The sequence below is a fragment of the Salminus brasiliensis genome, chromosome 17, assembly GCF_030463535.1.
Source record: "Salminus brasiliensis chromosome 17, fSalBra1.hap2, whole genome shotgun sequence".
Taxonomy (NCBI): Eukaryota; Metazoa; Chordata; class Actinopteri; order Characiformes; family Bryconidae; genus Salminus; species Salminus brasiliensis.
The window spans coordinates 13,155,666-13,226,923 of NC_132894.1; the positions used below are offsets into that span (position 1 = coordinate 13,155,666).

Here is a 71,258-nt window from a genome sequence, read left to right on the forward strand (position 1 = left end):
AATCTGGTCATTACTAACAATGACTGTGAACTGTGAACTCTTTTTCTTTTTTTCATTCCAAAATGAAACAAACAAAATAATAATAATAAAATAATCTTGCTTCAGAATGTTTCATCTTTAACTCATTTCACCTTCTACTCATTTAACTATTTAGAGTAACAGACATTTTGACCAGGGGTGCCTAAACTTGTGCATGTCACATATACACCCATGGACGCATATGAAAGCAAATAACCGCCAATATAAGATACTTGTCATATTAGTGGCTGTACACTAGTAAAAAAGGACTGCAATGGGCCGTGTAGGGAAAATAAGTGAGTTTGTACTGCAAGACAATAAACAGCAGGTGAAATGGCATGCAGGTGGTATGTGCGTGCAGCAGTCATTAACACTTCTGTAAAATCTTTAGAGAAGTGTGATTAACCAATGAAAACACTGGCCTGAGGATTAAGCTTTTTTCTATTTCGTTTCACAGCTATGTGCCAGCATTCTTTCATGAACAGAAGCGAAGAATCCGTTCATTGGAAAGGCGGGTGTGTTTGTACTGAATGTGGTGTGGGATGAGATGCTGCAGACCTTGTTTGCCAACTATCTGCGCCTATATAAGACCTTCTGTAAGAAAGCAACTCACAAAGGTTCATTCGTGAAGGACATTGTTGCCATGTCGGTTGCAGTCCATCGCCGCTCTTCCTTCAGCACCCACAGTGCCGTCAGATCAGACCTCCACAACCTGAATGGAGGGATGATACTAAACGGGTTGGGTAATTCAGGTATTTTTGAATCTTTTGGTGGCTATGGCACTCACAGCTCCAGTTCGTCATCCTCAGTGGTTCCCATGTATGAGGTTGCAGTTGGTGGCAATGAAAAGTTGACCATGCAGAATCTTAACAACCGCCTGGCATCATATCTGGAGAAGGTAAAGTATGTATTTTAAGCTGCACTGTCTTTATGTAAAAAGGATATTTCAGATTATGTGTAGGTTTTCATATATAAGCACATTTTTGCTTGTATTTCACTTTCTTTCCCCAAAGCCCACTTATCACTGTTTTCAACCTCTTTATATTTGAGAATTGTAGAGTTTTATATTATCAATGTCACACATTGCTATTGCTGCTTTTGTAATTTTTTTTTTACTTTTTTGCATAAGTTAAAAGTCTAGTTCTAAAACTGAATGATGGACAGAACAATTGTATTTTTTTTTTCAAAACATGATGTAATGTAATGTTATTACAGTGTAATACAGAGTTTTGTCTTTCTTCAGTAAACATTACTATTGTATTGTAAAGTTTTGTTCTGACAGTAATACTATGTATGTAATATGAAATAATGGATGTAATATGTTCTGACCTCTTGTATAGATTAGTCATCCTGTTTTTTGACTAATTCAAAAAGTAGTCTAGGGGTAAACACTGCATATAACACTGCATATGTAACTATTAGTGGGCAGGCCTGAAAGTGTCATTGGAAAAATATTGTCTTCACAAAAACAGTGAAAAAAACTAGTTGCTTTTGCATATAATCTTTCCTAGATATATCATATAGATTAGGGAGTAAATGGTATTTTGAACCATGGCTTACCTTACCATGCCTTATCTTAATCTAGTAACAAAATATATTTATCAATATATAATTATATTTTAATCATCATTTTTTCCTTATGCTCTGCGCTCTCAGGTGCACTCTCTTGAAGCTGCCAACAAAAAGATAGAGCTGCAGATTAAGGAGTTTTATGAGAACAAGGGCCCTACTTACCAAAAAGATCTAACTGGATACTACAGCACCATTGAAAATCTCCGGAAACAGGTAGAGCTGCAGCTTGTGAACACTCATCAAGCCCACGCCTGAAAACCATGATCATGTTGTCACTTCCAAATCCACATGTCAAAAGGCTTAGAACCAGAATATCATTAACACTCAAAATACAATTAACACTCCTCTGTTTCATCCAATGCTAGACAGCACTAAACAGGTCACGCTTGTTTTGGTGACAAGTGACATGTGACATCTTTCAAGTTATCTTAATCTGTCTTTTAACTCCTTTAGGCCCAAGGGCCTGTATGTGGGCCAAACCTAAATTCCTAAGTCTCATAATTGCTACTTACATTGTAGATTCTGTACTTGTAGAAGTTGCAGAATTATCAGCCTTAAGGTCAATAGATGACTAGTAGGTCTAGGTGTCATGTAATTATTACATAATTTTGCTGTGAAAAATAGGACACCCCATTAAATATTTATTCTTTTACTTTGAAATATGGACATGTCAATATTTAATCTTCTTTTAAACAATATCTACAAGTAAAGGTGATGTAACACCATTGCAAAAACATTTGTTGCCTTCATGTATTTTCCCAAAGAAAAAAGAGAAAAACAAGGAAAATGCGAAGATGCGAAGGAAAAATCCAAAGAAAATCTATTCACTATTATCTGGTATGTCCACCTTTGCAATCACCTCAAATAACCTCTAAAATGACTGTAAGAAAGTCTTTCCCACTGTTACATGAAGAATTTGTTCAGTTGTGTGATGTTTGAGGGGTTTCTTGCATGCACAGCCCATTTCAAATCACCCCACAGCATTTGATTAGATTTAAGATCCTGGCTTTGACTTTGCCATTACCTGGACCTGTTTCCTGTTTTGGGTCATTGCCATGTTGCATGGTCCACATCAACTAACCCCTTTTATAAAATAAAATAATCATAATGGATGCTTTGTTGGAGAGCTTGCCAGGCCCTGTTGCAACAAAGCAGCTCCAAAGCATGACATTACTACCTCCATGCTTCGCAGTTAGTAGTTCTTGTGTTCAAATAATGTGTAATTAGTTTGCATCAGTGTCTTCTGTTAGTTTAATTTTGGATTCAAGATTAAAAGTTTTCATGGGGTGTCCTATTATTTTTACATGACTGCATTCTTTAAAGATTCTATTATAGATTTCATCAGTGCCAATCCAGTATTTACTTTTCAGTCAACCTCACTATATCAATAAAATTCAAACCTACAAAAATACTAATATATGATATAATTAAAACAAAGCATTTATTTGTGGCACAACATACTTATATCTTTTGTTTAATAGCATTTTTATTTCTCCCTTGTTAAAGATCCTTGCACATTACAAGGAAAATGCCCATCTCTACATGCAGCTAGATGATGTCAGCATGACATCTGATGACTTTAGGATGAAGTGAGTTAAACTTTTATTTGATTTTTGCCAACAATTTAATTGGGCTTACTAAGCAAAAAGTATTGAAATAATGCTCACAATAATACAATAATAACATGTCTAATGGTATATTAATGGTATACTAAATCTCTGACCTCACAATTATTAATTATTATTTTATTAGGATTGTATTATACTCAACACATCATTAAATGACATATTTTACCATAAATTATTTACCATGGTAATTATATTCAGTTATGATTCTCACACTTCATAAGCAGCAGGCACCATAAGGCCTTTTTTCACTGCTGTATTTTGTCCCACTGGCATTAATCTGTGTGCTCACCTTCTAATGCATCATTGCAGGTTTGAGATGGAGATGAATGGTCGTTTGGCTGTGGAAGCGGACCTGGCTCGCCTGCGAGGGACATTAGGGCAGCTTCAACTGGCCTGTAAAGACTTGCAGTTCCAGATTCCTGGGCTACATGAAGAGCTGGTGTACCTCAAGAAGAACCATGAGGAGGTGATATATTTTTTACATTTATTTATTTTTTGTTTATTTATGCATCTGTAGGTTCATGTGTGTGTGTGGCCCTTCTTAATGTTTATCTCACTACTAATCCATCCATACATTTAGGCAAATTATTAAGGTTACGGGCATTTCTGTCCCTTTCTCCTACATTTCCCTAGACTCATAGGTATTCCTGTTTACTTTTATGCCATGTACAGGAGATGCACTTGCTTCGTGCCCAGCAGAATGGCTCTGTGAATGTGCAGTTAGACTGTACACCTTCAGAGAGTCTTGATGAGGAATTGCGGGAGATGAGGAACCAGTATGAGGCCCTCATTGAAAAGTACCGCAAAGACGCTGAACACTGGTTCCACAGAAAGGTGAGACAGTTTTGGTCACACCATTTAATAGCGTGTGGTTTGCACCAGGCATGCAGGTAAATTGAAAGTGAGAGACAGTAACCACTAAAGCAACAAACACTGTAGACCAGATTGACGTTTGCTTCAACTATTTTCCATGGAACTTTTGCTTAATTAGAAGACGGAGCAGTGTAAAAACAAGGTGAAACATGATATTATAGGTTTATATTATTTTTTCATGCACACTGGACTATGGTGACATGTTTAAAATAGACACTATGTCATAGAAACAGGTTAAAGTTGCCACATTTGGAAACAATCCTATGAACATGATTAATGTTTACTATAAACAGAGACATGAACTTACACTGTTTACACTGATTTTAGCGTGACTTTCAAAGATGACCTAATTTCTCATTTAAAGTTTTAGACCTTTAGTAAAAACACACAAAATCAGAACTCTAAATTTATAATTGTCAATCAATACATTTTAAAGTGTCTCCCCAAAAGATATTTTCTCTCTTTCCACTTTAAAAAGTCTAGTAGCTCTCAACACATCTACACATGCTTTCTTTGTACTTTTTCAGTGTTATAAAAATCTATATTTTTATATTATCATATACATTTTGCATATATATCATGAGCCTCTCTGCTATTACAGTTAGTTCCGTCCTCACAATCTGATTGTTTGAGTTCTGTGGCTCTGTCTGTATCAGAAAAGGTGGGCCTCATAGTCTCAGCAGACTCTTGGACTGTGAACAGAGATTAACAGGTACCTAAATAAGCTTCCACTTAGTCGGTATTGGTGTTTAGTTTAAGCCTGCAAGCGATGTCTTCCTTGGAACCATGAGACAAAAGACCCATCATTCATCAATTTCACCCAGAGATGAGAAAACCATTAGCGTGTTACGCATGTTATATTAACCATCTGCCTTTTGTAGCCTACTGTGTTTTTTTGGAAGGTATTGACAGTATTAAAGCATATTCATTGTGAAATTCAGAGCTTATTTGAAATATTTTATTTCACTATTTTGTAAAAACAGTTGTATAAAAGCAATAGAACTCTCAAAGTGACTAATGATCTACAGCATTTGCCTTCATGCCTGTGTCCTCATCACAGTCTGATGTTATTTGCGATAACACACATCCTCTTATGCTCCATTGCTCAATTATGAATCTATTTGAAACATTGTTTTTTTAGCTGCAAAGCACCTCCTGATGATTCTTCACAAGAGGCCCATATTGGTACTATTGGTGCTTTGCATCAACGACACTGTGTTAAAATGTACTTTCACTCTGTCACTATTGGCAGTATGCTATTGTCTGAATCTTCTTGAGGCAGTGAGTGCCATCTGCTGGAGATACTGATTCCTTGTCATGATGTTGATCGACACATTACCAAAACACTTAACATTCATTTAATGGTGTCAAACAACTGTAAAACATTCAGTGAAGCTTAAATACATTCCTTTTGCTCATGACTGATGGGTGCTACTTAAGAAGGTAATTTTATATTGTAGTATCACAAAGAAGCTTGTAATTATACCCACTTATGGTGTAATCACCTTAGAATACACTGTGCCACTCTGACGAAGGTAAATTGTTGTCAAAGGGCAGGTGTGAAAGCAATATGTCATTATTCTTATGTATGTCATAAAAGCAGTATGTCACAACATTCCTTCCCATCAGTGTGAACTTTTAACTGTCTGTCAGATTACGAGTTAGTCCTTTTTTGAATTAGCAATGTTTTTTTTTTTTTGAAGTTTTGAATTCAGAACTGAGTTAAGATGGTGTAATTTCTTTTTGGCGGCTATCTTCCAGTCAGAAACACTGAAGTCCCAGGTGACCGGCAGCTACACTGACATCAAAACTTCTCAGACAGAACTCACTGACCTGAAGAGAACCTACCAGAACCTGCAGATAGAACTGGATGCAGTTCTCATGCAGGTAAACACTATATACTATTTTTTCACTCTTTCATAGAAACTGAAAATCCTCATAATTTGGATGACAGTACTTTGCCATTTACATCAACCATTATTTAATTACTGTTCACTGAGCCTTTCCTCACCTCTCCATGGTACAGAATCAAGTTCTGGAGAAGAACGTATCTGATGTGGGGGTGCGCTACAGTGCCCAACTGAGCCAGCTGCAGGTACACATAGACCGCCTGCAGGAGGAGCTCCGACAAATCAGTGCCAACATACAGCAGCAGGCCACTGAGTACAAGCTGCTGCTAGACATCAAGATGAGGCTTGAGTTGGAGATTGCAGAGTACAGGAGGCTTCTGGAGGGAGATTGGGAAGGGTGAGACTTTGCTTTTGTTTTTTTTTCTGTGAAGTCAGACCATCAACAGAAGGTGGTTGGATTTTTTTGGTAGATGTTTATGGACAGGAAAAATGATTGAGTTACAGTTATTGTGCATGGATGTGCATGGATTTAACAGCTCTATTTATCAGTCATTATTTTTCTGCACTGTGTTCAGAAGGGTTGTGAGCTCCTCTACTGAGACATCGACCGTGACCAAAACGGTGGAAGAGGGTAAATGAAAACTTTATTTTGTCATATCAAATTTTTTTTTGGAATCACTTATCATGTTAGTTATTTTTGCTCATTTATATTCAATATTCAGATTCAAATGTAATAAAAGATACTCCAACAGATGTTTTTAGATGTTGTACTCAATATTACACATATTCTGGGAAAAAGAAAGGACTAAATGATAATAATAATTTACTGCACAGACCAAAAAAATCGTTTGTCTGTTCATTAAATACTTTGAATGGACCTTTGAAATCAAAGTATGTATTTGAGGTGAGTTGATGTACCCAGTTAAATTGAATAAGTTACTAATAACTAATAGTTACTAGTAACTAATGTTTTAATCACATAGTTTAAATGTAACTACATTTTCTTGCAAACATGATTTAGTATTACTTTTTGATTTTATTGAGATTTCATATATATATATATATATATATATATATATATATATATATGTGTGTGTATATATACTTAATAATAACAATGATATATGAATAAAAAATAATAATAAAGCAATCAGTTCCCCACATTTTTTAGGTAAACAGTGGCTATGGTGTCAGTGTCCATATTATTTCAAACCTGTAAGGGTACACAAAACTAGTATATCATCACTGTCAAACTTCCCAGCCTTGTATCTCCATTTTTGCCATTTTTTACTTTGCATCTGGTCAACATTACATTGTGTCAATATTGTATGATGAACAAACCAATAGAAATGCTCCACAATGACTTGTAATAAAATCTTTCTTCATTCACTTTCATTAAGAGTTAACAAGATTTTTTCTTCTTCTGTAAAGTAGCTATTTTGGAGATTAGAGCTTTTTGTCAGACCGTGACGATATACAGATCATTTTACACATTTACCTGTAAGCCAACAGTGTTTATTTTGCAACACTGATTTTAACATTAGATTGGTGATTCCAAACTTTTAATCTGGAGTTTATCCATTACTCCTGTCACACTGTCCTTCCATATTCATGTCTTCCTGGTTCTGGTTCACGTTGGCTAAGCATGTAAAGACTGTCTTTAGCTCTGTGATGTGATGTCTCTGCATGTTTGTTTGTGCGTGTTATGTCTCTACAGAGCACAATCCTCATGTCCAGAGGCGGGTGAAGGTTATTGTGGAGGAGCTGGTGGATGGAAAAGTTGTGTCCACCTCAGTGGATGAAAAAATCCAAGAAGTGAGCAAATGAGCGGAATGAATATTACTACAATACTGTAAGTGTTAGAGCAAGTGATCAGAATAGAAACACACAGACCTGATCATTAGAGAACACAGCACTGTACATCTGTCCTAGTATAACATTTGTGTGAGCCCTCAGTGGGGTCCTGTCAGTAAATCTGAGAAGAGTGTTGTTTTTTATGTAATTTTTGGATGTGGGGTTCCCCTGACATGTGTTTATATACACATGAGTAATATATGCTGTTCAGCCACTAGGTGTCATTGTTCTCTTTCCTATGTTATGTGATCTAGACAACAAACTCCTGTAACCTGTAGTCTTACAAAACACCTTTTATGCTCATATATCACTGTCATGTAAAAACCTTGTATTTCCAAAATGGCAGATTTACAAGACAATTCAAAAGTTCTTAATTTTAATGGAAGTCAATATTTTAATGAAAGTCAAGATTTCAGATTGCCAGATTAAAAAAAATGTCAAAAAAGACAGAAATTAAAAAATGTTTTTTTGTGTGACAGCAACAATATAAACATAATATATATATATATATATATATATATATATATATATATATATATATATATATATATATATATATATATATATATATATACACATTTATACAAACTCTATATATAACGTTTCAATAAAATGCAGAATGTACACAGCATTACATGTTTTTTTGTTGCATTTTTATGTTGACACTACTTCTTTAAACACATTGAAACATTGGTCTTCATCATCTCTCAATACCAGTCATGTTCAGAACATGCACTGCTAACAATACAGAGATGTCTGACACACCCATAATAAAATCACTGCATGTTCAGCCTCGGAAGGAGAAGAGGAATGATCATATCAATGCTTGTATGACTTTTCAGCCTGTTGGCACTGTAGGTTAGGTTAACTGGAGTATAAAGCCTTGTCTGGTCTTGTGTTTGTTCTTTTGGGTAACACTGCTGGCTAATTATTGTGGTCCAGCCCTCTCTGTAGGGTAAAAGGCCCTGAAGCTGTTCTGTTGTGCACATAATTCACATCCATAAATGGGCAAAGGTTATCAAGGAGGGGCTGGTGAACAGGAAAGCAAAATCCAGATCATGCACAAATGAGTGGAAAATCTAACAGCAGAACACTGCTTTGTATATTTTTTCAATAGTGGCCACACATTAATAATGCATTGCTTGATCACACAACTAATGTGTGGCTGTCAGTGTATCCCTAAGAATAATTACAGACATTGTTTTACATAGTCCGTCTATTTTCACAGGCTCAAAGGTGATTAGACAATTGACTAATAAAAAGTGGAGGCCATCATTAGGCTGAAAAAACAAAGCAGTATCTCTGCTATCAGAGATAGCAGAAATGTTAGGAGTGGTCAAAGATAGCAGAAATGTTAGGAGTGGCCAAATTAACAAATTATCCCTTGGCACATGCTTTAAAAGGAAGGAATGCACTGGTGAGGTCAGCAACACCAAAATATATGTGAGACCATGAAAGACAACTAAAGTTGATGGTCTGTGATTTCTTTGGTAACGCAACCCCCCTTTTAAACACTCTCTAGGAGGTAGGCAAATCAGTGTCAAGGTCTACAATCAAGAGATGCCTTCACGAACATAAATACAGGGGGTTTCCCTAAAGATGCAAACCACTGGTAAAACTCAAAGGACAGAAAAGCTAGATTAGACTACTAGAAAAAGCATGTCTGCAAAAAGCTTTTTTTGAGAAAAAAAAACAATATTTCTTGTACCAGATGGGGAAGAGAAGAGTAAAGGAAGGGCTCATGATCCAATGCGTACCACACCATGGTGGAGGGCAATTATGGCTGCCAAAAGAATGGGGTCCTTGTTTATAGAGCTAAACGTCCTGCTCAGATTTAGTCAAATACTGTAAAACTGAAAGGACGGCACAGTACAGATGGAAGACGTCTCAAAACATACCACAAAAGATACCTAGGAGTTTCTTAAGACCATAGAAATTGAATGTTCTCAAATGGCCAAGTCAGTCACCTGGCCTCAACACAGTTGAGCAGTTGTTCACTTACTGCAAATAAATCTGAAGACAGAAAGACCCACAAACAAGCAACAACTGAATGTGGCTGCAGTAAAGGCCTGGCAAAGCATCTTAAGGGGGGAAACAATATTTGATGATGTCCAGTGACCATGGGGTTATGTTCCAGTTCACTAATTCATTGAATTCAAGGATTTGTATCTATATTTTAAAAATCCTATATTTAACATTTTACAATTGCTTGTGAAAAAATATGAACTTTGTAAGAAATGGCTGTAATTTCTACACAGTTAGAAACAGTTTAGTTCAAATCCATTGAGGTTTCACTGTGTCACTATCCAAGTATTTGTGGACTTGGCAGTATGCGAAAAAAGTAATTGTGCAAAAGGCAATAAAGTGATTAACAAGACACACCTTGTTGATGTGAACCTCGGGAGAAGCAGTGGAAGGGTGGGAATGAGCATTCAATCAAAATAGTTCATTGGCCTTGTTTTACACACGTGAGTAATTTATCCTTTGCCCTTAAAAATATTCATATGCTATGTGGAAAAAAACCTGTTTAAATGGATCATGTTGTTTAAAAAACTAATTTTCCTAGCTTTAAAATTTTTTTAAATAAAGATACATTTAAATAAAATAAAACTTTATTTTTATTTCCATTTAATATATCTACTTGTTGCTTAAAGGTGCAGCAACAAAACAGCCTGTTCAATTGTAAAGGATAAAAAGTCCTTTGGTACATAAACCCAAATAAGAATTATGCATCTAACAAATTACTCTCTCATGGTAAGTATATGGTTACAAGAACACCATAGTAAAATACAAAATATTCTTTACAGTTTATACTTTTTGACATAATTTGAAACCAACAGCTTCATAATAAACAGACCAATAGAAATGCTTCGAAATGACCTGGAATAAAATCTTATTTTCAATACAAAGTTCCACAGAAAGTTAAGAAGGTTTTCCTTCTCCCGTTAAATAGCTTTTAAAAAGAATACAGTAATCCTTTGTTAAAGAAAATCTTTGAACAGAATTTGAGAGATAATATTTTAAAACAGGGGAATTTGTTAGAGACATAGTCTGCCTATGACAAGAATCAGCACGAAGATTGGCTGGGATACCAAAGTGAAAAGAGAGCTAGTCATGAGTCACATTCACAACACCACTGCAGGTCTAAACAGGGTGGAAATGAAAGGTCCTGACAACTTCAAGCACAATATAATTAATCTGCTGTGTGATTCAGATGCAGCTTCAGGGAGAGGAGGGTTCTCACAGACCACGGATGACACACATTCAACTACCTGTCTGTGTAAAAATGAATTAGTCTTACACTAAAACTCCATTAGTATTCTGAATTTCCATCTAGCTGTTTACTTAGTTATAAGTCCCATATACTAGAACATTCCCTTGCATTTTGGAAATAGAAGAGTTTGGCATAGAATATAAACATAGCATTCCCTCTCCCGTCCGTGTAGTCCACATACAGAAATTTTAAACTCAACTGTTTTGTCACTAAAACCAGTACATTTACATGAGGGTCTGGATTATAGTAAAGCAGGGCAACAGTGAAAATCAATCATTAAAATATTTAAAAACTGTAAAGCCTTTAAAATAACTCCAATTTGACCAATTTTAGAAATCCACACAGGTTTTTGAGGGAATCAAAAGTTTCATATATTATCTGATTTGAGGTAATTTAGCCTCTACTCCAGATGCAGGCCAAACTGCCTTTTTAATGCCCTGGATTGCACGGCAGTGTGCATTCAGTTCTAGCCTGTGTATTTCAAGGGTTGGGTAGTAACAGAATACATGTAACATGTGATCAAGATATATAAAAAGATAACTGTATTCGTTACAGTTACAGTGAAAAGTAAATAATTATAATGTAAACAAGTATTACATTACACCAGGAATGCCAAACATAGATCTGTAGGCCAGAAATAGCCTGATAAAAGTTCTAAACCTTTTCCCATTAATCCATGTTCTCAACAGAGACTATTTCATTAAATTCAACCAATTATTACAAGAAATACACTCTCCCTAAACTTAACTGACTTATAGACATGATCAGGGAGATTTAAACTCAGTAGCAGAACCAATCAGAATCTTTATTTCAGCTGGAGGTGAGAAAACAAACAGTCAAACGTACAGTAACAGTACAACCAATTAGTTTTATTTAGGTTCAAGACAACAGAGAGTCAAACTCAGAAACAAAACCAATAAGGATGTGGTGGAGGGGCGGGGCTTCTCTCAAACAGTGAATCGCAGTTGTGATTCAGTGGGAAAACTGATCCAACTCATTAATCTTGAACGTTTTTACTGTAAGTTGTAAGCTAAAATTAATATGCTTGTTCACAGTTCATGTCCCACAGTCTGGTAAAAATGACTAAATGCACCATCACACTGTTCATTGGTTTCATAAAGAACCAATATTTGAGTGAGAGAATGTGTGGAACCTTGAAATTGGTACAGAACCTTGACATTGACTTATTTAAAAATTAAAATTAAAATTAAAAATAGTTATCAGCACAAACCATTGCTTGGTCATTCTGGAATTTAACCTTAGTTTACGGCTGAAAGTGGGCTTTAATAACAGGTGGGCTTCATGTACACAGTCTATAACCACACCCTCTTACACATGCGCTGGTCCTCATGGCACAGCCGAGCTGTTGGAATGGGCATGTGTTCAATGCCACTGGCCTGAAACTGCTGCAGTGCGGCTCTGCAGCTCAGCTCTGTATCACATAACATGTAGGTGTTATGTGATCCTAAATTGAATGAGCAAAGAAAGCTGTAAAGAAGTCTGAGACAGCTGTTTTCAAGAGGTTTGTGTTAGTCATCCCCCATCATACAACCTGCTGTCAGAGGTTAAATTAATAAATAACATGGAGGTAAAGGTTGACAGTAAGTTAACACTATGCAAAAACAAGTAGAAAACTTACATTTTTATGGGTGGAACAATTTGATTGGCAAGACTGTGGCGAGAAAAAATGGATACCTAGAAGGGCTGTTTGAATATTATACTCAAGACTGAACAGGTAGTTGACTTATGTTACAGCATTCTTTGAATCATTTGAAGCTGGGTAATTGTACTTGTTGCATAGCACATTGTATTGTGCCAAAATAACTTCTATGCTTTCTGTACATTGTAATATGTGAAAAAAATTGTCTTTACAAAACAAACAAAAAAAAGTGTATTGCTGGCCAGCTTTACTTTATAAACTGGATATAGATACTGGATAGTCATGAAAGATTCTAGATGGTTGAATGAGTGCCAGTTAACCGAGGATGGGTTTCAACAAAGTTCACACCATGGCAAAGACTTAATGAACCTGAAAACAGTGCTCACGTCTCAACAGGAATGGAACACACTCAGATTATACCACATGGATGAGTCACATGCTGCTATATTGCTTGAGTCGGATCTGAAGTGTTTGATTGCAGTAAGTAACCAAAAAACTCACCAAAAAATCTGATGCTTGGTGTCTGAAGTTTGCTTCTTTAGTTGTGAGCTGGTGCTATAGGGGAACACAATATATAATCTAGAGCACAGTTAGGGTTAGGTTTTAGGTTAGATATAACACAATCTTACATTTGTCACATTTTACATTTATCACATTTATTATGAACATTTGTCTTAATGTTCATTTCCATTTAGTTGAAAACAAGCCAAGCTATTTGGACTGGCTATTCTGACTTTTAACCATGACTGTGGCTATTACCACTGCTGACTACACCCTGAACACGTGCACACACACAGAACTTTTCACTGAGCACAATCACTTCTTATTATAATAATTATTACCTCCTGCCCAGTTGCACAACATTACGTTGCACATCCAATTTGCACTTGTTGCACTTTACACCCTCATCACAACTCATCCCTGCAGTACATTTGTTTCCTATTTTTGGAAAATTAATGTATATATTCTTATTGTTATTCATATATATTTGTTTTAGCTCTGTATCTATATGCTATACTTATTTACGTATTAACTTTACTTATTTAGGTTATTTTATTTGACAAAGCTGTATATTCTTTGCTTCTTGTATTTTATATCGCTGCTGTCCAATGAAAACCATGTATCTCAATTTTCAGTCCGTTTTTAGTTTTAGTTTTGCTTCTGTACACTGTGTAATTAATTCTGTTCAATAGAAATGTTCTAAATGTTACATGCCATCATGTTGCTTCATGTGAGTCAACCAAAGCATTTTACTGCTAGCTGTAGAGTGTTAACTATATATGTGACAAATACAACGTTGAACTTAGCTTCTCTTTAAAACTAAGAAAAATCAAGCTTTAGACACCATGTCTCGAAGCATATCTTGCTGCTTGCTATGGCCCCTGGCAGGCCAAAAGTAGTGTGTAATAAGCCTTTCTGTATTAAGTGATTAATTGCATTTGTTTTATTGGGGAACCATCATTTTAAGGGCTGAGAAATGGTTTAAGATGCCTGCAGATAAATTTTCCTCTGTAAGGCAAGTGCTAATATTCTACTTGCCTAAAGAAAAAGAGCACAGGATAAGGGCACAAGGAAGCATTCTTGGTGTGCATCCTACAAATAAAAGGCAGGCTACAGCATGTCTGTAAATGCAGAATGTACTTTGAGGACATTGCCATGCAGTTGAAGTTGCTCTGAGAAGACTCAAAGCAGTGTAATTCATACTTTCTCTGCTCAATCTATATAATACCCCCTAAAAACATATATGATAAAGCATATACCACATTAATATCCCCTTTCTATAAATACAGATAAAGTGTTCATTGATATAGACCTATACCTTTATTACTATCAGGGTGTTTTAAAATGGTATTTCAGATGCATGATGACATAATGCATCAGTAGATGGTGAATGTCTGGTAACGATTTAGCCTGATGATAACTTACATTTGCTACTGGATGGGCAATACTGAGTCATTGCTTTAGCCTTTTAGAAAGAGCATTTATAGACCATGCCCTCTGTAAACCAATGAAACCAAGTCCAAACCTCTGAAGCAATATGTTTGTCAAGAACACTGCAGAAGTTCATACTGGAAAGTGAACAGAGCTCGAGACAAAAGAGAGTCTGTTCTCGAAATGTTGGCTTGGCTCTGGGGCAAAAAAAAAAGCCAATTAAGCAGTGCAGTACACTATTTATGAGTGTTGATCAGATCCTGCTCTCAGTTGTCTTGGAAACACAACTGGTGGGCATGACATGGTCCCTTAGCATTTCATCAACATGCTGTGTCACTACACATACATTACCAAGCAATATCAAAAGTTGTGTGACATGTTACATTCATTTTCTGAGTCGTATTTGATGTTCAGTATACTTTTCAGATAGAAAAAGAAAACCTAAAACCAAAACATTTGTTTGTTGTTAAAATACTTTGGATTGTTTCAACACTCTTTACTTAACACTCTACATCAAGTAAAGTATCTTCCTTGGTATGAAGAGCAGATTTTGCCATTCAAAAATGCACATCACCACCAGACTCTCACTAGACAAACCGAGTCTCCTTATTGTAGCTTTTCCTATGCCAGCATCAGTGAAAGGGTCACTTAAATTCAGTGAACGAGGAAAAAAGCTGGAAGAGCAGGCAGGTATCTGTGCTAGGCTTAATTCTGCTCTCACCTGAAAACAAACAAGCTCTAAACCACACATTAGATGAGGGACTCAAAATGCTGCATGAGGAAGCCAAACACAGTAATGTGAACAGAAGCTAGGTCAAAAGCTATCCCAGCCAACTAGCTACAATTTCTTTAGAGAAGAGGACACGACAAGAGGACAGCAACGCTGCCAGTAATATTTTGTAATAATTACAAATGATCTTCACACGATTCTTGTAACAGTGCTAAAAAATATATGCTAAAATGTAATATGCTATGCCACATGAGCTACCAGGGCAATAAAAGCAAAACCTATTTTTTCCACAAGTCCACCATAAAGAAGTATAAGCGTCTTTCGTTTGGACACAAAATAACAGAATTTTTCATGGGCTTATAAAATCTGTGCATTTTACACCTCAGTGAAAGTCATATACTTACTAACCTGAAATTGAAATGTATCTTTTTTTGGCTTGTTAGTTCATGTCTGTGGTCACATTAGCACAAATTATTGTATTCACATAATGTTCCATCAAAATGTAAAATTGACTGACTATAATTTTACCTCTATACTCAATCTCTCCATCTCCACTTGCGGTTCTATTTCTACATGAAGCTGCATTCAAAAGAGATACAACAGAATAACCTTTACAGTACATATGTACATTTAATGGCATTAATGCTATTTCTTTAACATTATTTTTTATTATATATTTTAATGTAAAAATCACATTAACTACTACAATTAAATCAGGCAACAGACATTTAAATGTCATACTTAGATTTGTGATTGTCATTATGCACCAGTAGGTGGGTAAAATAATCTTAACTGATAAAATCATATATCTCCCTCCCACCACCCTGACTGTACAATAAGTTAAAATATGTCACCTTACAGAAGTAAAATGTGTTATGATTTGCAATTCACTGTAACTTTAAAGATATTTTGAGCGCTGTTGAGATGAATGAGACAAAGGGATGGAATATGTTTGAAACGGCATAATTTACAAAGTAGTTCTATCACAAGAAATTACACAAATAAATATTTCCAGCTTAGTTTATTTCACAAGTCACAAGCTCACCAAAACATAATTTGCATTTAAAACACAGCTACAAGCTTGGGGTCTTTAAAGTTTTGACAGATAGAGCATCATATAGTGCTCTTTGTGAGGAGATTTGTTCTCATTTACCATCATGCCTTGAGGGGGGAGGTGTAAGAGTTATGATTGCAGGAATGTTTACACATAATTACATCTCCTGTTAGTGCTGGACTTTGCAATCATCTATGAATGAGGGTTATATAACCCCAAATGGGTGGAAATGTGTGTTGTTTGGCTGTTAACCCCTTAACCTGCAAAGGCCTCCATGTGGGCGTCCACTTTAAACCCTGTTTAACCCTGTGTCCAACTCTTCACCTGATATTATAAGGTTAGCAGTATATATATAGTGCTCTCCATAATGTGTGGTGCACATTTTTCCTCTGCTTCACTGTCAAAATGTTCAATTTCTAATCAATCTTGCTTAAAGTACACATTACAGGTAATAATTGCCATACAGTTCCACTATGTTGGAGTTAATACCCTATTTTTAAACAGTATCCCTCCATTCAGGGCATTACCAAATCAACTGTGCAAAATATCATGACAAAGAAATGAATGTACTGGTGATCTTATTTTATTTGAGATTAATCGCAAAGGTACCAAGGGAGACCTTGGTTTGCCCCCTTGGTTTGCCCATATGACTAAGGGGCAAATCCTCACTAATCTTCAGAAAAATCCTGAAGATTCAGGAGACAAGTATGCATTTTTTAGAGCCTATCCACAGCAGGCTTAATGAACAGAAATACAAAGGTTGCAATGCAAGACACAAAAATGAAATGGCCAAGTCACAGTGTACAAAAAAGAGCCTACAGAATTCTGGAAAAGGGTCTTGTAAGACAAGAAGAGACCAGGATTAAACTGTATCAGAGTGTTGGCAAGAGCAAAGTATGAAAACAAGAAGATCCACAACAAGCAAGAGCTGAAGATGGCTGCATTAGACGTTAGGCAAAGCATCCCCAGAGGAGATATTCAGAACCTGGTGATGTCTGTAAATTGCATTGATATTTAAACAGTCATTCAGTGCAAGAGATGTGCAATAAAATCCTAAACATGATTGCTTTTATGTACCTATTATTGCTATGCCTAAATATTATGGTGCCCTGAAATGAGGGGGACTGCGTTAAAAAGTGGTGAAACCAAAACATATGCGAATACACTTTAAGTCACTTTGACAAGGGTCAAATTGTGATAGACGACTTGGTCGGAACATCTCCATAACATAATGCAGGTCTTTTTTTCGGTATGCAGTAGTACCTACCAAAAGAAAAAACAACCGGTGAACTTGCAACAGGGTAATGGGCACATTAAGCTTATTAGTGCAATCAATAGAAGTCCCACAACTTACAGCACTTAAAGGATCTGCTGCAAAAATCTTGGTGCCAGCCCCAGAGGAGGCCTTCTGCGGCCTTGTGGAGTTCATGCCTCATATGGTCAGATCTGTTGTGGTGGCTCAAAGGGGCCTTACTCAATATTTGGAAGGTGGTATTAATGGTATGCCTGATCTGTGTGTGTGTATGTAAAATAAGTAATAAGTAGGATTACTTAAAATCAATTACTGATTTGTGACTCTGCAGTTTAAGGGGTTAACTGCACTATGCTAAGCACATTCTCCTTCATTCCTGTGCATGCAGCATCACCTTGCCTGGTCTTGTGCCCGCTGGCCATGTACTGGGTGGAGAACAATGTTAAATATTTTTTTGTACGTCTCCCACCATACCCCTCCTCCCTTCCTTAGCAAGGCAACATATAAAATCCTGTCCTCCCTCTACAGCACTACAGCACTACAGTCTCTCCCTCTCTCTTAGGACAGAGTGTGCTCTCCTCACTTCCTGGCCTAACCATGTCCAGTAGCTTCAGTTATGTCAGCTCAGGGGGCTCCTATAGGGGCCCTAGTCTGGGTGGGGGCTCCCGCCTCTCTGTTGTGAGTGGCGGTGGTGGAAGCCGCAGCAGGGTGGTCGCCCGTGCTCCCAGCATGCATGGAGGCTCAGGAGGACAAGGAGTGCGCATCTCCACCGTCTCAATTGGAGGTGGTGGTGGTGGTGGTGCAGGTTATGGCTTTGGAGTTGGAGCAGGCTATGGTTTTGGAGCCGGAGGTGGAGGTGGAGGTGGAGGGGGAGGGGGAGCGGGTTTTGGCTTTGGTGGAGGCTTTGGAGGAGGTGACCTGGACGTGGGAGCCAACGAGAAGGCCACCATGCAGAACCTGAATGATCGTCTGGCCTCGTATCTGCAGAAGGTACGCTCTCTAGAGAAAGCCAATGCTGAACTCGAGCTGAAGATCAAAGAGTTCCTGGGGAATAAGACATCCCCCTCTGCCCGAGACTACTCTGCTTTCGAGGCCACTATCAAGGATCTACAAGACAAGGTACTATTACCCAAATGTACTTCTTCCCAATGTAAATTTCAGTGACTTTCAGAAAGTCCACATTTTTGCTCTGTTCCTGTGAATTCTAGCTTCAGCTGAAAGCTGCAAGAGTAAATTTATGTACCTCCTGTGGTGTCCCTGAAAACTGGATGGGAAACCAGTGCAATATTGTGATTTAGTAGATTGGTGATAGTTTAATTTTATATTCTATAGGCTACAACTGACCTGGTGCTTAAGGCATGGCATCGTTTGCTGCATAACAAATCAGTTTGAGACCTCACATTTAGAGATCCCACTCTGTAACTGAAACCTTCTTAATATGAACATTTCCACAGATCCAGGATGCAACCAGAGTTAATGGAGGAATCTACCTGAGCATTGACAATGCTAAACTGGCAGCAGATGACTTCAGAACCAAGTAAGCAACCGGTGGCACATTCTGACTGCTTACAGAACCATGATGCATGTATATGACAACCCTGTCACAACTGGGATTATGGGAGATTTTGTGTTTCTTATCAGGTACGAGAATGAGCTGGCCATGCGCCAGTCAGTGGAGGTTGACATTGCTGGACTGAAGAAACTCCTGGATGAACTGACACTGGCCAGGTCCGACTTAGAGATGCAGATTGAGAACCGGAGGGAGGAGCTGATCTTCCTCAAGAAAAACCATGAAGAGGTGTGTGTCATGAAAGCACAAAAACTGCAATGCCAATAGCAAATCACTGCTTAAATGTAGTGTAGGTTTAAACCTAATCTAGGTCTGGAAAGACAGAACTATGCTTACTGCAGGTAATATATGGATATTATTTCCTAGTTTCCTGAGTTTTCCTTAGATACATACTCTAGCTTTTCAGGTTAACATATACTATTAATACTGCTGATTCACCTACATAAAAAGAAATAACACACTCTCTGAATGTAGGAAATGGCGGCAATGCGCACTCAGATGACTGGCAATGTGAACGTTGAGGTGGCAGCAGCACCTGCAGAAGATCTGAACCGTGTCCTGTCTGAGATTCGTGAACAGTATGAAGCTGTGGCTGCCAAAAACCAACGTGAACTGGAGGCCTGGTTCCAAACCAAGGTAAAGAAATGATCCATTATATTTATATTATGATTATATAGAGCCCCGATTCCTGCAACATAATCATGAAACCCAAGGAATAAATAGTTAAGCCTCTCTGCTACTTCTCTGCAGACAGAGACTCTGAACAAGGAGGTGGCATCCAGCTCAGCGAACCTTGAAACGTCCAAGTCAGAAATCACAGAGATCAGACGAACTTTACAAGGCCTGGAGATTGAGCTACAATCCCAACTCAGCATGGTATGTAATATTTGATAGGAGCATGGTTTTTGGGATTGGCACAGTTTTCATATTAATTTCTGTTCTTACTTCAGTCTCCATCTCTTTGCATTCCCCAACAATGTTCATTGCTCTAATCTCAATCCAACCCCCAGAAAGCGGCTCTAGAGGGTACTCTAGCAGACACAGAAGCACGGTACTCCATGAAACTATCTGGGCTCCAAGCTCAGGTCACAGGGCTGGAGCAGCAGTTGATGGAGCTCAGAGCTGATATTGAGAGGAAATCCCAAGAGTACCAAATCCTGCTGGACATTAAGACCCGTCTGGAGATGGAGATCGCTGAGTACAGGAGGCTGCTGGATGGAGAAACTAGCGGGTAAGGGCTATCTCTGTAACTGTTCTGATATGTCCAGAATGCAATAAGCCCGGTACAGTGGTTACACTGTCAAGCCCTGTTAACATTGTTGTGTGTCTTGCAGTGGTGGAAGTATCAGCATCAGCAATGTCAGCAGTGGCCCCACTCGCGCTGTGAAGGTGAAGACCATTGTGGAAGAGGTGGTTGATGGGAAGGTGGTGTCCTCCACCACTGAGTAAACCCATGCTGAGAGCATTCAAGACCATCACCAAGACCATCACCATAACATCTACACCTGTTATTTCAGAAAACTGAAAGAGAAAATAAAATGGTTCTTGCAAAATGATTTGTGCTTCTTTTTTGTCATGTCTCCATTCAGTATCTCACATTGACTGATGGGATTTGTCACAACCTGTCACATTTGGGGCTTCCTGACACAGAACACTGTAGTTACAACGTACAGTGACAAAATAACAATTATAGCAAATTATCTGATTTACTATGAAAAGAAATGATCATTTACAGCACATGTCATTTTTGTAGTATGAGATATAGTGTAAAAATGAAAGCACATGTATGGACACGTGTCTAGTGAGCTGATGAGATGAATGGCATGACAGTCAGGGGATAGATAGAGCATTATTTCCAAAAAAGTAATTTTTTGTCTCATACAGTTGAAACCAGAAGTTTACATACACTATATAAAAAGACACATATGCATTTTTTCTTATTGTCTGACATGAAATCAGAACAGCATTTCCCAATTAGGATTACTAAAATTATTTCTATTTGCTAAATGCCAGAATAGCGAGAGAGGGAATTTTTAAGGCAACTTTTTATTACTTTCTTCAAAGTCAAAAGTTTAAATGCACTAAGATTACTATCCTTTTAAACAATTTGGGACAGCCCATATGATGATGTCATGTATTTGGTAAGAGTGTCATTATCCACAGTGAAAAGAGTACTGTATCAACATGGGCTAAAAGGCCACTCTGCCAGGAAGAAGGCATTACTCCAAAGGAAACATAAAAAACCCAGATTAATGTTTGCAAATGCACTCCGGGACAAAGACCTTCATTTTGTGAGACATGTCCTGTGGTCTGACGAAAATAAAATTAAACTGTTTGGCCAGAATGACCATCGTTATGTTTGGAAGAAAAAGGGGGAAGCTTGCAAGCCTGAGAGAACATCCCAGCTGTGAAACATGGGGGTGGCAGCATCATGTTGTAGGGTTGTTTGCTGCAGACTGGTGCACTTCACAAAATAGATGGCATCATGAGGATAGAACATTATGTGGAAATACTGAAACAACATCTCAAGACATCAGCCAGGAAGTTAAAGCAAATGGGTCTTCCAAACGGACAAGGACCCTAAGCATACTGCCAAACTGGTTACAAAGTGGCTTAAGGATAACAAAGTCAATGTTTTGGAGTAGCCATCACATAGCCTTGTTCTCAATCCTATTGAAAATGTATGGGCAAAGCGGCATGTGCGAGCAAGGCGGCCTACAAACATGGCTCAGTTGCACCGGTTCTGTCAGGAGGAATGGGCCAAAATTCCTGCCCACTATTGTGAAAAGCTTGTGGAAGAATATCCAAAACATTTGACCCAAGTCATACAGTTTAAGGGCAATGGTACCAAATACTAATGAAATGTATTTAAACTTTTGACCTGAAAGAAAGTAATAAAAATTGCCTTAAAAAATCTCGCTCTCATTATTCTGGCATTTAGCAAACAGAAACAAATTTGGTAATCCTAATTGATCTAATACGGGAAAAGTTTATTCCGATTTCATGTCAGACAGTGAGAAAAAATGCATATGTGTCTTTTTATATAGTGTATGTAAACTTCTGGTTTCAAATGTATATTCTGGAAATGTAGAAGAAATACACAAATAATATTATTTTCGGTACACCAAAAATGACCATACCAATTTTTATTTATTTATTTATTGGTATGATTGAATCACTATATATATATATATATATATACACACACACACACACACACAAAGCTTTTCTAGTGGTTTCAACGCAGGCAATTCATTTTCCTCTTGCAAGTTTCCTACAGAAGGCATGATGTTTTCTCCTAGGATTTCCTGATACTACGTGATGCCAGAGGGATCAAAGCAACCCCATAGCATCAACAAGCCACTGTTATGCTTCACTGTAGGCAGGATATTCTTTTCAGCGTATGGTTAATTCATTCTCCTCCAGCCATAACGCTGATCCATAGGCCCAAAAAGTTCTAGGTTTTGTTTTATCGCTCCACAGAACAATACCAAAACCTCTTGGCTTATTTATATGGTTTTGAGCAGATTGGAGCCGACTTTTGTAGTGCAATCAGTAAAGGTGTGTGGGCATGAAAACCTTTTGTGCTTACTATGTGCCTTACTGTGCAAAATCAAAATCCTAGTACCTGCTGATAAATAGCTGTACTTTCTAGATGGTTAATGCAATGTTTTTTGCCAAAGTCTGGGACTTACACTTCAGTCCCATTTTCATCCCTTCATTTAAAATCCACTGAAGTGTCCAAAGCAGAAATTACAAAGAAATTGGCCAAAAACCTGGACCCGACTGTTTCAGTGCTATACAGTATAAAAATGATTACCACCTAGGAGTGGAAAAAGTAGAGTGAAACATAAATATAAGTATGGGCTTATACTTGAGGAAGTCTTCGTTCTTAGATGGGTGATACAGTGTTGTGTGCTACAGTGACTTGTAGTATTGACTTATCGTTAATTTGGGCAGTAGAGGCAATAAGTTGGGCATGAGCCTGTGCATGAGCATGAACAACCCCCCCCGGGGGGGGGAGGGGGGCTAATTGGCTGGAATAGTGTTGTATTAGTTGACCCGAATCACTTTCTTTTTTATTTACTGAGCCAGGTCTGAGTACAAACACCAGACTTTTCCCCAGCACAGTAGCAGACTGGAGAGCAAATAAACCTTTATATGTAAGTTAGTGTTTTAAAGAAATGTAATGTAAACACACAAGTACTAAATTACAGTACTTTACTAAAGTATGAATCTTCCAAAATAATACTTAGCCATTGTGTATAATACTGAGCCATTCTGTGAGAGCCAATATCTTCTGATGACGACACTCTGACTTTTATTAAGAAGCCTTATTTACCTGTAACCAGCAACGATCACCAGTCAGCACAGTATACATTCCTTGAACACTCTGGATTCTTTTAAATGTTTAATTCTAATATCTATTTTCCAGTAACTAGTATTATTCAGTAATTGCTGTCATTACTAATATTATTAAATGATATAATCCTTTAGAGGGAAGGAACTGATTCTTGGGGGCACATACAGTCCTCTAGTATTAGGAATTTTCTGATTGAGTAGGTTCCCAGATTTATGACTGTAGTTTAGGGCGTTAACTGCACCACCCTAAGTACATTCTTCTATTTTTCTGTGCATGCAGCTTCACCTTGCCTGGTCTTGTGCCTGCTGGCTATGTACTGGGTGGAGAACAATGTGAAATATTTTTTTTGTAGTTCTCCAACAATACTCCTCCTCCTTTCCTTAGAATGGCAACATATAAAACCCTGTCATCCATCTCAGCACTACAGTCTCTTCCTCTCTCTTAGGACAGAGTCTGCTCTCCTTACTCCCTGCCTGACCATGTCCAGTAGCCTCAGTTATGTTACCTCAGGGAGCTCCTACAGAGGGCCTAGTCTGGGTGGGGCCTCCCGCCTCTCTGTTGTGAGTGGTGGTGGTGGCAGCCGCAGCAGGCTGGTCGCCCGTGCTCCCAGCATGTATGGAGGCTCAGGAGGACAAGGAGTGCGCATCTCCACCGTCTCTATGCGAAGTGTTGGTGGTGGTGGTGGTGGTGCAGGCTATGGCTTTGGAGCAGGCTATGGTTTTGGAGCCGGAGGTGGAGGTGGAGGTGGAGGTGGAGGTGGAGGGGGAGCAGGCTTTGGCTTTGGTGGAGGCTTTGGAGGAGGTGACCTGGACGTGGGAGCCAATGAGAAGGCCACCATGCAGAACCTGAATGATCGTCTGGCCTCGTATCTGCAGAAGGTGCACTCTCTAGAGAAAGCCAATGCTGAACTTGAGCTGAAGATCAAAGAGTTCCTGGGGAATAAGACATCCCCCTCTGCCCGAGACTACTCTGCTTTCGAGGCCACCATCAAGGATCTGCAAGACAAGGTACCATTACCCAAATGTACTTCTTCCCAATCTAAATTTCATTGACCACATTTAATTCAAAGTCCACATCTTTGCTATGTTCCTAAAAATAGCTGTGTTGTAAGCTGAGAGAGAACAAATATATAGACCTCTTGTGGTGTCCCTGATAACTGGATTAATAACCAGTGCAACATAATGTAATTTAGTAGATTGGTGATAGTTTAATTTCATATTCTATAGTGTGCAACTGATCTGACACAATAAGGCGTGGCATCGCTTTTTGCATTACAAATCAGTTTGTGACCTCACATTTAGAGATCCCACTCTGTAACTAAGACCTTTTTAATAATAACATTTCCACAGATCCAGAATGCAACCAGAGTTAATGGAGGAATCTACCTGAGCATTGACAATGCTAAACTGGCAGCAGATGACTTCAGAACCAAGTAAGCAACCGGTGGCACATTCTGACTGCTTGCAGAACCATGATGCAGGTATATGACAACCCTGTCACAACTGGGATTATGAGAGATTTTGTGTTTTTTGTCAGGTACGAGAATGAGCTGGCCATGCGCCAGTCAGTGGAGGCTGACATTGCTGGACTAAGGAAACTCCTGGATGAACTGACACTGGCCAGGTCCGATTTAGAGATGCAGATTGAGGGCCTGAGGGATGAGCTGATCTACCTCAAGAAAAACCATGAGGAGGTGAATGTCACAAAAGACCAATGTTTTCTAAAGTTGGGTTAAGCCTAGTCTTTGACTAAACTGCAATGCCAATAGTAAATCACTGCTGAAATCCTATTTAATGCAGGCTTAATCTAGGGCTGGAAAGACAGCCCTATGCTTACAGTGGGCATTTTGTGGATAATTTTCCTTGGAAAAATACTCGATTTTAACAGAAATGTGATTACCACACTCTCTGAATGTAGGAAATGGCGGCAATGCGCACTCAGATGACTGGCAATGTGAACGTTGAGGTGGCAGCAGCACCTGCAGAAGATCTGAACCGTGTCCTGTCTGAGATTCGTGAACAGTATGAAGCTGTGGCTGCCAAAAACCAACGTGAACTGGAGGCCTGGTTCCAAACCAAGGTAAAGAAATGATCCATTATATTTATATTATGATTATGTAGAGCCCCGATTCCTGCAACATAATCATGAAACCCAAGGAACAAATAGTTAAGCCTCTCTGCTGCTTCTCTGCAGACAGAGACTCTGAACAAGGAGGTGGCATCCAGCACAGTGAACCTCGAAACATCCAAGTCAGAAATCACAGAGATCAGACGAACTTTACAAGGCCTGGAGATTGAGCTACAATCCCAACTCAGCATGGTATGTAATATTTGATAGGAGCATGGTTTTTGGGATTGGCACAGTTTTCATATTAATTTCTGTTCTTACTTCAGTCTCCGTCTCTTTGCATTCCCCAACAATGTTCATTGCTCTAATCTCAATCCAACCCCCAGAAAGCGGCTCTAGAGGGTACTCTAGCAGACACAGAAGCACGATACTCCATGAAACTATCTGGGCTCCAAGCTCAGGTCACAGGGCTGGAGCAGCAGTTGATGGAGCTCAGAGCTGATATTGAGAGGAAATCCCAAGAGTACCAAATCCTGCTGGACATTAAGACCCGTCTGGAGATGGAGATCGCTGAGTACAGGAGGCTGCTGGATGGAGAAACTAGCGGGTAAGGGCTATCTCTGTAACTGTTCTAATATGTCCAGAATGCAATAAGCCCGGTACAGTGGTTAAACTACCAAGCCCTGTTAACATTGTTGTGTGTCTTGCAGTGGTGGAAGTATCAGCATTAGCAAGGTCAGCAGTGGCCCCACTCGCGCTGTGAAGGTGAAGACCATTGTGGAAGAGGTGGTTGATGGGAAGGTGGTGTCCTCCACCACTGAGTAAACCCATGCTGAGAGCATTCAAGACCATGACATCACCATAACATCTACACCTGTCATTTCAGAAAACTGAAAGAGCAAATAAAATGGTTCTTGCAAAATGATTTGTGCTTCTTTTTTTTGTCATGTCTCCATTCAGTATCTGACGTTGACTGATGGGATTTATTACTGCTTTGTCACAACTTGTCACATTTGGGGCTTCCTAACACATAAGACTATAGTTTAAAACAGAAAAACAATTATAGCAAATGATCTGATTTATTATGGAAATAAATGATAATTTAATGCACATGTTAATTTTGTAGAATGGATCCACATTTTTCCATATTGTCCATTCAAACTGTTCTTTCTTAAAAAGTGTTGTTCCTGTTTAATGCAGTGACTGACTCATGTACATGTTATCCATGAACAGTAAGGTATTTAGGACAACATACTCACTTCTTCAATACTTTACACACTTTTTAAAAATTTCAGCTGCAGAATTTTGTGCAACATCCAATACTGATGATTGTCCAAATGCGTCCATACAAAAATTCTGCAATTAGTGAAAGATTCACAGTGCTTAGTTTAGTGCAGATGTCTTCATAGTGCAGATGTTTCTAGTCCTGAACTTTGTAATACTTGGTAGATGTGATACTTTGTGGCCAATCAGTTACAAAAACTCTACCTTTAACTTCCAGTGAGCAATGTAGACTTGACCTATATAGACATGATGATTGTAGTAGGAGTGAGGGTTTGTGTATTTTAAATTGTAAAGATAAAATGTGTCATGGGTTTGAAGATGTTTAGGGTCATTTTTGAGTATTTCTGCTGTTTTATATCCACAGTATATAACGAAGTTGGTACACAAAACATGAACTGATGGAGCCTTTTTATCTACAATCTGTGTCTCTTGCCTGCCTAAAAAAATAAGAACACAACTAAAAAACATTGTGTATCAAAACTGTATGTGACATTGCAATTTACACACCTGCATGAATTTAGAGAGATCTGGAAACTGTCAAAATACTTGCACAGTTGGCAAAATGTACATACAGAATAAAATCAGTGGTCAATGATTAGCATTTACTCAGCTTTTAATTGAACATCCACAACAAAGCTGCATTCAGGTGATATTTGAATAGTTTTATTTGAATTACTTCTTTAATTGAGATTTGAGAAATGCTATCTTTAATAACACGTGTTAGCAAATTGATCATTTGTCAGTAGATACTGTCTCTCTGGTGTCCACCACTTTGCCATCCAAAAGTGTCTCTTCCACTTTGATCATCTTGTAAATTACTGCAAAACAGCAAACAACGAAGTTATTATTACCTCAATCACTTACTAGGTCCATCTAGCCACTGTATTGTATATAAACGTTTCACTGGGCCTCATGGGATGTCCTCAAGCATAGTAGAGTTACTACAAAACTTTCTATCATAGTAGAACACTTTCAGGATGTTTCTTCTTCTTTAATTCTTAGGGGCATAACTAAGGAAACAAAGCCTTTCAAAAAGTGAGTTATTTAACCATGTGCTCCTCCTGATCATGGAGGCATTACCATTCAAATCGTTTTCGCAATATTTAGCAAAATAAGTAAATAAATTAATAAATAAAATAATTAAATTAAACAAATACTTATTTATATAGTGTATTGTATAACTAGATGTTATGTAATGTTATGAAATCCATGACTCATTTTTTTCCCTGTATAAGTAAAAAACTGATTGTGTTGGTAATGACACCATTTCATGGTAATGACATAATTTGATTTCCACCATTAGTATCTTTTTTTAACTGTTTTGAAATTAAAGTTGCAAATAAAAGTTATCCATTAATGTGGTCATAAGACATACAGTAAAGAGCTTAGGAGGACATTCTGGATTTCTGCATTATGCCACTTTTATATAAGCTCAGTCTTTTTCTTAAATGTTGTTTTGACATAATCCAAAAATTATATAAATCATTTTGTTTTTCAAAAGGGAAGATGGTAAAAAAAAACAATTGTTCAAAAAACCCCAAATGATTACCTACATACAAGTATTGAGCACTAGTACTAGGTTGTTAAAATATTCCTAAATTATTATTACTGGAGATGAGGTAAAGCATGTCTAAAAACATAGCTAAGCACAAAGCTAAAATTTGAAAACTGAAGCCTACTGCAGCAGATGCTTCTGAACAATGAAGGAACTTGACAATCACAATTTACTGAAGATTGAAAGGAAGTCACTCACTTTGGGCCTCACTGTAAAATGGAGAGAAAAAAACAAGAAAGAGGCAAACATTATCAAAGCAAGAAACAACAAACATAACACATTTATGCTACAAATATGGGCAAATACTATATTCTTTCTGTTGTTAAATGACACACATACACAATAATAAACACCGAAAGTTTGGACTTAACTTTCTTGGAAGCTAAACATAAAAAAAACCTTTGAATCATATTTATCATATCATAGTCATGCAGTGTTCTCCTCACCTGCCTTCTGACTCCAGCAGCAGCCTGTACTCTGTGATCTCAGTCTCCAGATGGCTTTTGACGTCAAGCAGAGAGTCATACTCCAGTTTGCTGTTGGCCATTTCAGTGTTAATATGGTTGAGATTAAGCTCCAGGCTATCAATGGTCCTTTGCAGCTTTGACAGCTGTTCAGTATACCGAATCTCAGTCTCTTCTAGAGTTTTCTCATTGGATGTCCTCTGTGGAGAAACAGTGGAGTAGCACAGCAGAGCATCACATTTTATTATAAGTAACACCGCCAAAACATCTCTAAAATGACAACTTCACATGAGCAGGAAACTATTTGCCAATGCAAAAAGATTTTTAGAATGACTGTTCATTATTTTCACTCAAGTAACAGTTAGCTACATCAGAATCAGCTACATATGCTCAGTAAGAGGGTGTCACAATAATAAAAAAATTGAAGGATTTCATGTGAACAAAAGTGTTATGAACACAACACAAAAAGATCAGAGTGCTGTGAGGCATCTAAAGACGCATATTCACTGCTTTCCAAAGAAGAAGACCCACGTCAATAGTTGAAGGTGCTTGTGTAGGTGCTTGATGCTATTAGTTAGCCCTATATGAGAGGTTAATGTTTAGGCTAATGTCTTACTTAATAGCCTCACCTGCACTCAACCTTTCCAACTCACCAGAGCTTCATATCTGAGTAATTTCTCTGGGTAAGGATTTTCTGTTGTTGGTTTCCCCTCCACAAAATGGTAAGAGCAGACATATGGACATGTTTAAAATTGTGGCTGTTTAAAATGTATTGCCTTCAACCATAGAAACAGGTCATCTTCTTTTTTGGAAATGGTACTTCAATGGTACTTCAATGGTAGTTTTCTCTTTTCTAAATAGCTCTACATAACGTTAAATATCCTGTTGGCATGTTGGGTTAGCACAGCGAGCCACTTTATGATCAGGGTTCACAGCAGCAGCCAACTTTAGACTGCTTTCACTTTGAATATGATACAACCATGTAATATGAAATGAGCGCAAATTTACACAAAAGCTGAAGAAACAAACTCTTGAAAGTGGGTGTGGCCAAAAATGTAGACAAACACAGTATGGGCATCACCCAACATTATGGTCATCAAAGCAGCATAGTATCCGACAGTTGGTATTTTTTGCTACTGGGCTCCCCCTACAGTTGTGGAGTGTAATTCTCTTTTACATCATTGCCAAGAATTCAAATCACACTTATGTTACGGCAACTGCTTTAATGTGCCCATCATTGCTGTCTGTCTTCACCAACTTATACCTTGGCCAGCATAATCAGTCAGGGAGTGTTCATTTGTGCTTTGGATACATTGGATGCCTGTTACTGGTCATAAAATCACTGATGTGTCACTGAGTCCATGTGAGTCCCACCCTTTTAAGGTATAAAGAGAACTGACAGACTCATGTGCCCTGCCCTGCTCCCCTCAAACCATAGTGCAAAAGGTTTGCTACAATGGAGGCAGCACAGCAGGAGCATTAATACAGAGTAGCAAAACTTATAAACAAGGGCACACAGGTGGCCATGCACAAAGCAGATAGGAGTCACATAGAAGATTATGGTGGAAGGGAAACTACTCTAAGAATTTGCAAATCTTGGAATGCCAATCAGATTCAGTGTGATTCAGCAGTGGCAGTATGATGTTTCACAGTGAGAATCATTGTTAGTCTGCTTGGCCTCTATTTATATCTCTTAATCCCAAACATATGGTTTATTTCAACTTAACAATCAAGCACTGTTACTCTGAGGCAGCAGAAGGGAAAAAAGACTTCGGAAGCATGTGACATTGTTACAGTCTCTGGATCCAATATGTGGATAACTCATTTAAAAAATTTCAAACAAAGCACACTTTTATGTTGTGCATGTAAAAACGTAGAACAACGCCACATTTCCTCTGACCTTTCCAAGTCTCAGAGAGATAAATGGTGCAAACCGGATTGGATCTGGTATGTGAGAAAATGCCACTTAATAAGGCTTCTGAGTAGTACTTTTGAGGGGAAGAAAAAAAACTACAACGCTACAGTTTCTCTGCCTTGACATGTTCCTGCAGAGGCTTGTAAACCTCTACTCTCATACATTGGCATTTCTTTGAAGGGTAGATGAGGTGAAGCTAAATGTTGCATGTCTTCTGCCAGCAATGGAAAGTGAATAGCTTCTTAATAGAAATAAAAGAAGGCACAACTTTCCAAAGACTTTGCACTAGTAGTTGACTAGACTTTTCTGTAAACAGAGATTACAAGCTTAGTGTGACTTCACTTAAATAATTAAATGTAATATATGTTATTCTGTGTAGCTGGTTATGTAATGGGACTACAGGCATGTGGTTGTATGTGTCTGTGGGTGTGTGCTTACCATATTTTGATGGGTCTGCAGTTCAATCTGTAGCCTCTGGAAGGTGCTCTCTAGCTCTTTGAGCTCTTGTCTGCTGTACTGCAGTTCCTCATCATGTGTGACCTCCTTCTCCTTCATTGTGGAAATCTACAAAACACAGTCAGTCTGCTTGAACATCTTTCTGCATTTGTAATCTATCAACATCCTCCCAATTGTTTGTGTATAGATAATCTATGGTCTAGTACAGCACAAGAGGGCAAAGAGAATGTAGAGTATGGAGATCAGCCTACATATTTTCAGCTTGACACAATTTTTTTAAAGGGAGATGGTAAACTTAGCCCACTATTTGAAACAGCAAAAGCAAGCTACTGCTGACACATTGGTTAAATGAATAGTTAAATAATTATTCCCCTGATTTTCTACTTTTCTGTATTATTCAACTGTTTAGATGAACAAAGTCATTCAGAGAGATTTGTACAGTGCTGCCTACTTGAATTTCTTTACAGTGGTGGTAATTGGAACCAAGGGTCACATTGAATATATCACAACGACATAGACTTTACCAGTCAAAATGATTAGTAAACCCAAACATGTCTGCTGAGTATTGCATATGCAGTATTGATAATGGCAAAATCTGAACTAACTGGGTAATATTTTGCCGCACAATGACAGCCATTTACTTTTAAGTTAAGAATAGCTTTAGGATAGCTTTAGGATTCCAGGATAGAAGAGAAACAGGTCATGACGCTTAGGTTTAGACACTTTTCAGGAAAAGAATACTTAATCACACTACTTATAGCCATGTACCTTGCGTTGGTACCAAGTCTCCAAGTCTCTGCGGTTTTTGGCAGCAATGGACTCATAGTATTGTCTGACATCTGTCAAAGCCTCATTCAGATCCATAGAGGGCGCTGCATCCACAGACACGTTCACCTGTGCAGACTGCTGGCGCACCTGGGCCATCTCCTAAAACAACACAATTTTAACAAAGAGATTTACATGCAAATTTTAGTTACATAGAGATCTGTACAGACTGTAATAAGATGGAAGAATCCAAAGCGCAAAGACAAGACATGACATGTTTTGTGGTTGAAGTGAGGTGTTTAATGCAAGTTTTTTGTGATTTAGGTTCGGTGGTCATAAGTAGAGACAGCATATTATTATCAATGGATATCAGTATTTAAATCTGTAGAAAATGCTGTGCCTGATATTGGAGGAATCTCTGTCATTGCCAATCTGGCCTGGAATGCTGACATGTAACTTTTTGTGGAGCTGTACAAGACCCCTTGCGGGAACTGCGTAACGCTGCATAACCTGAGTAATTTTTATGTAAAATCTTGTAATATTCCTTCACTGCATCAACCCACATTCTTCCACTTTCAATTCTGGTTCTATATATCTCAACTTGCCAACAAATGCATGTGTAGAGCATGTTCATGAGGTGGGGCTTAAAGCAGTATTACGCTGTATTATTTCTAGACCCAGCTGGGAGACAGAACCACCACGGAAAGTAAAAGAAGCATTTGGACTGACACAGTAAAGTCATATTAAAGGAATTTACACAAACAGGACTTTACTCAGCATTACGCAGTTCTCATGAGTGCTGCCCCTTTTGGGAGAGCGGCTCATTATCAGCGATTGCTTTCACACTGAAGAATTCCATTTAAATTGTGGATCAGTTTCAATCATAAGTTTGTGCATTTTTGCAAGACCTAGGTTCATCAATTTATTGCTTTTCCTTATTTTCTGTGCAGAATTAAAGTATCAAAGAACAGTGCATTTCTGGAGTCATGGCCCAATGAAATAATCCTGCAACTCTAATGTGGCGCTGGGAGCAATTAGCTTTCACGCCTTCAGTGGACTGCACCAGAGTTTGCAATCCAAACTCACGGAGCAGGGTCCGGAAAAAAACATTAATGTGAAAATGCTTCTAAATAGTGCAAAGTATCATGTCTAGTCTGGAGTACCAATGGTAGAGTTTCTATTACATGTAAGTGGAACATCACAATGATTTTGAAACTTTTATTTCAAAAGGTAAAAATACTCCATAATGTTGCTTTACTGCACTGGAGTAAAAGTAAATTATTCTCCCCACCTGCAGAGGGTGCCTATAGGATAACTATTTTTTGCAAAACACTGCTTTAACATAAATCTTTTTAAATCTCAAAAAGAGAGATATTAAAAGAGAACATTGGATTGGTCTTATGTGGGTTTATATTCAGTTTTACTGTTGGTATCAGCGTCATGTCATCTCTGTTCTTAATCTTTATTGTTAGATATATTAGTCTTAAAACACCAGTGCAAAATTAAAATAGCCTCAGACCTAAACAAGTAGCTGACTCCAGCAGATGTGTGGTGAGGAAATATTAGTTGTTTTTTTATCTAATTTTCACTTTAATGTTAAAACAGCAAGATCTGAGTATACCACATCACTAACTATTTGTGTGAAAGTGGCATTTGAGTCTTGGGGATCTACAAGTTTGAGTGTGTGCATGTGTGTGAAAGAGGCCGAGTTACATAACTTTCAGTTGCTCAAAATGAGCTAATGGAAGGGAAAACTGCAAGCAGAACATGAGAGGGTTAGAGGGAAATGGGGGGAGAGGGGGAGGAAGGAACACCGCATTAGTCATACACTCTCTGCTTCTCTGCTGTGGAAACCTCACTGTAGTATCAAAGACACAGTGCTTTGGTCAACTTTGTTTAACAATTGTGTTTAGATTTGACTGTTCTCTTCTTTCAAATCTAAGAATAAAACAAATCTAAACACATCATGGCCATTCTCAATTCATACTAAATGTTTGTGCTGAAAAAATAAGACAGTTACATAATTACAATTATTTGCAACTATATTTTACCAGGTGAATGCATTTACACTATATGGACAAATGGTCATATACCTGCTTCCAAAATGAAGTATTAAAAATTGTTTATTCTGTTTTTGGAGCAATTGTCTCTACTGTCCAGGGAAGGCTTTCTGCTTGGAGCATTGCTTTGGGGATTTGATTGCATCCAGCACAAATAGCCTTAGTGGATTTTTGGATTTTGGATGATCAGGATTTTGGATGATCACCCCAACTCATCCCAAAAGTATGGGATGGGGCACCATCGTTCCAGAGATCACAGTTCCACTGCTCCACAGCTCAATGGTTTTATATTTTTCTAGCCCAGTGTTTCTTAACTCTGGTCCAGGAGGCACCCTCCCCTGCACATATTAATGTTTTTCCTGCTCCTAACAGACCTTATTCAACTAATCAGCCCTTTCAGAGTTGCAGCCGGGTGTTAACGCAGGAAGTCCACAAAAAAACTGCAGGACAGGGTGCATCCAGGACCATGGTTGAGAAATACTGCTCTAGCTCCCGACTAGCATTAGGCATGGGTTCAGTAGGTTCATATGTAGCTGCTCCAGAGAGTCCTTTTCTATTTGTAATACTTCTCTACAGGACTAGACAAGCTGTGTGTACATTGTGTCAGCAATGGGTACAACATAAAGCAGCTGAATGCATTCATTAGAAAGGGTGTCCGCAAACATTTGGACGTATATTGTATATACGTACATTTTTCTATTTACAGTATAATATTTTATTATTCAGCAAAATAATAGCAAAATCCTGTTTAGTAACAATTTGGATGGACACATGAATACTTTTGATTAGTTTTGCATTGCTGAGCATATCTGTACTTAACTTAATGTTCAACTTAATGTTCTCAGTTCAGAATTCCTAGTAATGCATAAATGCAGGACACTGCATTCCAGGGTGTATCCGCTTGGCTAAAAGAGACAATGCTGGAATGCTAAGGCAGATATACAGATGGATCCACCTTTCTTTTCTCTGGGATTAAACAGGCTTTTTGGAGGAGAAAGTCACGGTAGAATCTGACACAGCCTGCCCAAAAGTAATGAATGCCAGCTTTGTCATGGAGACTTTCACCAATTGCCACACTACTAGCTGGTTTCAGAAACAGTGCAAAACATTCTACCTTGTAAAGAAACAGAGCTGCCTGACATGGAAATAGTGACCAAACAAGCATTCAAAGACTATTGTACAAATTCCTAACTTAAGGACCTGTTTTTTTTTTCATCCAGGTTGGAAAATGCTTAGCTTGATATACAAAAAACTCACACTGCTGTTAAAAGCCTTTTTGGCTGTTCCTTGCTAGACTGTTCTTTGACAATGAAAAGGAAATCAAGAGGAAGCTGAAAGTATACAAATCCTTGTATGCAGTAGAAACCTATCCATCACTATTTACCCAGCCTATATACAAAAATAACTTATTTATCAATCTAGTTTAGTCTATCATCACCAGTTGTTTTTTAAAGTACTTGAAACCTTTTTTCTTCTGTGCAGAAAATTTGCTTATTATGTGTATCCTGCATTTTGTGAACGTATATGGCTTGTGTGCATAGAATTCTGTATCATAGCCCATAAAATTCACAAACAGTAATGTTCCATCTCAGACAGCAAACTATTTATGGTCCAGTCAGAATAAATGCTTGTTACTTCCATCAAGACCACATTTTACTAAGGAATGAGATGGGTCAGGTTTGGCCCAACAATATTAATGCTTTGCAAGCATTTCACATAGTAGGTTGCATGTTCAAGTGCCAAGGCAAACATTGGTGGCCAAGCCATTTCTTGGACCACAGTACACTTGCCAGTGCCATAACTGACCTATGCATACCATAACTGGGCTGTATTTGGGCAACATCTTATGTGTTTGTGGACATATTCTTACTAATACTAACACAGAGTCTAATTATATCAGGCCCACAACGAAAAGTAACAGAATTAACAGAATAGTTTTGTTGGGACCAGTATAAGAATGGTATGTTGGAGCTGGAACACAAGAACGAAAACATTAAAATAATGTTTCTGCTCAAAGCAAGCAGCTAAATATTTTGTATTTGATTTCTGAATCCTGGTTTATAATGGTTATGGATCTTGTATGAATATTTCATTATGAGGATGAATGAGCTAAGAATTGGTACAACTAAAACCACCTGATCACAGACAACTCAACATACCAAATGTTACTTAAGCAAATGGAAACAAAAGCTAGTAGATGGAAGAATGTGTGTTATGTTGTACCTCCTCATGGTTCTTCTCAAGCATGACATGTTCCACCTTTAGGCTCTCGTAGTGCAGCTCCAAATCTGAGCGGATCAAACTCATTTCATCTAGAACCTTCCTGATGCAGGTGGTGTCTGCCTCCAGCGCCACACTCAAGTTTCGCTCCATTTCATACCTAAAGTCATAGTTTATAAGGGAAAGGGTTCATAATGGTATGCTACCTAGAAAAAGAGTTACCCAAACACAGGACACAATTAATGTAAATCCACATTACATTACATTACATGATTCTAAAATCCTCAGCAGCCAGTTTGGCGTTGTCAGTATCAAGCATGGTCTTGGCATTGCTCTTAGAGATGTACTCAACCTGGAAGACAGAAGGAGCATACTTATTCCTGAGGCCAATTGCTTTTTATACTATACTAAGGGACATTTAATACTAAGGAACTTATAAACTTAGTGGTATTTCTATTAGAGTTAATTTTATATTATGTCATTGTCATTCTGCAATCAAGTATTTGTAGTTTAAAATAACCAAGAGGCTTTACTGTCTTACTCTCCTTATCGGGGGATGGAAAAAATTGGCAGTTCCCTTTAAGCCTGTAGTTTGACTAGGAAACAGACGTCAAGGAAAAGTGCTAATAGCATAAATAACTTATTGAGACCTAATATGACAGTTTTAACAGTGGCATTACTCGGGTCATTTAGAACATTTGCATTGAAAACATTTTCACAAAGTGGAGGCTTATACTGGTAAATACTTGGATCCTTGGATAATTTTGTAATAATGTCATTACATTACGTATTTTACTATATTTTACATTAAAGTGCCATTCCACAATTGTCCCTTTGTTTTATTCTCACCTGGTCGCTTAAGTCTTTGACTCTTTCCAAGAAGTCAGTGTGGTCATGGAAGACCATCGAATGGTTTTCATACCAGTTCCTGATCTTCTTCTCCAGCTCAGCATTTTTCTTCTCCAGGGATAACACATTCTGCATATAGGATGCCAGTCGGTCGTTCAGGTTCTGCATGGTGGCCTTTTCATTAGTTGGGGTGTGAAGATCAAGGCCATCGGCAAGATCGAAGCCCTGAATAAACCCATAAAATGACCCACGCTGGGAGGTTGAGATGCGGGTTCCTTGACCCCCAGCTCCCCCATACATGCTGAGAGTCCTGCTTCCATAGGATCTGCTCGAGAGGGACATGTTGCTGTTCTGAGAAGGGCTGTAGTTAACAAGAAATGAAAATAAGGACTGGATGCTCAAGCATCTATTCGCTTGTGGTTTTACTTTGTGGAAAACATTCTTTAAGTACCTGTCCAGGACTAGGGATAGGGGAGGGTGTCTTTAGTATATGAGCAGAGGTGACCCCTCCTCGTTCTTTGTGAAAATGCTTCCACATGTCCGGCTGAACCCGTAGACCTGCATTTTCATGCCATTGAAAGCTTGAGATAAGTCAGATGGCTCTATCGATAAATCTACCATCGTCAGGAGTTCTCTTCATAAGTCACATTTTTGTATTCAAATAAGGTTCATTTTGCTTGTCTCTGTGGACAACAGGATGACTCCCAGTCAAACATACAAACTTTTCTTACATACCATGAGGGACAAGATGTGCATCAGACGTTGGCGTGCAAGTCATTGATTGAATGTAGATTTTTACAACTTTCAACAGAAAATTACTCATCTAACCTGTTTAAGAGAAAACATTCAACATGTCCCTTACAGAACACGATGCAGGTAGCGACAAACAGTCATTTTCCCCAGGCTGAACTCTATCAAATCTAGACTCAGTGTTTTAATTGAAACAATTAATGGCCAAACGTGCAGTGTTTTCCAAAAATGGACATCTCATATAGTGCTGTTTATTTACAGTACTGATACTGCTATTCATAGTTAGAGCACAGTGCTATAATACAAATGTACAGGATGTTACTGTTATTTTTTTTTTACTGTACTGTTTCACAGTATTTATTATATACAGCTCTGTTGCACTGTGCTGTAATTCACATTATAGAATAATAAACAAATAAAGAATAAGTTCTAAAACTATAATTACATCATTCAGTAGTAGTGTAGATACCTTACTGCTGACAGAGGTTTCAAGGAAATACTGGATTCTTGAATTTAAAGTTAAACAGTATACCGATGGAAAACTTTATAGCTTGAGATTATTAATATTTTCAAGAGCTTTTCAATCTCAATATAACATTATTGGTTCTCTAAGGCAAGAACTTGCAAACAGTTTAAACCACAAATGAACAAAGCAATGCAGCATAGGGCGGTCCGTCTGAAAGCCACCATACATGTGACTGTTTTAAGCCCATTATCTAAGATAATCAGATTGGAAAATCTTGAGAATCTTCAGACATGGTAATGGAATGTCCAGAGATACTGGCATAGTACTTTTGTCTGAGGAAAAAAACACTACACCAAATAAAAAAGGATTTCTAGTGCTGAATAAGTGTGTTCATTAAAGGGTCAAAGGATGAAAATGCACCATGTACCATGTAAAAAAAAATGTAACAATTTTACCAAAACCCAATAAAAAAATAACTTCTTTAGTTGTGATTCTATTGTAGAACAAATGCATTTACTAAAGAACCATATAGGAACCTCCATTAAAGGATGCAGATATCTAGAGTTTACCTAGTTTGTACAATGAACTTAATTCATAGTGTCAAAGAGGACATACACTATATGTCCAAATGTTTGTAGACACCCCTTATAATGAATGCATTCAGCTACTTTAAGTTGCAACCATTGTCGATACAGATGTGCAAGAGTACACACAGTTTGTAGAGAGGCTGTAGAGAAGTATTGCCAATAGAATAGGACTTTCTATTCTTTCCTAGTAGTTTCACCACTCTTCCTAGCTCCTGCTATTTTTATATAAATTTTCTCTAGAACAGGGGTTGGCAATGGGGGCCTAAGTCAAAATGGGATGATTTCCCTGCTCTAACAGACCTTCTTAACCTTGCAATAAACGGTTAAATCAAGTGTGTGTGAAGAGGAAAAGCACAAAACTGGGCAGAAATCTGACATTCAGGGCTGAAATTGCCCACCTCATTCTCTTGAAACTTTGAAATGTTTTTAACCCTTTCCAGACAAATATAATTAAAATAAATTTCTGGAACTCTGTGGAATTATTAGTTGATTGTAGTGTAGTGCACACTACATGGACAAATGTTTTGGGACAAAAATCAAGAGGATTCAAAAAAGGGTTTATTCTATTTTGTTGGAATAACTTTCTCATCATTCTACTAGATTTTGGAGAATTGCTGTGAAGATTTGATTGTATTCAGCAACAAAACCGTTAGTGGGGTCAGAATGCTGGATGGTCTCCAACCCACCTCTTCCCCCAATCCCCAACTAATCCCAAAAGTATTTTGGAGGTTGCACTCATTCCAGAGAACATCGTTCCACTGCTCCAGAGCTCAATGTTGGGGGGCTTTATACTCCCTAGCATTAGGCGTGGTACCAATAGGTTTATGTGTATCTTGTCCACTGAGTGCTATTCTATTCACAGTTCTTCTCCATAAATATAAAATAATAATTTTAGAAAAGCACTTGTTAAGGTTCTCTTCATGGGGCATCCCCAATCGGGTCAATCAAGTCAAATTTACGGTAGGTGTAAAACTGTGTACAAATAATTTTTGGCCATTCATATCCATGTCACAGAATTCTTTGTTGTTACTTTGACTGAACTGAAGCTTTCCTCTCTAGTTGTCAAACCTAGATGATGAAAATGCATGTAGCAAATAAAGCATAGCATGTTGTATTGTGTTGCCTACAGTAATGACTATCAAAGGTGCATTAGAACAATTTACAACTATTACTTCTATAACATATTCTGCCTCCTGGGTAACTGTGGTCACAATAATTTGTGTGACAAAAAATTCCACAAGATTGTGAAATGAATAGCCTTAGGCTTCACTGGTCCACTCCCAGCATGATTGGCCTATAATTTCTGCCAGTTGCACAGAGTGTGTATATAATAATGAAAGATGTGCTTAAGTAATCCAGTGGGTGTGTTGCAGTAAATAGTAGGTGGTATGGGTGGGTCTGTTTATTTTTGCCACTAGGTGATGCTAACAGCCCTCTTTGTATCTTAATCCTAATTAAAACTAGTATGCATTCCCTCTTTACTGAGGTAATTCAAGAAAGAACCAAAGTTTTATCTGAGCTTTATTTTAAGCTTTATTAGCAAACCATTACCTGTTCACAACTAACCACAGACAGGAGCAGAGCATAGTCATTTATCTATGCAGGAATATGAAAGTTGTCTTGACATGATTTAAGCTGTCAACTGACATAAATCTGTGGTTTGGTAACCGGATTTCGGTTGATCTAAAATATGTCCTAAAGCTGTCTGTTATGATATATCAAACTGAAAGCAAGGCAAGCTATTAGAGAAGCTTGTGAATGCTGTTAGAACTAATATTTACTGGAAGAGTGTATGCGCAGAGTAAATAGTAAGTCAAATGATATTCGATCTATTCATCAGCCAGTGGTGGACTTAAGAGCTCCATAAAATTTTCACTTCAATTTCTCAATCAAGTTTGCTTAATTGAAAAAAAAAAAAGTTTTTGTTTCTCCTTTTAAAAAACCTTTTTATAACCACTTATAAAATAGAAAAAAAACACTTATTAAATCACCCGCATATCTTATTCACCCTTCTTTGCAATGAAAAAAGAAAATCTGAAAGAGGAGAATGATGGGTGTAGCTTCATACAAAGATATTCTTGTGGGTATTAACTGCCAAAGATTATGAGGTAAAAACAACACAACACCCAGAGCAAGTATTAAAGAATGCAAACTGTTCACAAGCCCCACTGGCACCACTGGTGATAAAGCTATATTTTTTCAATGCAATACAGTGAAAAAGTGTTGTAACCCTGTCTAAATGTGTGTACATTTCAAATACTGAATGAGATTACATTGAAAACTAAAGTCTAATTACACATGCAATTAAAACCTAATTACACAAATGAGGTAGACTTGCTTGTGTGCTTTGGATCACTGTATTGTTGCATGACCCAACTACGCTTCAGCTTCGGCTCATGGAAAAAAATATCATACAGTCTCATGAAAAAATCAGAGATACAGACCAAAGTTCATAGTTCCTTCAATAATAGCCAGGTCTTACAGCTCACATTACAACTCCTATAATTGAAAAATAATTGAGAAAACCCTGTTGCTGCAGTGACATTCATGCTGCTTTTCCCCACTGTGGAGTTTCTAAAATAGGAATTAATGGACAATGTGCAATTTTGTTCCTTGGTTATAATTCACACTGCATGTTTGAATTGTTTGGCATGTATGAACAAAGCCTGTGATTTCTGTGCTCATACTGTACAAAAGTAGTCGTCTAACTGACATGCTGAGACATGGGTGTTTACACTGCACGTGAAACATGGAACCTAGACAGAGTTCTGTGTACATACAAGCACTCAATTCAGCAGAAAATGGCACACTGTATATATCTAAAATGTTGAGAAAGTGCATAGCTTACTTACTTATACGGTTTGTCCATTTTCCAGAGAGAACTGGAAGTAACCTAGTTTTGACACGTGTGTATGAGTGTCCAAAAGCATTTTAACTAGCTCTGTGTATTCTGTGACTCAGCCGTCAGCTGGCAAATGAAAATTTCAATATAAGTATAATTTCCAATGCAATCTACAACATGCAAAACAACAACAACTAAAAGACAAGTGACTAAAATGTCAGAAATCCATCCTGCTTACTCTGAGCCTGTTTGGGCAGTTAATAAGGCTTTACTAATACTCTCACACTGCACATCAAACATCAACCTGAATTTCAGTCAGCTATGACCAAATTAGACTTGAAATGGACTTTAAAGGTATTTAGGGTAGAGTGAGATGAGAATTAGTATTCTTCTTGGTTAGCAATGGTTTTCGTTGTACATTACACTAGATTTTAATGGCAGGCAGGGTTTAATGATAAGGGTAAGTGTTAGGTTAAGTTTTGGTTTAGTTACACTTAAACCAACGTTTAACTGTGAGCTCTAGATTTAGCTGTTTAGATTAGGTGTAGGTTCTTTTTATGTTATGTTAATGTTTAATATTATGTAATAATATTTATCTGGTTAATTTGTAACATTTTCTGTTCAAATCATTTGATTTTTGCTTGTTTTGCTTCCATCAGTAATTCATCTATATGCACAAAGTACAATCTACAATTAGATTTTAGACCTATATTTCGTGCAAACCCTGAAATGGTGTTTTAGTCTTATATGTATAAGTTCCTCTTAAGACCAGGCTGCTCCAGGCCCAGATGCAGCAAAACACACTCCCACCACAATGATTCACTGTTGGTATGAGGTTCTTTGAGAACTTGAGATGAGAATTTATATTCTTCTTCGTAAGCAATGGTTTTGGTTATACATTTAGAGCATAAGGTTGGGTTACAGAAAACACAGGCCCACAGGCCTACCAAATGAACTGGCAACTTTTTCTGTACAGAAAAAATGCTTCCATGTGTAGCATTTCCACACACTTGCTGCAGCAGTAACAGGTCTTAAACCACCAGGCTGAATAGGAAAGTGTGACACCCTGCAGAGAGGTTGCTGTGCCAACTACAGAACAATGACGTCCTTCATCGTCCTGTGGCTGCACACTCATACCTGAGTGTACCTTTCACAAAGATGACAAGATAACAAGATGACAGCAGTGGGGGAGGGCATGATTGAAGAGACTATGGGAACTAAGTGATATTTGGCTGTGCGCCAACCTTCCATGTTTCAATACAGGGTATGACACTTGTTTAAAGGCTGGAATCTTACACATCCTGCTGTGAACAATGGTATCAGTTAAAGAAAATAAGCACTAGGGGGAGGGGACCAAGGTCATTTGTTTTGTATGTTTTTCAGTTGCTATGACACTATGAGCACAGTTATCCAGGTTTTCAGCCAAGGCATATGAATACACAATATGAGTCAGACAATACAGGTGAAGGTAATGAGAAAACACTAAGAGCAGTCATGGGATTTTACAGATGTTGACAAGAACAAACACCACATCCCCTTAACAGACAGGGTTACCAGTTTATTACAAACACCTATTTTGTACATGCACCTCTCTGACAAACTGTGCACAACAATAGATGCAATAGAAAAACTCCTTTAGATTCTGCAAAATGTTAACTCACTCAAAGACAATTTGGTGCCTATTTTAGCCCATATCCTACTTAATGATCATCATATTTCTGATAACCCTGCCATTTCTCTCCTTGCATAGTAGCCCTCAAGACCATCAGCACTTAAAAAGGACACAAGAGGCTAGGTTGGACCTCAATTTACTGATGTTTGTAAATTTTAGAACACATCATATATGTTACATCTGGATTTAGAGAGAAGCATAGCAACAACATTGTCATTTTATTGATCTCTCTAAAACATTTGGTACAATTAATAGTTCCCTGCTTACAAAACATTGGTTTTGACTAAGGTGCTAAAGTGCTATAAACTGAATGTTGAAATTTGAAAGATTGTTTCAACGACATGCTTAGTTTTCTTTTCCATGTGAATATGTCATTGTGTGAAATATTTATAAATAGGTTGTTTTTCTGCAGGTTTTAGAGCACAACTTATATTGATTTGCTGAATTGAACATATTTTATAAGATCAAAAAAGTGGAATCAGATGTACTCCTTTAAAAAAGAAACACATGGCAGATAAGATTTGACAACCCTGTTTTAGGAAAATACTGTACATCCATAAAATTACTTCAAGAGAATCCTACTGACCATGTGCACAACAAAGGGCCTGTACTGAAGTTCACGATTGTGGTTTATGGTTTTGCTAAAGTGCACACTACTGTGACGTATTTCCAAACACACTGTGTACAAGCACTCATTAAAACCATGTGTGTGTGGATTTGTTTTGTATCTTTATGAGGTAGTTGCCAACAATCTTGCAATTTTAACATTCTTCCCTGATATATGAATTCCACATGTTGAACTAACTCCAATACTGCATTTAAAAAAAAAAGAAGCACATTTTAATGTGTGTTTAGTGTGGTCTTATGCACTGTACTGTGGTCTTACGCATTTTTGCACATTTGAGAAGTGAAATGTACTCCATGCCACCCTCCAGAAAAGCACATGAGCATGCATATCAGTACACAAAACACTTGGATAGGCAGTGAGTGTCATTGTGCCACTGTGGAGGAACAGAGTTTTACAATTCCTCCATGACACAATTGCCCTTGGTCTTATCTACTTTTTGCATGGCCTTTCCCACCATCTTAAGAGTGAAGGGGAACAGTAAAGCAGTCAGGAAGCTCACAGCTGCCATTTGCTTTTGCCTTTGTTTCATCTGGAGAGAGACAGAAATAATTAATGTTATGGTTCCGTTTGCATTTGCCTCACTCCTTCGTCCATCTGGGATTTTAGAGCAGCTTTGTTGTGGCAAAGTCATCTAAAATGATAAAAGACATAGCTACTAATGTCAACAAAACAGACTGTTTATAAAAATGTTAATTATAATTTTGCACGGGTTTACTAATCCCTTGGTGTTATGAACTGCACTTTATTATTAGGCAAGATGTTCTTCAAATGTTGCAGAAAATATCTTGCTTGCAGATACCAGTCTTGTCTTAGAGACTTGGCTTTCATCTTAATGCATTTTTGTAAAAAAGTCATCTTTAATTGAGTACTTTCAGGCAAAGCCGGGATTTGGAAAAGTCAAGGGTGTGGACAGTACAGTTTGCCACTGCTATAGAAACGGCGTGTTTGCAGGCCTGCACAGGCCTGTCCTCAAGAACTCTCCCATCGGTCAAAACTGGCAGTTTCAGACTGTGGTCCATGCCTGAAGAGCCCTTATCATCGCCTTTTCTAGCCACTGCAGAGCACACCTCTACATGGCTGAAAGTATAGAGGGGTGGAGTACTGTTTACACAGTGAGTCATGGCTGTGAGTCGCAGCTAGCCTAGCACACTAATGCAGTGCAGACAAAGGCAGACTTAAGAGCTAGAGCTCATGTTTTAGTGAAATACCTGTCTAATTCCAGTTTTTTTTCCCATGTGACTGTTACAGCTTGTGTGAACATTAGCAGTGCAGGTGTAACCTAAACTCCTGTACAGGTCCATCACAGAAAGCTGTAGCAAACATATTTCGTTTTGTCACAATATCATCACAGCATTGTATTTAAAAAATGTGAATCCTTTTTTAAAAACAGTGTTAATGGCTTCCTCTGTGTACAGCTGAACAAGTAAGCATGGTATCAGAATGTGACAGTATATTGGAAGCCAGTGAACCTAAAGCTACTCTGCAAATGTAAAAAATCTCTGGATAAAACTGCAACTTGTTTGATTAAAATGCAATGATAGTATTTCACAATTTTGGTGCATTTGGGGTAAAAAGGTTTTATTTGCTTATTTATTTACAATTGTAATTAAAATAATTCAACCCCGTTCCCAATATAACAAGTGGCTGCTACAAAAAATAGAGTGTAGAGAGTGGTTTCTACACAAAATGCTCATTTTAATGACTACTGCAGTTTTAGACTTATCCAATACCCTTCATGACAAGGATCTTTAGTACTTAGAAGAGTACTCTTTTGTTGCAAACATTATGCATAACCAACCAGACACCAACCAGACACAGCGGTCCTAAGGAATCTAAGCCCATTGGCAATGACCTTAAGTTCACTAACATTCAAATCCCACCAAAGAGTTCTGTGGGGTTCAAGTCACCCGACTGCAATAGCCACTCCAGAATCTTCCAGGACTTCTTCTTAAACCAAGCTTTGGTGGGCCTTGCCATGTTGTCCTGTTAGACGATACAGTGATGACCAACTTCAACTTTCTTGCAGAAGGATTTCCTGATACTTGAACCCATCTTGCCCTGCACATGCTGCAGGTTTCCTTTGGCAAAGAAAGCAAGCAGCCATAGAGCATCATTGAGCCACCACAATTCTTTGTAGAAAGGGTGCTCTTTCAGAGTATGCTTAATTCTTCTTGCTCCAAACATACTGCTCACTCCTTCAGAAGGCCACCATTGCACCAGCTATAAGACACTTACTCAGTAGTCAAATTCATCAATGTTGTTTTGGAGTGAAATAAGTGGTTCTTCACAACCAATGAGTGAGCGTTGGCAGCCAAACCAATATCATATTTGTTGAATATTGTGTTGCTACGTATTACATAACAAAAATGACAAAATGTTGTGGCATATTGTTTCTGTCATAAAAAAACCTTGTATCTTCAAAACAGAATCTTTACACATGAAAATGTTCCAACTTTCAATTAAAAGTAATATAAAAAGATTTTATTCCATGTCACTTTGAAGCATTTCTGTTGGCACGATTCATCATTAAATTCTGACAATGTAAGGAACAACTGACAGATATCCTTGTACAACCTCTTGTGAACCAACTGAGCTACAACAAATACCAAACTGAAAGAATGCAGTCTGTAACACTGTAATAAAATAGGCACAGCCTTACTGTTTAGATAAAACTTTGAAGCCTGTTCTATATCTTTTTCCTGTGTCTTTTTCCTGTAAATAATGTAGACATCTTATGCATGTGCACAAAGGCCGTCTTTAGTCTATTGTTTAGTAAGTGAGTGTGTTTCTCTGTTTCAGTCATGGGTGGTGGCCCGTGTGAGCAAGACTAATGTAGTGTGTCTCTCAACAGTCCTATTGGTGGTTGTTTTTTTGGAGAAGCAGGGCTGGTTGTATGCCTCGAGGGGGGATGTGAGATCATCTCTGGCATCCAGCCAACCCTTTCTTCCCCCTCTCACCGGGTCACATCTGGAACTCTGTATCAACTCAGATACCTCACTAGTGAACAATGAAAAGAGAAGGAGGAAAATAAGGCAAAGACAAGAATGGATAATGTATCTTAAAAAACTTTAAGCAGGCTAATAAAAGCAATAGTGCAAAGAGTACCGAGAATGGAACATGGGCAAAAACCAAGGTGGTTTGTAGTGAACATTTTGGATAAAGTGCTCTGTAAAAGAATTTATTTGTAATTTTCAGTACCCTTAGCCTTAGGTGACAAGGCTTGTTTTGACTTTCAGAAGGGTATCAGTAATGCAGGGTACATAATCTTCTATTTTTTACTGTGCTTTTAATATGTTCATACTGTGCATTAGTATGTTAAAAGCTGGTACTTTCAAGCTTATAAGCTGTTTCTCAGCGCATTAAATTTAAGAAATCCATTAGTCTCCAGTACACAACAGACTATATTTAACTTGGCATGGTACTAATGGATTTGAAACATCAGGCAGATGCTTACATAAACTTAAGCCCATTTGACCAAGGCAAAGAAGATTTGTGCATGATGTTTCTTTTCCCCCCTGCATCTATTTTAATGGACAGTTGAGTTTATGTGTTGCTAACCTTGAAATAAACCGTCATTGACATGCAGCTCTAAATCTGATCCTGACTCTGCACTGATGATATGTTTGCTGTATACAAAGGTTATTTAGCAAGATTTTCAAAAAATATAGTACATGGAGTTCTATATAAATAAAATAATCAACTGCTGGTAAGGCCCACAGACTGGTGCTGCCTGAGTGCAGTTATGCCTGATAAGGCTGCTAGAGATAAGGTAATATGCATGGCCATGTAATAAATGGGGCAGGACTTTGCAATGGCATTGTTACAGTTAGATACTATTGTAACTCACTGATAATGTGTATCATTTGTAAACTGGGTGTCTTCACTTTAGATGAATAGCATCACTGATTTGCCTTTCAGTACTTTAAAAGAATCATGATTGATGCAATTGATGTTTTAGATGCTTTCACAGGTAAGTAAATGTGATACAGTTAATGTTGTTCCTTCCATATAGGGTTTCTTAAAGCCAAGCACATTTGAGCACACACTGTACTCTCCACTTATTCCAAATCTTGCTGGTAGAATGCAAAGTTGGCAGCCATGTACAACTGTGCACACACACATACACACAAAACTTTTATTCCCCCAAAGTATGTTGTAAACCTGGTGGGGCACTCACATTGTATTCTCCCTTTTGTAAACTCTGTGGACACTGCATGGAGACACACACACACACACACACAAAAATTCCAATGCACTTTCCTCACAGGGGCGGTTGGTGGTTTCAGCAGTGTCTGGCACACACATATGTCCTCCCTCCTCTTCACACTCACTGATTCAGCTTGACCCGCCCCAGAGCTAAGGCTATATAAAAAGGACTGGGTTGGACACAGCTGCACACTCCAGGAGACTCCAAGGCAACTCCCTGACGATTTTCTCCCAGTCCTCTTTGCCACTCCTTCTGCAGCCATCCATCTGTCAGCATGTCTCTCAGAAGCCACCAGATACAGACCAGTGGCCCCTTTGGCTTCACTGGAAGCTCTGTGATCACTCAGCGGCGTGGAGTCTCTCTGTCCTCTGTACCCAAAGCCCACAGCGTCTATGGAGGTGGCTCCACAGGAGGCACCCGCATTTCCTCATCCATCTCGAGGGCCGTGTCTTCTGGCTATGGTGGTGGACTGGGTGCTGGATTCAGTGGTGGAATGAGTGGAGGAATCGGTGGAGGTGGCTTCAACCTGTCTTCTGCCCTGGACTCTGATACCATCCACCTGAATGAGAAGGCCACCATGCAGAACCTGAATGATCGTCTGGCCTCTTACCTGGAGAAGGTGCGCTCTCTGGAGGCTGCCAACGCTAAACTGGAGCTGCAGATCCGTGAGTACTATGAGAAGAAGGGACCTGCTGCCCAGAGAGACTACAGCCACTACTGGGCCACTATCAATGACCTGAAGGATAAGGTATAGTTGCCCTTAAGCTTTTGAATTGGAATTGTAGATCTATAATTAGTCCTTTGTAAGGCATGAATTTATTTTGGGGGGGCCTGACATGTAAAGATTTAACCTAGATGTCTAATGGCCAGGGGGCACAGTACCTTTACTGTCATTTACACACTTTGTACTGTTTGCTCAGTCAATAATGTATAACAGCTATCCCTGCTTTTAGATCAAAAATGCCACCATCGGCAATGCCAACATCCTTCTACAAATTGACAACTCAAAGTTGGCTGCTGATGACTTCAGGACAAAGTAAGTGGTCACAAATCATAAAAATAAATATATTATATATTCTATCAAGCCATTTGTTTAAAAAAAAAAAGACATACAAACCTCTCGCCCCTGACCAGGTATGAGCATGAATTGATGATGCGGCAGTCTGTGGAGGCTGACATTGCCAACCTGCGACGCCTGCTAGACCAGACCACCTTGACAAAGGCTGACCTGGAGATGCAGATTGAAGGTCTACAGGATGAGTTGGCCTACCTGAAGAAGAACCATCAGGAGGTTGGTCATATAACTTTCTTTGTTATGATCCCCCAAAGCTCCCCCAAAGTAAGCAACCTCCTTAGGGCCAAACCATATGGGCAACAATCAGTGAAGTTAGAAAAGATTTATTGTCTACATGAACTTTGTAACTCAGCAAGTGCTTTGGTTGTGCTTGAGACTAATTCTCTTGTAGACCAGGCCAGTAACAGTAACTTCTGCCAAGAATCTGGCCAGTGTGCAAATGCCAGTCTAAAAATTCTCCTTATTTGGTTGAGGAATTACACAACCCAACGTTCACTTTTTTGAAAAAAAAAAAACCCATGAAGTAAACCAAGAATCCACAGCTTTTTTTCATTATTTTGCAATATCTGTTTTTGTAGGAACTGGCAGCTCTAAGATCTCAGCTGACCGGTACTGTGAACGTGGAGGTCGATGCTGCTCCTCAGCAGGACCTGAACAAGGTTCTGGAGGAAATTCGCTCTCAGTATGAAGCCATCACAGATAAGCACCGCAGAGACCAAGAGGCGTGGTTCAATGACAAGGTAAGATTGTTGGTTCTAAAGAATGCTTATTATGATCATTAGAATTTGCATTTAAAATAATATATATATATATATTTCCCCTATTTCCCAGTCGGCAGGACTAAGCAAGGAGGTGGCCATCAGCACAGAGACCATCCAAACATCCAAGACAGAGATCACAGACCTCAGACGAACACTGCAAGGCCTGGAGATCGAACTGCAGTCTCAGCTGAGCATGGTGAGCAATAAGAAGGGGAGAAAGATAAAGGAGAAGACAATGATAAAAGAGGTTTAGTGAGACAAAGGAAAGGAGAGAAAAAGGGATGATAATGAAATGCCTGGGAGGAGTTTGATCAGTACCAGGCACATGGGTGGGGGAGGGGAAGTAACACCAAGTTTAATTAATCTATGTTTTATGCAGTGTTCTACATCTTAGAGAAAAAAATGAGCCAGGGAGGAAGGGATGGGAAGAAGACTTTGTGAGGGAGGTAAACATAGCCAGAACTTCAAAAGGTCTTTGACACCTGGGTGTGGATTTGCACCACCTTGGTGGAATACAAAGCAGCTGTCTGTCAGCATGTCTTTTTTTTGGGAAATTTTGGAAATAGTCCACCACAGGAATGTTTGTTCTTGACTTGAAAGCTGACACATAGACTGAGAACAGCATCATTGAACTGACCCAATCTAAGTGGAACATGAGTTATGAGCAATCCCTTTGGTATGCGAGGTCAGAAGATTACGCTTGAGTAATGGGGAATCTGAGACTGTGGGTGAATTCATGAGAAATGAGAATAGTGTCAAGCCCCAGAAGGTTATCTGCTTTTCAGTGAATAGCCTCCAAGAGTCCTGTTAAATGTCAAGGTAACCATAATAAACACCGGTAAACAGTGCACCCTAGCCAAACTGTTTCCATAACATCTCTGTCTTTTACAGAAAGCAGCACTGGAGAACACACTAGCAGAAACAGACGCTCGCTACAGTGCCATGTTGTCAGGTTACCAGAACCAGATTAACATGCAAGAGGCAGAGTTGTCCCAGGTGCGGGCCAGCATTGAGCAGCAGGGTCGTGACTATGCCTTGTTGCTGGACATCAAGAGTCGACTGGAGCAGGAGATTGCCACCTACAGGAGCCTCCTGGAAAAGGAGGAGTCCAGGTAAGGCTGGACATACATGCAGCTTGAATGCTTTGCTGATCAGAAAGTCCAGTGTTAAGTGTTAATGCTCATATCTGGGCCCTTGGGTTGTATGTTATGGCCACAACTCATGTATCGTCTCCTCTTCCCTCCTTAGGACCCCAGGCACAGGTAATTATCACTTTTGCTCATTACAAATTTAAGAATACAATTTGTTGGTTATTCAATAAATAATGTAGTTGTCAAGTATTAATGCCTTTCTTTTGTTTTCTTTTGTTCTTTCTTTTACAGGTGGATCTACTGTCACAACCACCACCACTGTGCACACAGTCAAATAAGCAGAGCAGACTACTTTCTGAGACACACTCACCAACACTTAGTTCCCATGGCTCACTGCTGATAGTTTCACAGTAAATAACAGGTTACAAAACCTAGGAAACAACTGAAATAACTTGACCATGCTTCTTCATGTGTGAGAAAAACCTGTCTCTGAAAATAAAGCTGCTGGCAAACATACAACCCTTCTGAACTGGCTCTCTCATTACTGTCCTACTCTACTGAACTGTTCTCATCATTTGGATCCTGACACAGGCAAACATGCACAAGTAATGACTGAAATATGATACATGACTGAGATATGTAGAAAAACAACATATCATAGAATGAAGACACTACCAAATGAAACTGATCTAAAACTAAGAACATTTTAAATATATAATTAATATACCAATTAAGCACACTAAAGCTGTTTAGAACTGCAACAGAACTGTTTTTGATGTAGCAAAAAAGAAAAAAATACTGGCTGGGTTTCCCAAAAGCCACATACAAAGGTCATTGTTAAATGGTAAAGTGAACATCATATAAAATATTCTCTCCAATAATTAAGATCTAATTATCTAAATACTTGGGAAATTGCACCCTGCTCCATTTGGGCCAAGTTGATCTTTGCCCCCGCCTGGTGCAAAAAAAAGAAAGAAGCCTGAATTGCAACATATTCAACTCCTTGCTCTCCTACGCCCGTTGCCAGGAGACTGGATCATCACAAAAATACATTGAGCTGAAAAGCAAAGTTTAGGCTGTAAAAAGAGTCAAGCGTTTGTTGATCATAAACTTATCAGTAATGCTCTTTGCCCTCCATAAAAAAATATGATTAAGCCAAATAAAAAAAAAGGAAGTGAAAGAAGTGTTTAGCAATGTTTGGGAGTTAAAAGACAGTGAATTGACAAAACGTCATGGCATTCTTCTCCTTGATATACTCTTGAAGGTTCAACACAGGTTTTTCCAGGGCTGGGGTTCGTTGAAGCACCTTTCAGATGATTAGGTTTGTTTAAAGAACAGTTGTTGTGAGTGAGAACTCCTTTCCAATCATGTCAGTCCTTACCTACATTTCACACCTATGTGTGAAATTTGTATAAAAACACATTCTCGAGTAAAAGTGTGACATTGTTTGAATTACAAGAATTATATACATTTTCATCTATACCTCCAGTAGCGATATATTTGCACATCATTTCCGCCCAGTGACTCAGTCCTACCTCTGTAGCTCAAAGCAGAAGGCTAAAGTCATACATTCCTTTCCCATGCTATATGTTGCAAGCATGTATTTTTCCTTAGACATTAACTTAAATATAACCAACAAAGGTCATTTGATATGAACTTCAAATAATATACTTACAACATGTAACAGATTCTTGTTAACTTTCTAGAAACCTTTAAGAATAAGTTAGAAATTCAGTTTACAGTTATTTTAAATCAGCCCAGTTAACCTCTGTGGGTATTAACACCATTTTGCTGCTGTCCAATGAAAAATGTGTCTCTCCATTTTTGTTAGGGTTCATCATGATTTGAACCCTGCAGTTTCTCTGTACTTTGAGTAAATTATTCTAGATGAATGGACAAATAGAAATCCTCTAAATTACTTGGAATAAAATATATTACATTAACCACTCAAAGTTCAAAACATTTTGCCTTCTCCTGTAAACTCACCATTTTGGAGATACATGTTTTTAATTGGGCAGCAATGACTTACAGTGATAGGACCTTTGCACAGACTGTTTTTAGTTGTATCCCTCCCATAGAAGCTTGTGAATTTGATTCATTCACTCAAGGATTTCTGACAAACTAGTGAAGTACATGCAGCTGTATTGCACTCTTCTTACAGCAAGAGGAAAAGCGGGACATACTGAATTAATTCTGAAATTCTTGTTACATTTTTACAGATTCCTCTTTCACATCTGTTTTGCTAATAATATCAGCTGTGCAGAAAAACATTTAAATGCAAAATAGAAGCACTTTCCCTATAGTCTCTGTCTTTTGCACCACAGTGTACATCCACATCCAGCACCATTAACAAACATTTATAGGCTTCTAAGGACATGGTGCTAAATTTCTTACATTAAGGATTAAAAAACGGAAATAATTAAACTACTAACAGTCTTGTTTATTCTATAAAAAAGTACATACTGGACTTTTGCCAGCGCAGATGTTATTTCAGTAGTTTTAAGCACTTTCCAAAATTTCATTAACCTGAAACTTCCTTGGCCAAGCTTAGTCCTATTTTTAATAAACTTAGCTTTGTTAATGCTTCAGGTGGAGTTTTTTCCTTTCAAGCTAAGACTGGAGAACCGTGACAGAGCTGCAATACTAAACCACCTTCGCTTCAACTTAATAATAACATGATACCGCTAATAATTAACGCAATAAGACTCTGCCTGTGCCTGTGGCATGGCTAGCCTAGGCGTGGCTGCACTGTTTACCCATTTGGCATTAGAAGTGTGTTTTGCAGTCAGAGCCCTTTCCTAGGGACTAAGTATTTGTTCAACCTGTATGGACTCAGGAAAAGCCATAAATCAGCAATCATTGTCAGTTGAGAGGGACATCAAACACAATTTCAAAAGAGGGACTATAGCAATGTTATTGCTGCAATCGAGCTTGCAGCAGTGCCTAGTAGGTGTGGGAGATATACTGACTCCATAGGGCACTTTTAATCTAAAGTCTTAGAAATATGTTTTGCGATTGTATTAACTGGAAAGAATTTGCATCAGTGGTTAAGTAGACACTCAAACCTGGAACTGTTCTTAAAATCTGTAAAGCACTGTATGCTCTTATATACATAAGGGGTGTTCATTTTTGTTACTGCTGAATGTTTAAACAGTAAAACATTTTAAACACTTGCTAAATCAGCTGCCAGACTTTCAGGGGCATTTCTTTTTTACCAAATAAAGTTTTCAGTCTTTCCAAATTAAGTCACAGTTGAAGCAGTGATGTTAGTGGGTGGTTAAACTATGTTTAATGGTTTTTGGAAATATGTTAATATTGTGAAATTTAAAAAATGGTTTAAAGGAGGCGAACGGTATGCAACTAATGCCAGACTTGCCCTCTGCCTACTATTACAACATACTGCAACAGACAGACTAAATTTATAAATGTCATAAAATATTTCTTAAGAATAAGTACTGCATAAGATAATACAATGAATGTAACCAGAAGTTGAAATGACATTACTGTTTACCTGTAGTCCAACTGTAAAATAAAGCCTTTAGACCAGAAAATGAGCTAAAGTTATCCTAACTTTTAGGCCCTAAACCTAAAACCTCTGGACCCACGGACAGCAGAGGAGCTGAAACGTGTTATTTTCACCTTGTGATTCTTTCAATCATAAATGAAGTGATAAACTGTGATAAAGGTCTTAGCAATAACAAAAGTCACAGGTGCTGTCACCAGTATAACAATGTAATGCAAAAAACACTAAAAGCAATTAAAATGTAAATGTTCATTAGAAGAAATGCAAAAATTATTATTTAGAAAATGCAGTTTTTGGCACAACAAAATGAACACTAATTGTTAATTACTTTCTGTATGTTGGGGTAAAACTAGATTTCTATTTTTGGTTATGATGGCGAGGGTTTCATTTAGACTACGTGCAGCGTACTGCCACATCTATACACAGGCACCGCCCCACTATTGATCGGCGCGGTGGCTTTGACCTGCTCCGTTTCCGACCTGGGCCGGTTCACCCATGCTTTTGCGACTTCGTAGCCCCGAGCTCCCTCAGAAGCACCAAATCAATACAGAACGGACACCCGATAGACGAAGTCCATGACAGCCCAAAATCCCAGCCTCCCGATAACTTGGATTACAGGCGCGCGCCACTTCGCCCGGCGGCAGTCGAGTTGATTTGGGGAGGTTTTAGCCTGCAGATACAAACTCACGCTGCCCACTGGTGGGCAAACGAGGAGTTACACAGACCTAAAGAGTCTCTTACAGACAGCGCCCTCTGGTCTTTTATCTTTTAGTTTACATTGCTTGTTACATTGAGTTCTGTGCTTCATCTTCACCAGTTATTCAGTTTTCAGGTAAGATGCCACGTTGTTTTAGGCGAACATGAAACCTGTTCACTGTAGTCTACTGACAGGGCGGTTAAAACCTCTGTAGACTAGTAGTACATTTCATCATTTTAGACTGAATGAATAACAGTCATGAACTCAACTGCTTTGAAATGTGTAAATCAGGAGTTACAAGAATAAACTTCAGCATGTTTAGTGCTCTGTCAAAAATACAACCATTCTATCTCATTTCTATATTCTTCCATGCTCATTTTGTTATGTCCTTTCTCATCAGGCTTGTAACTCTCTTCTTCCTTTTTGATTTCTTTTCTTTTTGTGTTTTGGGATTTTTTTCATGATATTTTCAAGGCTGTTCTGGTTTAGATAACATTTTCCCAACTGTGTTCAAATGTCAGACCATGGATGAGTCAGGTCTGTTAGCAATATTTTTTCACACACATGTTTATTACAGTATGACTCCTGTAATATAAAGACAATGATCTTGTTCAGTATCAATACTTGCAGGCCTATTTGTGCTACACCACAAAGTAGCATTAATAAGTTTAGTTACAGTCTAAACTTGGTATTAGTATACCAGCTTTAAAGTAAAAAGAAAACAACAATGCACTGAAATTGACATTTTTAGTCTCTTTTTAAAAGTCTAAGATGTTCTCACGGAAAATACTAGCGTGTCAACTGGCTTAAACTTTTTTCCGCATAAAAAACGTTCTCTTTACTCCCATGGCACAGTTTGACTGACACAAAGGCAAACAACAAGCCCTGTGTATTGTGCATACACTTTCCTTCTGATTCGCCATTTGTACATTTATTTTTATGCGGCCAAAAGTGTTTTTCTTCAGTCATTTTGTTTTTAAGATAGTCATTTCTTTTGCTCTACTCTACCTCTGTAGAAAAAGTAGTGCTTCTGCCATGTGTACTTTTTCTTCAGACCATTAAAATCCTAAAGACTAATCGTTAAATTGTTTCTGTCCGAATATTGCAAGGAAACAAGTGTTTATAGTATTGGTTGTGATGTTTAAGTAGTACATTTCATAATTTTAGAATCAGAATCAGAATCTCTTTATTTCACCAAGTATGTTACTCATACAAGGAATTTGTCTTGGTGAGAGCAACACGTATGACAAGTAACAAAAAACACAGAACACAGTCTTAAACTAAAGGAAAATGACACTAAACAATAAATAGGGTAGGAGATAAATTAAAAAAGTAAAAAGTACTAAAGGTAATAAAGAGCTGAAAATATATTTACAGAAAAGAAAAGAACATCTGTACAGGTGTGCAAATAGTCATAGTGCAAAATAGGCAGAGTGCAAAATAGCTGTTCAGTCCGGTTTGGTACAGTTCAGTTGTAAGTTTAGAGGTTTACAGTGGGAGGTGACCACTGTGATTGAGGAGCGCTACAGCTCTGGGGAAGAAGCTGTTAGCATTACGTGTTGTGCTGGTTTTGATGGACCGCAGTCTTCTACCCGAGGGGAGTGTCTGGAAGAGGAGGTGTCCAGGATGTGAGGGGTCAGATGTAATCTTGCCAGCCCGCTTCCTCACCCTGCTGGTGTAGATCTGCTGAAGTGATGGCAGGTTACATCCGATGATCCTCTCTGCTGTCCTGATGATGCGCTGGAGTTTGGTTCTTTCTTGTGAGGTGGAGGAACCAAACCAGATAGTTATGGAGGCTGTGATAATGGACTCGATGATCGCTGTGTAGAACTGGATCATCAGGGTCTGTGGCAGGTTGAATTTCTTGAGCTGTCTCAAGAAGAACATTCTTTGTTGAGCTTTCTTGATGATGGAGATGGTGTTTTTCTCCCATTTCAAGTCTCTGGAAATGGTGGTGCCCAGGAACTTGAGTGACTCCACCATTGATACTGCAGTGTTGTTGATGTGGAGGGGGGGAAGGGTGGGTGGATTGCGTCGGAAGTCCACCACCATCTCTACAGTCTTTTCTGTGTTTAGCAGCAGGTGGTTGTTGCTGCACCAGGACACCAGCTGCTCAATTTCCTTTCTGTAAGCAGACTCATCACCGTTGGCTATGAGGCCCACCAGAGTGGAGTCATCTGCAAATTTCAGGATCTTTACAGCTGGATCTTTGGAGACACAGTCATTAGTGTAGAGGCTGAAGAGAAGGGGTGAAAGAACACAACCCTGAGGGACTCCAGTACTGAGTGTCCGGAGGTCTGAAGTGTGCTTCCCCAGCCGCACCTGCTGTCTCCTGTCTGTCAGAAAATCCACGATCCACCGACACATGGAGTCTGGCACTGACAGCTGGGAGAGTTTGGCCTGAAGAAGCTGCGGCACAACAGTGTTAAAGGCCGAGCTAAAGTCCACAAACAAAACCCTAGCATAGTTTCCATGGCTGTCGAGATGTTGCAGGATAAAGTGCAGGGTCAGGTTGACCACATCATCGATAGACCTGTTTGCTCGGTACGCAAACTGCAAGGGGTCCAGCAGGGGATCTGTGATGGACTTCAGGTGGGCTAGGATCAGGCGTTCAAAGACCTTCATGACTACAGAGGTCAGGGCGACAGGCCTGTAATCATTCAGTCTGGTGATGGTGGATTTCTTGGGAACTGGAATGATGGTGGAGGTTTTGAAGCAGGCTGGAACAGAGCAGAGTTCCAGTGATCTGTTAAAAATGTCTGTAAACACTGGAGCTAGTTGGTCACAGCAGTGTTTTAGGGTGGATGGAGAGACTGAGTCGGGCCCGGGGGCTTTCCTCACCTTCTGTCTGCTGAAGAGCCTGTGAACATCCTGCAGGTTGATGCAGAGATGAGCAGGAGGCAGAGGTGAGAGGGCCAGTGTGGGGGTGGAGGTGGAGGGGGGTGATGGGTGGTAGACGGTCTGATTGTCTTTTGTGAGTTCAAATCTGCAGTAGAACTCATTCAGGTCATTGGTGAGGTGTCGGTCGTTCAGAAGGTGGGGGGTCTTTCTCACCTTGTGACCAGTGAGAAGCTGAAGGCCTTTCCAGGCTGAAGATGGGTCGTATAATGAATAATAGTCATGAACTCAACTGCTTTGAAATGTGTAAATCAGGAGTTACAAGAATAAACTTCAGCATGTTTAGTGCTCTGTCAAAAATACAACCATTCTATCTCATTTCTATATTCTTCCATGCTCATTTTGTTATGTCCTTTCTCATCTGGCTTGTAACTCTCTTCTTCCTTTTTGATTTGTTTTGTGTTTTTTTTTTCCTGATATTTTCAAGGCGGTTCTGGTTTAGATAACATTTTCCCAAATGTGTTCAAATGTCAGACCATGGATGAGTCAGGTCTGTTAGCAATATTTTTTCACACACATGTTTATTACAGTATGACTCCTGTAATATAAAGACAATGATCTTGTTCAGTATCAATACTTGCAGGCCTATTTGTGCTACACCACAAAGTAGCATTAATAAGTTTAGTTACAGTCTAAACTTGGTATTAGTATACCAGCTTTAAAGTAAAAAGAAAACAACAATGCACTGAAATTGACATTTTTAGTCTCTTTTTAAAAGTCTAAGATGTTCTCACGGAAAATACTAGCGTGTCAACTGGCTTAAACCTTTTTCTGCATAAAAAACGTTCTCTTTACTCCCATGGCACAGTTTGACTGACACAAAGGCAAACAACAGGCCCTGTGTATTGTGCATACACTTTTCTTCTGATTCGCCATTTCAGTCATTTTGTTTTTAAGATAGTCATTTCTTTTGCTCTACTCTGTAGAGAAAGTAGTGCTTCTGCCATGTGTACTTTTTCTTCAGACCATTAAAATCCTAAAGACTAATCGTTAAATTATTTCTGTCCGAATATTGCAAGGAAACAAGTGTTTGTAGTATTGGTTGTGATGTTTAAGCCTGTAACCCTTGCTTCCATTTATGTGCGGGTTTTGCAGTGGAATCTAAACCTGTTAGTGAATGCTGAGGACAATTGTTTCATCAGTGTCAGTGAAAAGAATGTATTATTTGAGTTTAAACCACAGTGAATGAAAAAGACTGAGTCCCGCTGTCTTGCTCAGGCTGCACTGCAGGGTCTATTCACAGGCGCCATCCCACTACTGATCGGCACGGGGGCTTTGACCTGCTCCGTTTCCGACCTGGGCCGGTTCACCCCTCCTTAGACGACCTGGTGGACCCGAGCTCCCTCAGAAACACCATATCGACACCGACCTTAGCGCGGACACCCGATCAACATAGTCCACGACAGCCCAGAATCCCTGAACTCAAACGGTCCGCCAGTCTCAGCCTCCCAGTAACTTGGATTACAGGCGCGCGCCACTTCGCCCGGCGGCAGTCGAGTTGATTTGGGGAGGTTTTAGCCTGCAGATACAAACTCACGCTGCCCACTGGTGGGCAAACGAGGAGTTACACAGACCTAAAGAGTCTCTTACAGACAGCGCCCTCTGGTCTTTTATCTTTTAGTTTACATTGCTTGTTACATTGAGTTCTGTGCTTCATCTTCACCAGTTATTCAGTTTTCAGGTAAGATGCCACGTTGTTTTAGGCGAACATGAAACCTGTTCACTGTAGTCTACTGACAGGGCGGTTAAAACCTCTGTAGACTAGTAGTACATTTCATCATTTTAGACTGGATGAATAATAGTCATGAACTCAACTGCTTTGAAATGTGTAAATCAGGAGTTACAAGAATAAACTTCAGCATGTTTAGTGCTCTGTCAAAAATACAACCATTCTATCTCATTTCTATATTCTTCCATGCTCATTTTGTTATGTCCTTTCTCTTCTGGCTTGTAACTCTCTTCTTCCTTTTTGATTTCTTTTCTTTTTGTGTTTTGGGATTTTTTTCCTGATATTTTCAAGGCTGTTCTGGTTTAGATAACATTTTCCCAACTGTGTTCAAATGTCAGACCATGGATGAGTCAGGTCTGTTAGCAATATTTTTTCACACACATGTTTATTACAGTATGACTCCTGTAATATAAAGACAATGATCTTGTTCAGTATCAATACTTGCAGGCCTATTTGTGCTACACCACAAAGTAGCATTAATAAGTTTAGTTACAGTCTAAACTTGGTATTAGTATACCAGCTTTAAAGTAAAAAGAAAACAACAATGCACTGAAATTGACATTTTTAGTCTCTTTTTAAAAGTCTAAGATGTTCTCACGGAAAATACTAGCGTGTCAACTGGCTTAAACTTTTTTCCGCATAAAAAACGTTCTCTTCACTCCCATGGCACAGTTTGACTGACACAAAGGCAAACAACAGGCCCTGTGTATTGTGCATACACTTTCCTTCTGATTCGCCATTTGTACATTTATTTTTATGCGGCCAAAAGTGTTTTTCTTCAGTCATTTTATTTTTAAGATAGTCATTTATTTTGCTCTATTCTGCCTCTGTAGAAAAATTAGTGCTTCTGCCATGTGTACTTTTTCTTCAGACCATTAAAATCCTAAAGACTAATCGTTCAATTGTTTCTGTCCGAATATTGCAAGGAAACAAGTGTTTGTAGTATTGGTTGTGATGTTTAAGCCTGTAACCCTTGCTTCCATTTATGTGCGGGTTTTGCAGTGGAATCTAAACCTGTTAGTGAATGCTGAGGACAATTGTTTCATCAGTGTCAGTGAAAAGAATGTATTATTTGAGTTTAAACCACAGTGAATGAAAAAGACTGAGTCCCGCTGTCTTGCTCAGGCTGCACTGCAGGGTCTATTCACAGGCGCCATCCCACTACTGATCGGCACGGGGGCTTTGACCTGCTCCGTTTCCGACCTGGGCCGGTTCACCCCTCCTTAGACGACCTGGTGGACCCGAGCACCCTCAGGAGCACCATATCAATACCGAACTTAGCGCGGACACCCGATCAACATAGTCCACGACAGCCCAGAACCCCTGAACTGAAACGGTCCGCCAGCCTCAGCCTCCCAGTAACTTGGATTACAGGCGCGCGCCACTTCGCCCGGCGGCAGTCGAGCTGATTTGGGGAGGTTTTAGCCTGCAGATACAAACTCACGCTGCCCACTGGTGGGCAAACGAGGAGTTACACAGACCTAAAGAGTCTCTTACAGACAGCGCCCTCTGGTCTTTTATCTTTTAGTTTACATTGCTTGTTACATTGAGTTCTGTGCTTCATTTTCACCAGTTATTCAGTTTTCAGGTAAGATGCCACGTTGTTTTAGGCGAACATGAAACCTGTTCACTGTAGTCTACTGACAGGGCGGTTAAAACCTCTGTAGACTAGTAGTACATTTCATCATTTTAGACTGAATGAATAATAGTCATGAACTCAACTGCTTTGAAATGTGTAAATCAGGAGTTACAAGAATAAACTTCAGCATGTTTAGTGCTCTGTCAAAAATACAACCATTCTATCTTATTTCTATATTCTTCCATGCTCATTTTGTTATGTCCTTTCTCATCTGGCTTGTAACTCTCTTCTTCCTTTTTGATTTCTTTTCTTTTTGTGTTTTGGGATTTTTTTTCCTGATATTTTCAAGGCTGTTCTGGTTTAGATAACATTTTCCCAACTGTGTTCAAATGTCAGACCATGGATGAGTCAGGTCTGTTAGCAATATTTTTTCACACACATGTTTATTACAGTATGACTCCTGTAATATAAAGACAATGATCTTGTTCAGTATCAATACTTGCAGGCCTATTTGTGCTACACCACAAAGTAGCATTAATAAGTTTAGTTACAGTCTAAACTTGGTATTAGTATACCAGCTTTAAAGTAAAAAGAAAACAACAATGCACTGAAATTGACATTTTTTGTCTCTTTTTAAAAGTCTAAGATGTTCTCACGGAAAATACTAGCGTGTCAACTGGCTTAAACCTTTTTCTGCATAAAAAACGTTCTCTTTACTCCCATGGCACAGTTTGACTGACACAAAGGCAAACAACAGGCCCTGTGTATTGTGCATACACTTTTCTTCTGATTCGCCATTTCAGTCATTTTGTTTTTAAGATAGTCATTTCTTTTGCTCTACTCTGCCTCTGTAGAAAAAGTAGTGCTTCTGCCATGTGTACTTTTTCTACAGACCATTAAAATCCTAAAGACTAATCGTTAAATTGTTTCTGTCCGAATATTGTAAGGAAACAAGTGTTTGTAGTATTGGTTATGATGTTTAAGCCTGTAACCCTTGCTTCCATTTATGTGCGGGTTTTGCAGTGGAATCTAAACCTGTTAGTGAATGCTGAGGACAATTGTTTCATCAGTGTCAGTGAAAAGAATGTATTATTTGAGTTTAAACCACAGTGAATGAAAAAGACTGAGTCCCGCTGTCTTGCTCAGGCTGCACTGCAGGGTCTATTCACAGGCGCCATCCCACTACTGATCGGCACGGGGGCTTTGACCTGCTCCGTTTTCGACCTGGGCCGGTTCACCCCTCCTTAGACGACCTGGTGTACCCGAGCTCCCTCAGAAACACCATATCCATACCGAACTTAGCGCGGACACCCGATCGACATAGTCCACTACAGCCCAGAACCCCTGAACTCAAACGGTCCGCCAGCCTCAGCCTCCGGATAACTTGGATTACAGGCGCGCGCCACTTCGCCCGGCGGCAGTCGAGTTGATTTGGGGAGGTTTTAGCCTGCAGATACAAATTCACGCTGCCCACTGGTGGGCAAACGAGGAGTTACACAGACCTAAAGAGTCTCTTACAGACAGCGCCCTCTGGTCTTTTATCTTTTAGTTTACATTGCTTGTTACATTGAGTTCTGTGCTTCATCTTCACCAGTTATTCAGTTTTCAGGTAAGATGCCACGTTGTTTTAGGCGAACATGAAACCTGTTCACTGTAGTCTACTGACAGGGCGGTTAAAACCTCTGTAGACTAGTAGTACATTTCATCATTTAAGATAAGATAAGATAAGATAAGATAATCCTTTATTAGTCCCGCAGTGGGGAAATTTACAGTGTAGCAGCAGAAAGGGATAGCAGGACACTCAGTTACAAAAAATTTGGATAAATAATTTACACTATATACACAATATATATACACAATATAAATAAGAATTAAAAAAAAAAAGCAATAAACAATAAACAATATTATTTACAGTAAAAGACTCTTAATTGCACATGGGGATGGGATATTGCACATAGTATTCCCTGAACATGAACATGTGTGTGTAGTTAAGTGTGTGTGTATGTGGTCCGTTGGGAGCAGTGTTTGTTGTGCAGTCTGACGGCAGCAGGAAGGAAGGACCTGCGATACCGCTCCTTCACACACTTGGGGTGAAGCAGTCTGTCGCTAAAGGAGCTGCCCAGTGCTGCCAGAGTCTCATGCATGGGGTGGGAGCTGTTCTTCCGCATGGATGCCAGCTTGGCTGTCATCCTCCTGTCTCCCACCACCTGCACTGGGTCTAAGAAGCACCCCAGGACAGAGCCGGCCCTCTTTATGAGTTTGTCCAGTCTCTTCTTATCTGCCGTCGAGATGCTACTACCCCAGCAGACCACTCCATAAAAGATGGCAGATGCCACCACTGTGTCGAAGAACGTCCTCAGAAGTGCTCCCTGCACTCCAAAGGACCTCAATCTCCTCAGCAGGTAGAGTCTGCTCTGGCCTTTCTTATAGAGAGCAGCAGTGTTGACTGACCAGTCCAGTTTGTTGTTCAGATGAACACCCAGGTATTTATAAGAGTCCACACTCTCGATGTTCATACCCCGGATGTTCACTGATGGAGGGGGGTGTCTGCACCTGCGGAAATCCACTACCAGTTCTTTGGTTTTTCCAGCGTTTATCTGCAGATGGTTCTGCAGACACCAGTCCACAAAGTCCTGAATAAGTTCTCTGTACTCGCTGTCCTCCTCATTGGATATGAGGCCGACGATTGCTGAGTCATCAGAGAACTTCTGGAGGTGACAGGTTGGTGAGCTGTACATGAAGTCAGCAGTGTACAGGGTGAAGAGGAACGGTGCCAAGACCGTTCCTTGAGGGGCTCCTGTGCTGCTGACCACCAAGTCAGAGACACAGTCCCGTGCCCTCACATACTGTGGTCGGTTGGTGAGGTAGTCCAGTATCCAGTTTGACAGGTGACTGTCCACTCCACAATGTCCCAACTTGTCCTTTAGGAGGCCTGGCTGTATGGTGTTAAAAGCACTGGAGAAATCGAAGAAGGTGATCCTCACAGTGCTGCCGGGCTTCTCCAGGTGAGAAAGAGCTCTGTGTAGAAGATAGATGACAGCATCATCCACCCCGACACCAGGCTGGTAGGCGAACTGAAGAGGGTCCATGGATGGGCTCACCAGAGGGCGGATGTGGTTGAGGACCAGCCTCTCCAGTGACTTCATTAGATGGGAAGTCAGTGCCACCGGCCTGTAGCTGTTTAGGTCCTTTGGGTGCTGTGTTTTGGGCACAGGTACCACACAAGATGTTTTCCACAGCTGTGGTACTCTTCCCAGTTTCAGGCTCATGTTGAACAAATGCTCAACTACCCTGCACAGCTGATCAGCGCAGGACTTGAGGAGCCTGGCGCTGATTCCATCAGGACCTGTAGCTTTCTTAGGCTTGATCTTCCTCAGCTCATTTCTCACCTGGGTTGTTGTGAAGGACAGGTTGGAGCAGGGGGGCTGGGTGCTGGAATGTGTGAATGGTTGGTTGATGCTGCCAGACGATGAGCCATTAGGGGATGATGGTGGTGATGATTGTGAGCCAGAAGTTCTGAGAGAAGAAGAAGGGGGAGGGCAGCATGATGGTAGTGCTGCTGAGTGGGGATACAGCAGGGGTGTCTGTGTGGGGGCAGGGCTAGGTGATTGATCAAATCTGTTGAAAAATAGATTGAGATCATTCACCCACTTCTGGTCCCCCACCACCTGGGAGTTGGACTTTGTGTGGCCAGAGATGGTTTGAAGGCCTTTCCACACTCCCCTGATGTTGTTCTGCTGCAGCTGTTCCTCCAGCTTCCTCTTGTAGCTGGCTTTCCCCTCCCTGATCTTCCTTCTCAGTTCCTTCTGCACAGCTTTCAGCTCATCCTTGTCACCAGATCTGAAGGCCCTCTTTTTCGCTTTTAGGAGAGCCTTTATATCTGGATTAATCCATGGCTTGTTGTTGGAAAAACACCGAACAGTCTTGGTGGGCACGGTGTTATCCACACAGAAGTTGACGTAGTCCGTAATGCAGTGAGTGAGATTGTCAATGTCCTCCCCATTAGGATCACACAGTTCTTCCCACACCGTTGTTTCGAAGCAGTCCTTCAGAGCCTCCTCAGACTCCTTAGACCATTTCTTCACTGTACGGGTGACAGCTGGTTCCCTATGTACAATGGGTTTGTACACAGGCAGAAGATGAACCAGACAGTGATCAGATCTTCCAAGGGGAGGGAGAGGTGACGAGTGGTATGCCTCCTTTGTGTTGGCAAAAAGCAGGTCCAGTGTTTTCATGTCTCTGGTGTGGCAGGTTACATACTGGGTGAAGGTGGACAGAGTGGAGGATGGAGAAGCATGGTTGAAGTCTCCGGAGATAAGGAGGAGGGCCTGCGGGTGCTGTGTCTGCAGCCTGCACACAGCTGAGTGCAGGGCATCACAGGCCGAGTCAGCGTTAGCAGAGGGGGGGATGTACGCAGCTATCATGATAACGTGCGAGAATTCCCTCGGCAGATAGTACGGCCTCATGCTAACGGCCAACAGTTCAATGTTCTTACAGCAGATCTGCTCCTTAATAGTGATGTGCCCAGGGTTACACCATCTATCATTCACAAATACTGCCAGTCCGCCTCCCTTCCTCTTACCGCTCTCCTCCGTCCTGTCCGCCCGACTGAGGTGAAATCCTTCCACAGATACGTGCGTGTCTGGGGTCAGCGTGGTTAGCCAGGTCTCTGTGAACACCATGATGCTGCACTCCCGGTATTCCCTCTGATGTCGCGTTAGCGCCGCCAGCTCGTCCATCTTATTGGGGAGCGACCTCACGTTCCCCATGACTACAGAAGGAAGAGCGGGCTTGTAGCGTCTCCTCCGGGCGCGACACAGAGCTCCAGCCCGGCTCCCCCGCCGCCTCCTCCTCAGCTCGCGGGGGATGTCGTGCCTCTCGCGCGGCAGCACAGCAGCGCTGCTGAGCGCTAACAGCTGGTCCCTGGTGTAAACAATAGGCGCGCGACTCCGCACGGGATCTCCAGACACGGTCGTAAACATGGAAAAAAGTAGCGTAGAAACCAGAAAAATCACCACGCTTTTGTTGTCCATTGTGCCTACAGTCATAAACAACACTAAACTACCAAAGAAACTTAGCTTAAAAACTTTTAAATTTTAGACTGAATGAATAACAGTCATGAACTCAACTGCTTTGAAATGTGTAAATCAGGAGTTACAAGAATAAACTTCAGCATGTTTAGTGCTCTGTCAAAAATACAACCATTCTATCTCATTTCTGTATTCTTCCATGCTTCTTTTGTTATGTCCTTTCTCATCTGGCTTGTAACTCTCTTCTTCCTTTTTGATCTCTTTTCTTTTTGTGTTTTGGCATTTTTTTCCTGATATTTTCAAGGCTGTTCTGGTATAGATAACATTTTCCCAACTGTGTTCAAATGTCAGACCATGGATGAGTCAGGTCTGTTAGCAATATTTTTTCACACACATGTTTATTACAGTATGACTCCTGTAATATAAAGACAATGATCTTGTTCAGTATCAATACTTGCAGGCCTATTTGTGCTACACCACAAAGTAGCATTAATAAGTTTAGTTACAGTCTAAACTTGGTATTAGTATACCAGCTTTAAAGTAAAAAGAAAACAACAATGCACTGAAATTGACATTTTTAGTCTCTTTTTAAAAGTCTAAGATGTTCTCACGGAAAATACTAGCGTGTCAACTGGCTTAAACCTTTTTCTGCATAAAAAACGTTCTCTTTACTCCCATGGCACAGTTTGACTGACACAAAGGCAAACAACAGGCCCTGTGTATTGTGCATACACTTTCCTTCTGATTCGCCATTTCAGTCATTTTGTTTTTAAGATAGTCATTTCTTTTGCTCTACTCTGCCTCTGTAGAGAAAGTAGTGCTTCTGCCATGTGTACTTTTTCTTCAGACCATTAAAATCCTAAAGACTAATCATTAAATTGTTTCTGTCCGAATATTGCAAGGAAACAAGTGTTTGTAGTATTGGTTGTGATGTTTAAGCCTGTAACCCTTGCTTCCATTTATGTGCGGGTTTTGCAGTGGAATCTAAACCTGTTAGTGAATGCTGAGGACAATTGTTTCATCAGTGTCAGTGAAAAGAATGTATTATTTGAGTTTAAACCACAGTGAATGAAAAAGACTGAGTCCCGCTGTCTTGCTCAGGCTGCACTGCAGGGTCTATTCACAGGCGCCATCCCACTACTGATCGGCACGGGGGCTTTGACCTGCTCCGTTTCCGACCTGGGCCGGTTCACCCCTCCTTAGACGACCTGGTGTACCCGAGCTCCCTCAGAAACACCATATCCATACCGAACTTAGCGCGGACACCCGATCAACATAGTCCACTACAGCCCAGAACCCCTGAACTCAAACGGTCCGCCAGCCTCAGCCTCCCGATAACTTGGATTACAGGCGCGCGCCACTTCGCCCGGCGGCAGTCGAGTTGATTTGGGGAGGTTTTAGCCTGCAGATACAAACTCACGCTGCCCACTGGTGGGCAAACGAGGAGTTACACAGACCTAAAGAGTCTCTTACAGACAGCGCCCTCTGGTCTTTTATCTTTTAGTTTACATTGCTTGTTACATTGAGTTCTGTGCTTCATCTTCACCAGTTATTCAGTTTTCAGGTAAGATGCCACGTTGTTTTAGGCGAACATGAAACCTGTTCACTGTAGTCTACTGACAGGGCGGTTAAAACCTCTGTAGACTAGTAGTACATTTCATCATTTTAGACTGAATGAATAATAGTCATGAACTCAACTGCTTTGAAATGTGTAAATCAGGAGTTACAAGAATAAACTTCAGCATGTTTAGTGCTCTGTCAAAAATACAACCATTCTATCTCATTTCTATATTCTTCCATGCTTCTTTTGTTATGTCCTTTCTCATCAGGCTTGTAACTCTCTTCTTCCTTTTTGATTTCTTTTCTTTTTGTGTTTTGGGATTTTTTTTTTCCTGATATTTTCAAGGCGGTTCTGGTTTAGATAACATTTTCCCAAATGTGTTCAAATGTCAGACCATGCATGAGTCAGGTCTATTAGCAATATTTTTTCATTCACATGTTTATTACAGTATGACTCCTGTAATATAAAGACAATGATCTTGTTCAGTATCAATACTTGCAGGCCTATTTGTGCTACACCACAAAGTAGCATTAATAAGTTTAGTTACAGTCTAAACTTGGTATTAGTATACCAGCTTTAAAGTAAAAAGAAAACAACAATGCACTGAAATGGACATTTTTAGTCTCTTTTTAAAAGTCTAAGATGTTCTCACGGAAAATACTAGCGTGTCAACTGGCTTAAACTTTTTTCTGCATAAAAAACGTTCTCTTTACTCCCATGGCACAGTTTGACTGACACAAAGGCAAACAACAGGCCCTGTGTATTGTGCATACACTTTCCTTCTGATTCGCCATTTCAGTCATTTTGTTTTTAAGATAGTCATTTCTTTTGCTCTACTCTGCCTCTGTAGAAAAAGTAGTGCTTCTGCCATGTGTACTTTTTCTTCAGACCATTAAAATCCTAAAGACTAATCGTTAAATTGTTTCTGTCCGAATATTGTAAGGAAACAAGTGTTTGTAGTATTGGTTGTGATGTTTAAGCCTGTAACCCTTGCTTCCATTTATGTGCGGGTTTTGCAGTGGAATCTAAACCTGTTAGTGAATGCTGAGGACAATTGTTTCATCAGTGTCAGTGAAAAGAATGTATTATTTGAGTTTAAACCACAGTGAATGAAAAAGACTGAGTCCCGCTGTCTTGCTCAGGCTGCACTGCAGGGTCTATTCACAGGCGCCATCCCACTACTGATCGGCACGGGGGCTTTGACCTGCTCCGTTTCCGACCTGGGCCGGTTCACCCCTCCTTAGACGACCTGGTGGTCCCGAGCTCCCTCAGAAACACCATATCGATACCGACCTTAACGCGGACACCCGATCAACATAGTCCACGACAGCCCAGAACCCCTGAACTCAAACGGTCCGCCAGCCTCAGCCTCCCAGTAACTTGGATTACAGGCGCGCGCCACTTCGCCCAGCGGCAGTCGAGTTGATTTAGGGAGGTTTTAGCCTGCAGATACAAACTCACGCTGCCCACTGGTGGGCAAACGAGGAGTTACACAGACCTAAAGAGTCTCTTACAGACAGCGCCCTCTGGTCTTTTATCTTTTAGTTTACATTGCTTGTTACATTGAGTTCTGTGCTTCATCTTCACCAGTTATTCAGTTTTCAGGTAAGATGCCACGTTGTTTTAGGCGAACATGAAACCTGTTCACTGTAGTCTACTGACAGGGCGGTTAAAACCTCTGTAGACTAGTAGTACATTTCATCATTTTAGACTGAATGAATAACAGTCATGAACTCAACTGCTTTGAAATGTGTAAATCAGGAGTTACAAGAATAAACTTCAGCATGTTTAGTGCTCTGTCAAAAATACAACCATTCTATCTCATTTCTGTATTCTTCCATGCTTCTTTTGTTATGTCCTTTCTCATCTGGCTTGTAACTCTCTTCTTCCTTTTTGATCTCTTTTCTTTTTGTGTTTTGGCATTTTTTTCCTGATATTTTCAAGGCTGTTCTGGTATAGATAACATTTTCCCAACTGTGTTCAAATGTCAGACCATGGATGAGTCAGGTCTGTTAGCAATATTTTTTCACACACATGTTTATTACAGTATGACTCCTGTAATATAAAGACAATGATCTTGTTCAGTATCAATACTTGCAGGCCTATTTGTGCTACACCACAAAGTAGCATTAATAAGTTTAGTTACAGTCTAAACTTGGTATTAGTATACCAGCTTTAAAGTAAAAAGAAAACAACAATGCACTGAAATTGACATTTTTAGTCTCTTTTTAAAAGTCTAAGATGTTCTCACGGAAAATACTAGCGTGTCAACTGGCTTAAACCTTTTTCTGCATAAAAAACGTTCTCTTTACTCCCATGGCACAGTTTGACTGACACAAAGGCAAACAACAGGCCCTGTGTATTGTGCATACACTTTCCTTCTGATTCGCCATTTCAGTCATTTTGTTTTTAAGATAGTCATTTCTTTTGCTCTACTCTGCCTCTGTAGAGAAAGTAGTGCTTCTGCCATGTGTACTTTTTCTTCAGACCATTAAAATCCTAAAGACTAATCGTTAAATTATTTCTGTCCGAATATTGCAAGGAAACAAGTGTTTGTAGTATTGGTTGTGATGTTTAAGCCTGTAACCCTTGCTTCCATTTATGTGCGGGTTTTGCAGTGGAATCTAAACCTGTTAGTGAATGCTGAGGACAATTGTTTCATCAGTGTCAGTGAAAAGAATGTATTATTTGAGTTTAAACCACAGTGAATGAAAAAGACTGAGTCCCGCTGTCTTGCTCAGGCTGCACTGCAGGGTCTATTCACAGGCGCCATCCCACTACTGATCGGCACGGGGGCTTTGACCTGCTCCGTTTCCGACCTGGGCCGGTTCACCCCTCCTTAGACGACCTGGTGTACCCGAGCTCCCTCAGAAACACCATATCCATACCGAACTTAG

At 39.4% G+C, this 71,258-nt stretch overlaps 5 protein-coding genes across 8 annotated transcripts; 4 read left to right on the forward strand and 1 right to left on the reverse strand.

The window, feature by feature from the left end:
- The first annotated feature begins 548 nt into the window (after positions 1–548).
- Positions 549–7,768, forward strand: krt99 (keratin 99). The gene is given in 10 exon segments (XM_072661124.1): positions 549–579; positions 582–916; positions 1,675–1,803; positions 3,097–3,179; positions 3,528–3,684; positions 3,891–4,052; positions 5,853–5,978; positions 6,118–6,338; positions 6,520–6,562; positions 7,679–7,768. Coding segments are annotated over 10 exon segments (1,377 nt in total).
- A 10,526-nt stretch (positions 7,769–18,294) lies between these two features.
- Positions 18,295–20,716, forward strand: LOC140538480 (keratin, type I cytoskeletal 50 kDa-like). 3 transcript variants are annotated; one of them, XM_072661050.1, is made up of 8 exons: positions 18,343–18,388; positions 18,518–18,816; positions 19,152–19,234; positions 19,339–19,495; positions 19,742–19,903; positions 20,018–20,143; positions 20,278–20,498; positions 20,617–20,716. In XM_072661050.1, exons 2-8 carry the CDS (start codon positions 18,646–18,648, stop codon positions 20,714–20,716), a joined length of 1,020 nt encoding a protein of 339 aa, XP_072517151.1. In that variant the 5' UTR covers positions 18,343–18,388; positions 18,518–18,645. The 3 variants fall into 3 exon arrangements, with proteins under 3 accessions (XP_072517149.1, XP_072517151.1, XP_072517152.1); XM_072661051.1 differs by lacking the exon at positions 18,343–18,388 and adding an exon at positions 18,421–18,484 and having other exon boundaries at positions 18,566–18,816; XM_072661048.1 differs by having other exon boundaries at positions 18,295–18,816; positions 20,611–20,716.
- A 3,393-nt stretch (positions 20,717–24,109) lies between these two features.
- LOC140538352 (keratin, type I cytoskeletal 50 kDa-like) lies at positions 24,110–26,522 on the forward strand. 2 transcript variants are annotated; one of them, XM_072660843.1, is made up of 8 exons: positions 24,137–24,311; positions 24,402–24,637; positions 24,980–25,062; positions 25,167–25,323; positions 25,548–25,709; positions 25,824–25,949; positions 26,084–26,304; positions 26,423–26,522. In XM_072660843.1, exons 1-8 carry the CDS (start codon positions 24,242–24,244, stop codon positions 26,520–26,522), a joined length of 1,155 nt encoding a protein of 384 aa, XP_072516944.1. In that variant the 5' UTR covers positions 24,137–24,241. The 2 variants fall into 2 exon arrangements, with proteins under 2 accessions (XP_072516945.1, XP_072516944.1); XM_072660844.1 differs by having other exon boundaries at positions 24,110–24,637; positions 26,408–26,522.
- A 1,179-nt stretch (positions 26,523–27,701) lies between these two features.
- Positions 27,702–37,607, reverse strand: krt98 (keratin 98). The gene is made up of 8 exons (XM_072659823.1): positions 37,266–37,607; positions 36,686–36,768; positions 36,420–36,576; positions 32,140–32,298; positions 31,354–31,479; positions 28,983–29,200; positions 28,703–28,745; positions 27,702–27,799 (listed from the first exon to the last, which is right to left on the reverse strand). The coding sequence occupies exons 1-7, from the start codon at positions 37,605–37,607 to the stop codon at positions 28,727–28,729; spliced, it is 1,104 nt and encodes a 367-aa protein (XP_072515924.1). The 3' UTR covers positions 27,702–27,799; positions 28,703–28,726.
- Positions 37,608–48,602: 10,995 nt separating this feature from the next.
- Positions 48,603–51,863, forward strand: LOC140538567 (keratin, type I cytoskeletal 19-like). The gene is made up of 8 exons (XM_072661186.1): positions 48,603–49,165; positions 49,371–49,453; positions 49,552–49,708; positions 50,071–50,232; positions 50,324–50,449; positions 51,145–51,365; positions 51,502–51,515; positions 51,636–51,863. Exons 1-8 carry the CDS (start codon positions 48,692–48,694, stop codon positions 51,680–51,682), a joined length of 1,284 nt encoding a protein of 427 aa, XP_072517287.1. The 5' UTR covers positions 48,603–48,691; the 3' UTR covers positions 51,683–51,863.
- Positions 51,864–71,258: the final 19,395 nt, after the last annotated feature.

What these genes read in the sequence shown, in the direction of transcription:
- LOC140538480 (XM_072661048.1), top strand. Translation starts at nt 18,295, where the DNA reads ATGTCCAGTAGCTTCAGTTATGTCAGCTCAGGGGGCTCCTATAGGGGC. An exon ending in GCAGATGACTTCAGAACCAA is followed by an intron (nt 19,235 to 19,338) that starts GTAAGCAACCGG and finishes GTTTCTTATCAG; the next exon opens with GTACGAGAATGAGCTGGCCA. An exon ending in AGGCCTGGTTCCAAACCAAG is followed by an intron (nt 19,904 to 20,017) that starts GTAAAGAAATGA and finishes ACTTCTCTGCAG; the next exon opens with ACAGAGACTCTGAACAAGGA.
- LOC140538567 (XM_072661186.1), top strand. Translation starts at nt 48,692, where the DNA reads ATGTCTCTCAGAAGCCACCAGATACAGACCAGTGGCCCCTTTGGCTTC. An exon ending in TCAATGACCTGAAGGATAAG is followed by an intron (nt 49,166 to 49,370) that starts GTATAGTTGCCC and finishes CCCTGCTTTTAG; the next exon opens with ATCAAAAATGCCACCATCGG. An exon ending in AGGCGTGGTTCAATGACAAG is followed by an intron (nt 50,233 to 50,323) that starts GTAAGATTGTTG and finishes CCTATTTCCCAG; the next exon opens with TCGGCAGGACTAAGCAAGGA.
- krt98 (XM_072659823.1), bottom strand. Translation starts at nt 37,607, where the DNA reads ATGTCCCTCTCGAGCAGATCCTATGGAAGCAGGACTCTCAGCATGTAT. An exon ending in TCAAAGACTTAAGCGACCAG is followed by an intron (nt 36,769 to 37,265) that starts GTGAGAATAAAA and finishes TCTGTCTTCCAG; the next exon opens with GTTGAGTACATCTCTAAGAG. An exon ending in AGACTTGGTACCAACGCAAG is followed by an intron (nt 31,480 to 32,139) that starts GTACATGGCTAT and finishes TGTGTTTTGTAG; the next exon opens with ATTTCCACAATGAAGGAGAA.
- LOC140538352 (XM_072660844.1), top strand. Translation starts at nt 24,110, where the DNA reads ATGTCCAGTAGCCTCAGTTATGTTACCTCAGGGAGCTCCTACAGAGGG. An exon ending in TCAAGGATCTGCAAGACAAG is followed by an intron (nt 24,638 to 24,979) that starts GTACCATTACCC and finishes ACATTTCCACAG; the next exon opens with ATCCAGAATGCAACCAGAGT. An exon ending in GCAGATGACTTCAGAACCAA is followed by an intron (nt 25,063 to 25,166) that starts GTAAGCAACCGG and finishes GTTTTTTGTCAG; the next exon opens with GTACGAGAATGAGCTGGCCA.